We start from the raw sequence: 72,089 nt of genomic DNA on the forward strand, positions 1-72,089 counted from the left end.
TGATAGTGAACTATTGCGCTTAATCCAAGATCTAGAATTCATCAGAGAACTTGAAATTCAACGAGCCAATTTGTCAATTGATCGACATCTATAGAACTCCCCTCAATCGTCCCTTACCACCAATAGAACCCCTGAACTTTCTGAAACAGTTTCACTTTTTGTTGGTTCATCATTATTCCCTCACTTTTCTGAAGTCTAGTCCACCCCTCCATTCATTCCTTCACTTCCTCTTCAGCTAATCACCACTCAACATCCCACCACTACCTCTATTTCTCTCTCCTCAACCCAAACACCCCCTGTTACCCCAACTCCAGTTCACACTCCTACCCAACCTAGAATCATGGCCAATAGATATGCTCCCCTTGTGATTCCTGCTCCCCAAGGTGCTATGCCATAGGAATATCAGAGTAAAATTATTACTTTTGATGGCACTGGAACATACACAGCACAACATCACACTAGGAAAATGACAGACTAATTTGAAATTCATGAGATTGACATAGCAGATGTTCAAATGAGAATTTTCGTCCAAAGTCTAGCTGGAGAAGTGAGAACATGGTTTATATCTTTAACCCCTCAGAGCATAGATAGTCTAAGAGTCCTTTACCAACAATTCTTGAATAGGTGGGAAAAGAAGAAAGACCCCCTTAAAATTTTATCTGAATATGAAAACCTTAAAAGGGGGCCAAATGAAACTGTTTAGGACTATTGCACCATGTTTAATAATGTATATAATGCCATTCCACTTGACCTTAGACCTACACCTGGCTTAGCCCTGATCAAATTTCTAGATGGATTTGATACAGATATGGCTTTTCAATTAAGAGAAAGAAATCCCCCCACTCTGGAAGAAATGCAGAGTGTGGCAGTAAGCGTTGAAGCTAATCTGCTTGCCAAAAGAGCCAAAACTAGAAGTGAAAGAAGAATACCCTTGAAAGATGAAACTTCACCCTTTGACAAAAAAGTGGATGCATTGGCCAAAGGGATGGAAGGGTTGATGGACAGAATATAAGTTATTGAAAGGAAACCTCACTGGGATAACCAACAGGCTAATCCAGTGAGAAATCCGAATTTTAGGAAAAACCAAAACCAAAACACTAGCAAGAATGGTCCTGATCAGAACATTAGACCACCTTTCCAAAAAAACTATGCAGAGACCTCACATCTAGAATATCCTGAACAAGACACTGAGATAAATTTGATGGGTCTAGATGATGAAGAAATTGTTTTTCTAACTTAGGATGATCAAGAATTATACATGCTTCAACAGTTACAAACTCAAACAGGAGAATCTTTTGACTATAAGCAAGGGTACGGCTCTGCTATTTTTGAGGTTCATAAATAGTATAACTAAAGGAGCAAGAATAACCTTGATGTTCCTGATCAGAATAAAAAAGCAATGACTAGCCAGCCTAAGAAAGGAAAAGATACAAATTAGAATCCTGAAGTTACAAAAACCTTACAAATCCTTTCTAGACCACATCAAAATCCTCCTAGCCCCACCATTGAAGATGTAACAGATAACCAGCCTATTAATGAGCAACCTTCCACTTCAGCCCCCCACAAAGGAACAGTGGAACAACTCCCATAAATCATATAATTAGAAAATCCAATTGAAAATACTCCTAACAATGAAAAAGAAAAACGCACTGCTCAGAGCTTTGGCTCTAATATTCCAAATATTCAAACAGATAAATCCCCTCTACCTTTCAATTTGGGAGCAGAGGTGGCCAAGCTCAAAATTTCAGTGCCTTTGACAAAATTGGTCAAACATGAAACCTACAGATCTCAAATTAGTAAATCTCTTAACTGTGTTGAAAATGAAGATTCTGTGAATCTACTTGATGACCAACCTAAGTTAGTTTTCAGACCATGTGTTAATGGAAAGCCAGTTGAAGGAGAAATACCACCTTTCTATATCAGCCTTAACATCCACAAAAAAATCCTACACAATGCTATGCTGGACTCTGGAGCCTCACACAATCTTATGCCTAAGTCTGTAATGGAAAAGCTTAACTTGGATATCACCAAACCTTATAAAGATCTATTCTCCTTTGATTCAAGCCAGGTTAAATGCTTAGGTCTCATAAAAGATTTGTGTGTCTCCCTAGTTCAGTACCCTGCCAAAACTATACTCATGGACATTGTTGTTGCTGATATACCACCCAAGTATGGCATGTTGTTATCTAGATCCTGGGGTGCTAAACTCCAAGGATCTTTGCAATTGGATATGTCTTATGCTACCATTTTAGTCTTTGGACATCCCAAGAAATTGTATAGAGAAACTTTGATGAAGTATGTAGTGAGTAGTCAGGAGAAGCCTCAGAACTTTCCTATATATTCAATACATTCTGACATGGATTCTTTTAATCTTTACAATGCTGAAACTAATTGAGAAGATACTCCAAGTGATATAATAGTAGAACCAAAAGAAATTGCAAAATAAAATTCAAATGTCCAAATTCATGAGATATCAGATAACAAAGAAAATCTAGATGCCCTAGTTAAGAAGGATTCCACTACCCCAGATGAAAATTATGAACATGAAATCTTATGGCATCTGGAATTTGATGGTTCGGTAAACAAGCTAGGTGCAGGAGCAGGTGTATGGATTTATAACTTAGAGAATGATCATGCAGAAGGTCATGCCTACAGGTTAAACTTCAAATGCACAAACAATATTGCAGAATATGAAACACTCACGTTAGGTCTTAAACTGGTTAAAGGATTAGGAGGTATAAGGGTATCAATTATGGGGGATTCTGAATTGATAGTTAAACAGATTAATGGTGTTTACTTGACTAGAGCCCCAAGACTAGGATTTTACAGAGGTACAGTTGTAGAAATCCTTAACACATTTTTAAAAACCAAGCTTGCTTCTATCCCCAGAAAAGATAACATGCAAGCTCACAGTTTGGCCATGTTTGCTAGTACTTGTAAGTTGCCCTTCCAGCCCAACCATCAGTGCACTGTTGAGGCTAGGCACGAACCACCTATTCCTGACAACTTAAAGAACTAGCAAGTGTTTGAAAATGATAAACAGATTAACAATTTTTTAACTTTAGATCATGAATTTGTAAATACCAACATAGACACTGACATAGCAGTAGATTTTGATTGCTCTAATGAAGTAGAAATTAATAAACTAGAAGTAGATCAAATAGATAGACTTCATGTTAAAATTGGCAACCAGGGCAAAACTTCATGTGGGTCATCTTATTCATGGCTAATAATATTTTTATTAGATTCCTCTCGTCGAGAGGTGTAGGATTGATATAAAGATCATCCCATTCTGATAAGTATTCATGGAGATATTAATTTATTTTGATTATGGAATTATTATCAAGCCGACCTACAACTCATGTAGGCTCAGAAGCCCAACAGTCGCATCTATTCAACCACCAACGTTGTGTATAAATATAAGAGGACTTTTCCTCATTTGGAATCACTCATCTCATCACATCTCTCTCTCTCTACTGCGCAGATATGAGTCTCTTCTCTACTGCGCTGAAATGGGTCTCTCTCTCTCACACATGTGAAGCCTGAAGCTGTTGAATTTGAAGCTGCAACTGCAGAAGTAAAGATTGACTTGCGTGGCCTAGAATATCTCCTCTTTGGAACTGCGCTGTAGGTTCATTTGAACCTCCTTTGAAAGCTGCAACTTTTGGTGGTGGAATGAAGTCAATCCGACGAACGGTTTGCAAGATATCGACTGCCCTAGTTTGAAGTAGGAAACTGCTGAAATTGAAGCTGCAACTCCAGAAGTAAAGATTGACTTGCATGGCCTAGAATATCTCCTCTTTGGAACTGCGCTATAGGTTCATCTGAACCTCCTTTGAAAGCCGCAACTTTTGGTGGTGGAATGAAGTCAATCCGACTGTCGGTTTGTGAGATATGGTCTGCCCTAGTTTGATAATGAAGCCGCTAATGTTGATGCTACTGATCTAGGGTTTGCTACTGTTGATATGAATCATATTTATTGTACTATTTCTCTCTGCTGAATTATTGAAGATAAAAGAAGATTTGATCAAAGGGTTTCCCCACATATTGTGGGGTTTGTCCCTGGCTAGCCGCCACATCTTGTGTCTCTTGTCTTGGCTTGTTTTTTGTCGATCGTTTAATGTTCTATCTACACTTTAATTTATGTACATGTGATTGCTAATCCGTGGAATATAATAAGAAAAAGAAGTAAACTGTTATAAGCATAGAACATACCATAACTTAACATGGTATCAGAGCTGAGGTGAAGACAAAGCCCGAGCAAGAGTAAGAGCAATCATTGAAGAGAAGATTGGCAAGGCTATCCTAAAAGAACTATGGGGTCCTCAACACTCTTTCATGCCGAAGACAAGCTTCGTGAGAAAGCTGACTATCACGGATGGAAGATGTCTATCGATCTAACCCTTGAGAATCAAGGAGTGTTGGAGGCAATATTATTGAGCCTCCATCAAATGCATCCGCTACTGCCTGGAACAAATGGAAAAATGGAGAAGTCAAAACAATAGAAGATCATCCGGGACTCTATCAACAAGCACTTGGTGGCCTACATCTCTGAACTGGACACCTCCAACGAAATCTACAATAGACTGGTGAGTTTATTTAAAGTTAATGATGCAAATCAAGTTTTGTTTCTTAGAAATAAGCTGAGGGAAATCAAGAAGGGTAAAGATGAAAGTATGCAAGCATACTTCTTAAGAATCACCGAGATCAAGAACGATCTCCTATCTATTGGGGAAACTATTATTGGCAGAGAAATGGCACTCACATCTATTGGAGGATTGCCATTTGAATGGTATGTGTTCAGGACTACTCTTTTGAACTATAATGTAATTCTTGGTTTTGAGGAATTAATGGCTAGATGCATTCAAGAAGAAACAAGGGAAGAAGTGCAAGAAATGCCCATGCCTAAAGGTCCTCCTACTGCCTTTTCTTCTCATGCAAAGAAAAGAAATAATTCCGGGACTAAATCAAAAGGAAAGGCTGGACCTAAGGCTAGAAGAAAATGACGATGTTACATTTGCAATAAAGCAAGTCTCTATGTATGAGATCATTAGCATCATGATGAATGAGATCATGGACATAAAGGGCAACATGAGATCATGGACATATAGGATAGCATGATGATGATGCACACTAGTTTGAGCAGCATTATGATGGATAAAATCATGGACATGGGCAGCATGATGATAATCATGATTAGAGAAGCATGGTACAGTATGCAGTGGTGCAACTCGAAATCCCTCTGATGGCAATCAAAGGAATGACAAATTCAACAGCAAAGGTAAGAGGAGAGCTGGGAATCAAGGAAGAGGACAAGCATTCAAGAAGGCTAGAAATTCTAGGATGTATTAAATGCACCTGACCTCAAAAGGAACCTAGTGTCCATCTTGGCAATGGAAGACAGAGGCTACAAGGTAACCTTCAGCAATGGCAAGGTATGTATATGGAAAAATAATGTTAAAGATGCCTTTACTCTTGGGTTTAGTGTTGATTCATTATATCAGGTTGATGGAAGTCCGCTAGGTGTCATATCTTGTGACACAACTCTTTAGTCCGAACTTTGGCATCAGAGGTTTTCCCACCTTCATTACAAAGCTCTACCCGATGTAAGACAGATGGTAACAGGGATGCCCGAATTGCAAGTAGAGAAAGAAGGTGTATTTCCGGGATGTGCCAAAGGAAATCTCAAAAGGGGACCATTCCCCTCAAGCCAAAGTAAGACCTCTGATATATTACAGTTGGTTCACTCAAGCATACATGAGGTTGGCATTAAGAGGGAGACTACTACACCACATACTCCTGAGCAGAATGGTGTGGTGGGAAGGAAGAACCGCACAATTATGGAAGCTATCCGGGCCATGCTACATGATCAAAGTCTTCCTAAGTTTCTATGGGTTGGAGCTGCAAACATTGCCATATATGTACAAAATCGATGCCCTCATCAAGCATTGGGTTCCAAGACTCCTGAAGAAAAGTTCACTGGTAAGAAACCTGATGTTTCTCATTTCAGAATTTTTGGAAGCCCTGTATATTTTCATGTGCCGAAAGAGAAAATAAATAAATTGGGTGCATCTGGAAAGAAGGGAATTTTCGTGGGCTATGGTGAAAATACTAAAGGCTATAGAATCTATGTAACCGGTCAAAGGGAAGTCGTAATTACTCATGATGTCACCTTTGACGAAGATATGGCTCTCAGCAAGGTGAACAATCTTCCGAATTTGAGGAGCTCTCAAGAAGCCGACAGCAGGGAACCGAAAGAAAAGGCTGATGAATCAATGCCTGATGTAGAAGAACCCATGGATCCGATTGATCCTCCTCCACATGAGCCTTCTAGGAAGAGGCCTTCATGGCTTAGGGGCCTAGTTGATGATGCTGAAGGACATGCTGCACCCCGAGGAACCTTTTGTGAAAGTAAGAAACCTAATAGGTATCAGGGATACCTGACCATCATGAGCACGATCATACAAAATGAGCCTTCATCATTCTCAGATGTCGTCAAGCATTAACTATGGAAGGGTGCTATGACCATAGAATATGAGTCTATTATGGAGAATGATATCTGGGAAGTAGTTCCCAGACCCCAGGGCAAGACAGTTTTTACTTCCAAATGGATTTACAAGATATAGCATGCAACAGATGGAAGTATGGAAAAGTACAAGGCTCGTTTTGTTGCTCATGGTTTCTCCCAGAAGGAAGGTATAGACTATGATGTGATATTTGCACATGTTGCCAGATATACGACCATCCGCTCAATCATAGCCCTTGCCACTTCACAAGGATGGAACCTACATCAGATGGAGGTCAAGACTGCGTTCTTGCATGGTTTTATCAAAGAAGAGGTCTACGGGAGCAACCTGAAGGATTTGAGATTTATGATTGAAAATCTCATGTATGCAGGTTGAAGAAGGCTCTCTATGGGCTGAAGCAAGCACCCTAAGCATGGTATGAGAGGATCGATAGCTACTTGATGAAGTTGGGATTCACTAGGAGTGAAGCCGATCCTAACCTTTACTTTAAGGTTGAAGATGACAAGCCTATCATACTGGTGTTGCATGTGGATGACCTCTTTCTACAGGTGCGAACCCTCTCATTCACAAATGTAAGAGGGAGATGGCTTCTGAATTTGAAATGAAGGACCAAGGACTTGAAGTGTGGCAAAAGCCAAGGGAAATTTTCCTATCTCAAGGAAAATATGTGGTAAAGATATTGGAAAGATTCGGTATGATGGAATGCAAGCCTGTGACTACCTCGAGGATCTTAACTTTTAGAAGTTATATGGTAGTGATGTCGGACCAGACTTGGGAAATGCCTCTGAATTTCAAAAAATCATTCGCATTGATGTTCTTGGTGAACCTCCGTCCGAACATATGTTTTTCAGTTAGCATTGTGAGCTCATATTTGGTTGAGCCTCACTGAATTGATGCCAGGAATCTTCTGAGATGTCTTCAGGACACAATCTCTCATGGATTAAGATACACTGCCGGAGATGTGAGACTACTTGGATATACTGATGTTGATTGGACAAGCAGTGTGGTGGACCGTAAGAGCACTTCCGAGTGCTGTTTCACCTTGGGATCTGCTTCGATATCCTGGATGAGCAGGAAGCAGAATTCGGTGGCTTTGAGCACCGCCAAAGCAGGATATATTGTTGCTAGCATGACCTCGTGTGAGGCAGTCTGGTTGTGAAAGCTCTTTAGTGAGCTGTTTGGATTTACATTGGATACCACTGTGATTCTCTATAACAACCAGAGGTGGGCTTCGATCATTGAGGAATCCCGTATTCGTCGATTGCTCCAGTAGATAGACATCATCTGGGATATGGTAATTTGATGAGCAAGGATGCTCAATCGCATTAAGATGATGTACAGGTTGATACACCTTGTCAAAGCCCCGAGGAAAGATCTAATCTGTGATTTTCCCAAACGACTTGGAGTTGGAAAGAAACCCTTGTAAAAGGGTCCTACATGTTGCATACATTGAACTCTGGGAGCTCTAAGGGCTTGCGGTTATTATTGGAGCAACATACGACCACAGGGTGACTCACCCTCCCCTGGTGGTGCGCACTGGAACAAGATGATTCACCCTCTTGTGGGACAAGATGATTCGCTCTCTTGTGGAACAGGATGAATCGCTCTCTTGTGTAGCAGGATGATTAGTTCTCCTGTGAGGCCTGGATTGATGTGTTCTCCATGGAAATTGTAGCAGGATTGATGTGTTCTCCTGTGAGGCCTGGATTGATGTGTTCTCCATGGCAATTGTAGCAGGATTGATGTGTTCTCCTGTGAGGACAGGATTGATTAGTTCTCCTGTCGAGGCATCCTACCCATGCAGTCTGGGACTCATGGGAAGTACCTCTCATTTGATCAATGAGTAGGGAAATGAAGTTAGGGACCATAGTAGTACCGATGGACACATCGTTATAACTACCGTACTCCCTACGCTAGGATGACCTCCATTGATCTGGGATCAATGATACTGGTCTGGGACCAGTGGTAGGAGTTGTACCATACTATGACGCTGACTTCGGGTCGGTTGAGACTGGTCTGGGATCAGTGGTACATACTCTAAGACTGACTTTGAGTCAGTATGATACATCCTCGATCATTTCTTCTTCTTCATAATTCGAACAAAAGCAGAGTAGAACAGAACAATGCAAGAGCAGAGCAGAATAGAACAAAATAGTACAGATCAGTGCAGGGCAGAACAAGACAAAGCAGAACAGGCAAAATAGAGCAGAGCAGGGCAAGGGTCAGGCTATACAAGGCAGTGCATTTGATGGATGAATAGTAATGACCGATAGACAGATTGCAGATGAAGTTCTCCATGGTTGAGAGGGAGTGTTAAAATTGGCAACCAGGGCAAAACTTCATGTGGGTCATCTTATTCATGGCTAATAATATTTTTATTAGATTCCTCTCGTCGAGAGGTATAGGATTGATATAAATATCATCCAATTCCGATAAGTATTCATGGAGATATGAATTTATTTTGATTATGGAATTATTATCAAGCCGACCTACAACTCATGTAGGCTCAGAAGCCCAACAGTCGCATCTATTCACCCACCAACGTTGTGTATAAATATAAGAGGACTTTTCCTCATTTGGACTCACTCATCTCATCACATCTCTCTCTCTCTCTACTGCGCATATATGAGTCTCTTCTCTACTGCGCTGAAATGGGTCTCTCTCTCTCACACATGTGAAGCCTGAAGCTGTTGAATTTGAAGCTGCAACTGCAGAAGTAAATATTGACTTGTGTGGCCTAGAATATCTCCTCTTTGGAACTACGTTGTAGGTTTATCTGAACCTCCTTTGAAAGCCGCAACTTTTGGTGGTGGAATGAAGTCAATCCAACGAACGGTTTGCAAGATATCGACTGCCTTAGTTTGAAGCCAGAAACTGCTGAAATTGAAGCTGCAACTGCAGAAGTAAAGATTGACTTGCGTGGCCTAGAAGATCTCCTCTTTGGAACTACGCTGTAGGTTCATCTAAACCTCCTTTGAAAGCCGCAACTTTTGGTGGTGGAATGAAGTCAATCTGACTGTCGGTTTGTGAGATATGGTCTGCCCTAGTTTGATAATGAAGCCACTAATGCTGATGCTACTGATCTAGGGTTTGCTACTGCTGATATGAATCAGATTTATTGTACTATTTCTCTTTGCTGAATTATTGAAGATAAAAGAAGATTTTATCAAAGGGTTTCCCCACACATTGTGGGGTTTGTCCTTGGCTAGCCGCCACATTTTGTGTCTCTTGTCTTGGCTTGTTTTCTGTCGATCGTTTAATGTTCTATCTGCACTTTACTTTATGTACATGTGATTGCTAATCAGTGGAATATAATAAGAAAAAGAAGTAAACTGTTATAAGCATAGAACATACCATAACTTAACACTTCATCCTACAGAATTCACAAAAATAGATATTCAAGATTTAAAACAAATGGAAATTGATGAAGTAATTGATGATGAAACCGAAGTCATAAACCTCAAAGATAATTTCTTGCCCAAAGGATTAACACCTTTGGAGGACTTATTCGACTCAAATGATATTCCTAAAAATCCTAAAATGGAACCTTTGAAATCAAACATTGAGGAATGTAATATAGGATCTGAAGAGAATCCCAAGCTAATAAAACTATCTAAAACATTACCTCCCAATGAAAAACTGAAATATATGGAACTTATGAAGGAATTCCAGGATGTTTTTTCTTGGAGTTATGAGGATCTAAAATCCTATGATATTGGCATTATACAACACACTATCCCTTTAAAAGAATATCAAAAGCCCTTTAGACAGAAGCTTAGAAGAATTAACCCTGTTCTACTACCTTCTATTGAAAAGGAAATCAAATGAATGTATGAAGCAGGAATTATTGCACCCATTAGGTTTTCAGATTGGGTATCTAATCTTGTCCCTCCAAGAAAGAAAACTAGAGAAATAAGACTGTGTGTCGACCTTAGCAATTTAAACAAAGTTTCAGTCAAAGATAACTATCTCCTACTGAAAATGGATCACATATTGTAAAGGGTAGTAGGTTCCATAAGGATCTCATTGTTAGATGGTTTCTCTGGTTACAACCAAATCCTAGTCCATCCTAATGATCAAGCAAAGACTGCTTTCACTACCCCATGGGGTACCTTTATGTATGTTAAAATGCCTTTTGGACTTAAAAATGTAGGGGCCACCTTTCAAAGGGCAATGGATATTGCCTTTTCTAAGGAAATCCATGATTTCCTAGTTATATACCTTGATGATATCACAATGTTTTCTAGATCAGATCAACAGCACCTGGATCATCTTAGGCAGGTCTTTATTAAATGCAGGAAATATGGCATCTCTCTGAATCCAAAAAAGTCTTTATTTGGTTTGGAAGAAGGAAAATTATTAGGCCACATTATCTCTAAAGATGGTATCAGGATTGACCCAACCAGGATTGAAGCTATTTTGCAAATACCTCACCCCAGAAACATCAAAGAACTTCAGGCATTTTTAGGAAAAATAATTTTTTTAAGAAGATTTATCTCTAACCTAGCTGAACTAATTAGACTGCTAAATAACATGTTGAAAAAATTTCGGCTATTAAATGGACAGTAGAGGCTAAGAAATCATTTGAAGATATAAAATTAGCCTTGACTCAAACACTAGTCCTCATAAGTCCAATGTTTGACAGAGAATTTATCATTTTTTATTTTGCATTTGAACATAGTATTGTTGCAGTTTTACTACAGAAGAATGATCAAGTATTTGAACAACCGATAGCCTTCTTTAGTAAAGCTTTAAGAGATGCATCCTTAAAGTATAACATAATGGAAAAACAGGCTTTTTCTTTGGTAAAAGCTATCAAAGATTTCAGAGTCTATATCTTGTACTCTCACATAGTAGCTTATGTTCCCAATGCTGTAGTCAAAGACATTCTAACACAAAATGGAGTTGATGGCAAAAGGGGAAAGTGGATAGCTACCATATTAGAGTATGACATAGAGATCAAACCTACAAAACTAATCAAAGGCTAGGGATTGGCCAAACTTATGGCTGAAACAAATTGCCAAGCCCTAGGTATAAATTTTATTGCAAAACTGGATAATGAAGAGGAGATGGCGACTCCACAGATCAGCCAGGCCTTTTTAGATTCACCTTGGTATGCTGATATAATATATGTTCTACAAAATTTACAAGCTCCTCCAGGGTTGTCTAGAACCAAGAGTAGGTTTTTGAAAATGAAATCTTTGAAATTCTGCATAATTGATAATACTTTATTTTGGAAAAATCATGAAGGCATTCTGTTGAATTTTTTATTAAATGAGGAATCTGACAAAGTACTGCAAGAATTTGATGCAGGTGATTGTGGAGGACACCTCTACTGGAAGACAACAACTGATAAAATCCTCAGAGCTAGCTTTTACTAGCCAACCTTGTTTTCTGATGTGAAAAAATTTGTAACCTCCTACCACAAGTGTCAGATCTTTGAAGGGAAAAGAAAACTTCTGCCTTTACCTTTGAAACCCATTTCTACTGGAAAACCTTTTCAACAGTGGGGTCTAGACTTCATTGTTGAAATTCACCCCCCCTCTTTTGCTCAACATAAGTGGATCTTGACTGCCATAGATTACTTTACAAAGTGGATAGAAGCCATTCCCTCTAGATAAGCAACTGATACTGTCATCATAAGTTTCCTAGAGGCCAATATTCTGTCCAGATTTTGTTGCCCCAATAAAATTATCACAGAAAATGCTGCAACATTTAAATCAAAGAGGATGATTATTTCTACCATAAATACCATATAAGCCTTGGTTACTCTACAACCTACTATCCACAAGGGAATGGACTTGCAGAATCCTCCAACAAAAGCCTAATGAATATTATTAAAAAATTACTAGAAGACAATAAGAAAACGTGGAACAAGAAACTGATCAATGCTTTGTGGGTAGACAGGCTTACAACTAAGAAATCTATTGGTACCAGTCCCTATTAGTTAGTCTATGGGATGGAAGTAGTTTTCCCTTCATCATTAGGAATCCCAGTGATGAAGCTACTCCAGGAATCCCAAGTCGAGCCCAATGATATTTAGAGGAGAATTAATCAGACCATTCATTTGCAGCAAACTAGGGAGGAAGTATACATCAGAGCCCAAGTACTTCAGGAGAAACTCAAGAAAGTTTTTGATAAAAGAACCAAGGCAGAAGACTTCTATCTTGGTGATAAAGTTTTGAAGTGGGACTCTAGAAGGGAAGATAAAGGGAAGCATGGGAAGTTTGACTTCCTGTGGAAAGGTCCATACATTATATATGCCTTCAAAGGTAATAATGCTTACTTTCTCAAAGAATTGAATGGTGCAGAGGTAGAAGGAGGACCAGTAAATGGTCGAATGTTGAAGCACTATATTGATCCAAGTTACTAATTTTATCAGTTTCAGTTGTACATACTATATCCTTTATATTGTTTAGAGTGGATTGGATGGTAAAGTTTTGAAGTTCAAGCCTGAAGAGAAGGCCCTTAGCTTCAAAAGTGTCACTGTCATAAATATCAATAAAGCAACAGAATAAAGGGAAAATTGCAAAATAAAATCATAGTCTTCCAAAAGGCCATTGATCTACAGTTCTTGACTTTCCACCAGGGAAAGCCATCCCCAAGTGGAGCCACTGTTATGTTTCTATACCAATAGGTGTCATAATTTATGATTGACTTAGTTTATCTGTGTAATATGTACATACCTTTGATTTCTACAAATGTTTTCCATATTCAAAAATTCAAAAAAAAAAAAAAATGTAAAGAGAGTATATCCTAAAATAAAATCGAAGGATAAAAAGAATAAAAAAGAAAAGGTCAAAAAAGATTAAAAATGAACCCCAAGGAAAAGAATACCATGAAAGTGTGCAAGTCCAAATGCCAGTACTATTTACTTTGATAAAAAATAAAAGGTTGTGTGCATCTTGTCACTTATGTCACAATCCATGAATGGCCAAATAGTGTAAACTTTGCTATTTCATGTTTTCAATTTCCATGTCTATAGATAGAAAATAAAATTTGACCAAATAGTGTAACCTTGGTAGATAATTAGATTAGGCAGAGTGAATAAAAGGAGCTCAACTATTTATTATGAGCCCTTTGATGTAATAAGGTTAGGTTTAGATAGATTTCTATTGTAAAAGAAAAGAAAATTTTGATAAGGCTTTGCCAATTTAAGTGCACCCTAATAAAAAGTAGGAAAAAAGGTAGGATGTGTAGGTGGGTAAGTAGATGAGTGGTTGTAGAATGGTGTATGATGAATGATTAGTTGAACTCATATCATTTACTTTCATCGTCATATTACTTTAAAAGTATGGATAACAATGAGACATTTACAAAGTCAAGTTATTAATTTCCTCATTCCTTTTACCCCTAATTTCACTAATTTCCCGCAAATAACAATCTAAGTGCCTAAAACCTTAAGTCAAAGGGGCTCAAAGCATTTCTCTGACTTTTAGAGGGACCTGACCCTTGGCCCAATGACTTATAGGTTCCAAGTGCTAAAACCCCCTCATCAACATTAACCCCCTTCATCATTCACTCATTTCCCCTAAAAACCGCTTTTCGTAGAGTAAAATCACTATGTTTAGGAAAAGTAATTATCCTCATACAAAACTGCTTCTCACAAAAAACCCACAAAATGCACCTAAGCATAAGGTATAATGTTTAAATGCGAAAATGTGAATATATTTTGAAATATTTTACTTAGCACATTCTTATCCTCGTTTCCATTTCATATTAACATTAGTTTATTTAGTTAACTCTCGAAAAATACACCTCATCCCCATATATATTATTAAAATCCCTTATATTAATATCCTGCCCTGGTTTGAAATATAAACCTTAATTATGAAATAATTAGATAGATTAATTAATCGATAGATTAATTAATCTATCTGCGATCATTTAAGACCCACAACCCTCTGCTGCATTAAAAAGGAATTAATTAATTAACCTGTGATTAATTAAGAGCCTTCCTCCAATCACATTGCCCCCAACGTCATTAATCTCCCCAAATCCACAGTTATTATCCCGTCGGGCCCCTCCATTAAATTCTCAGCAAGTACCTTCCCCGACCACCGTACGATCTGACCCCTTCAAATCTGACAGCTGACACTCATGTCGGGCAGCCTTCAATGCCGAACTTTACCTTCCTGATGTGAGTGGTTTTACTGTACACTCTGCCATTACGTGTCACCCGATGAATGGAATTGGGCGGACCTCTCCCAATACCACCATACCCTCATAAATGGTGCGATAGATTCCACTTACCACCTTCGCTAAATGACAAAACATCACTTCCATCAATTGGCACCAACTATCACTTTCCAGCGCCAACTATCGCATTTCCATTGTACGCACCAAAAGCATTGACTTTGCCAATAAATCCAAAAATATTCATTACTTTTGTTTTACCAAGAAAAGAACCTTCTGTTCTCCATGCACACTCAGAGTACGTTCGAGCCGTTGTTGGAAATAATACTGAGAGGGGGGGTGAATCAGTATTATCAGATCAATCAAACTTTTTCAATTTCATGCTCAGAAACATATACGCTACTTCAATTAAGTGAACCTGCGTGTACTCGCTACTGTGTCTAATGAAACTCGCGTATATCCAGAGATCTTATAATTCAGTTAGCTTAATCTTCAGTAAATGCATCAGATCATTATTAAGCATATTAACAGTAAACAGGTGCAGAATAACAGAACAGAACATCACACAAGAGCCACACACATGAACACCATGATATAAGGTGGAAACCCAATGTGGGTGAAAACCACCTGCTGCAATTCGTCTCTTTCTTCTTTAATAAGCAACTTCTTTTACAATGCACTGGTGCAGTCATTTACCAGCACGCAGGCTGCAACCTGCAGAGGGCTACAACCCTCATAGCTCTTGTACTAGCCGATCCATTTACAAGTACGTAGGTACCAACCCTACAGAAGGCTACAACCTTCATAGCTCTTGTACTAGCCGATCCATTTACTAGTACGTAGGTGCCAACCCTACAGAAGGCTACAACCTTCACTCGTTTTCCAGCTGCTCCTGGAAGGGAGCTACAACCCCCTTTGGCTCTTGTACTGGCTGATATGTTTACCAGTACGTAGGTGCCGGCCTACGATCTTCCCGGGACCACGTTTCATACATTTTCATACTGGATCCATGAAACAATCACCATTGTAGAACAACCTGCATCATCAATCACTGAAACACCCAATTCTGAATCACTGTAACCCTGTCAACAACAACCAGACAACATAACAACAACCAGATCCAACTTCATCTTCAAATATCATACTTCACATTGTATACGCTACTTGGATGAACCCAACCTGCGTGTATACGCTCTTTTACCAAAGCCAACCCGCGTACAGATCTGCAAATTCTAACTTATAACTCTGCAGCTATATCAGACATCAAAACATACCCAGATCATAATAATAAACATGCGTCAGTAGATCTGATCTATCCACAGGCAGACCATATGAAGATAATCATTCCAAGCCTTGAGATCTCGTTCCATCATTCATCATCCTCCACATGAGTGAAACCTTGGTTCAGATCACCAACCCATAACCAGCACTTGGATCTCACACTTCCTCAGATCTTCATCACTCACACACTCTTGCACCTTGCTTACATTCATTTGCCTAATGATCTTCTCCTTATATAGCCTTAGGCCCTTTACAATACCACGGTCCAAAACCATAGTAACACAATACCATCAACTTCAAAACTAGGGATCAACACGTCCGTCGAGACGCCATGGTCCAAAACCATAGGCACAACTTCCAAGGACTAACCGCCATGGACCAAAGGTACGTTTTCACATACACGCTCTTTTACTGAAGCCAACCTGCGTGTACACGCGACTTGGGCTTAATGAACCTGCGTGTATGAACTTTCTTGGCCTGCTGTACTAAGATCTGTCTTCTGATTAAGTGCCATCACCTGTACCAACCTCTGAGCAACTGTACCAACCTCTGAGTGAGTTGCCATCAAGGACAACACTTGAATCATAATGCCAACAGCCGTCACCCTGCTTCCAATCGTCAACCTCCAGAATCCGTTGAACTCCAGATTGCCATTACAGACATGTATGCTCCATGCAAATAGTGCACCAGAGCCATTTTTCTCTCCATGCAACCATAACCAGGTATTTACCCCATTTCAACTAAGAAACCATGTTTTCCATACTGAACCTGAACTAAATTGCTGTAAGAATTAAGTAATTTAGTGAAATTAAGCTGTTTGACAGTCTTGACACTCTTTGAGATGACCCATTTTTCCATAATTCCCCAAAAATTCCCTGCCCTCGTCCTTGAATCCAAAAGAACCAAGGATGGACGCCCTAGTCGCCTTAAATGTCATGCCAGTTACCACTCCTCACAGAGATTTAGACCATCTTCCCCTGGCCGACAAAGACTTCCAGATAAAATACCTCACCTTTGACGAAACCCCTTTGAAATTGCATTGAAAATACTGAGATATCTACTTGAACCATGCAGATAAGATAGGTCTCTGGGAATCAAACCTACCCAAGTATCAATTCCCCAGTGTTCATGTCTTCCCAAAAATTATTCATTACTGCCATGCAAACTATGACCTTATTATGAAAGTTGTAATGTCCCCAGACCAAAAAATCCTATTAACCATTACAGCTGAGTCCATAAATGAGATGTTATAGTTGCACCGGGTCAAGACCTTAACCCCCCTGTCCATTGCTGATTTTCTTGAAAGATTATCCAAGCTGTCTAGTTCCAGAAGTACTCAAATCCTCCAGAATCTCATTTTTGAAGAAAAACACATGTGAAAGGACCCTCCTCCTTACATGTCAGCCATCTTTTCTGATCTAGGCAAAGATATCACAACAATGCTATCATGCACTCTAGGTTCTACCACTAATGAATATGTATATGAGACTATTTTTGTTGGCATACATCTATTTTTACCCCCGATCAACCTCCTGCAATCAAGTTTGATTATGCAAAATTCATTGCAGATAAAATGCATGATCAGTTTATGAGACTTGAAAATGAGAGGGTGTTCAAGTATTCATCAGCCCTGTATCATTAGTTTCTCTACTACCAAGCAGATAAGTTTCCCTTCTCTGTCCAAAAGCCTGATACTAGAGGGAATCCTAGATCTGTCATCTTATGGACTACTCTATTCTACAAGTCTTGTTATTCTCACCATCCATACATAGATTTTATTGACCTATTTGTGCATCTAGTGACTACAATGTTATTAGGAAGTCCCCCTCCCAGAATTAGTGCATACATTAAGAGGGTTCTCCAGCTGTTCAAACAATACAAAGTAGGGGATTGGTACTTGTACCAAAACCATACCAAAATCAGAATTTATTGGTGTGAGCTTCCTCCTTACAAGTTACCTAGATATCTCCCCATGCTATTATTTGCTCTGGAGTACTATAGGCAAATGATCAATTCTGATGAGATTCACCTAGTCAAAACCAAGAAGAAAGCCCAGTGAAGAATAAAGGATCATCTAAGCCCATTTATTTGCAATATTAGAGAAGCAGGAAAGGAGGCAAATGAAATCCTCCAAAGGTTGAAGTTAAAACAAAGTTTCATATGGGCCTATGACCCCCATAGATTCATTTGTAATAGAAGGCAGAAACATAAGTTATCTCCTTATATCCACCATAGGATCCAAGAAATTGAACAATATGCCAATTAATCAGAATGGGTGGAAGGCACTCTGATAGATCAAGATAGCACACAAGTTGAAGTTGACAATGTAATGGTGGAATTAGAAAGAAGGTGTAGTGGTTCCAGCTAGGGTACTAGACTAGACTCTATATTTAATATCGACCGAGGTGCGTAAGCTTAGAGGCGTGGTCTAAAATATATAGACATAAAGAATCTCTGGCCAAGTGATTAGGATGTAGGATACAAGGCTTCTTTACGGAAGACCGGAATATGTAGCCTAACATTCACACACCTAGGTTACTCTACTGATATGCTTGATTACAGTGCTTGTTATGAGATGCATCTATCAAATCAAACCATGAACCTAAGTATTGTGTATGACTATAACAATGATTTTAACCTCCTTACAGAGATATCACCCAGAAAACCCTTGTTTGGTAAACACACACAGCATGCAAAGATATTTACACTATCAAACTATATAAAGAGAACATAAATGAACTGTGAAACAAAAGAGAGTTTATAATAATGTCTCTATAAGTCACACAGGGATCGAATCCCTTACAAGACTCCCTTCCAGATCCTAGTGCTGACCATTCAACATAACCATAAACCATTCATAAGCGCACACCATAGACATGCAATGAAAATCAAAGGCTATTGAAATCAAACGCTATGTAACTGCTATGCAAACCATGAACTGTGTAAATCGAAAGCTATGTAACCGTAACAGTGATGCAAACCATATGCTATATAAATCGAATCCAATATAAATACTGTGCGAACATGTGAAAACTGAAATGTAACAAAACAAATGAACAGTATACCAATCAAAGAACGCAGGGCCCGTCCGTGCCTAAGGGTATACTGGCTATAACCGATCAGCTATCAAATCAACGCAAGAGTATACACACGTCGTGACTGTGAATAAGTCTGTGTATTAACTTAAAACTCTGTTCTGAGAAAAACGATTCAACAATTCAACAACTAAACTCTAAACATAACCCTGACTGTATTTACATATGCGTACGCACAGCCATGTCATCGATACAATGAATGTACATGCTGTTGCCGCTTTTATCACATAAGCCTTTTCAAAATGTTTCCATGTTGAGTGTTTCAAAAAGAACAAAAAGACTAAAATGAAAATGGAACGATGTTGTTTCTGCTTTTGTCTGTCAGAGTGCCCTGCTTTGACTTGAGTTGACCGCATACATAGGAGGTTCGATTTGGCTGGGAGATAGGAGTTTGTCCATGCTTGGACATTCTGCTTTTCGCCCATGCCTTTCGTTCTAGCTCATCTGCTGCGCCACATGTCAAACGATAAGCTCATTACAGGATGTAGGTACTTCCTGTAACTATGTCATCAAAAACTTCCAATTCTTGAACATAAAACCCCTAAATTAATTTCTATGCAATTTAATAACTATAAAACGATTAATAATCAATATTCAAGGATCTTGAGGGATATATAATGAAAATGTATGGATAAATGATATGTTTTTGGGAAGGAAAAAGGGTCTTGGGATGATACCAACATCTCTCCCCGACTTAAGGACTTAGCATGTCCTCATGCTACCCCAGAATTACTCCCCTTGAACTCTGTCCCTGCATGGATCTCTGCTGCCTTGAGCAAGGTATCTACATTCTTCTGCACTTGGTGATCTTTCTGTCCCTTGAGCTCCTGCTTTAACTTTTTATATTTTTCTTTAAGAGCCTTCTTCTGATTGTACCACTTAGTGGCCCAGTTGGAAATCTCAGTTTGCTCAGTCTCCAACTCACTGATTCTTTCCTTTAGCTTTTCATTTGTTTTCTGTGTTTCTTTGCTTTGCGCCCTGAGCATTTCATTTTCCCTTTTAATAACTTTTTCCAACATGTTAGCTTCCATGAGCTCTTCCTTCAATTCTTCAATTTGTTTTTCTAATTTCTTCTGTCTTTTGGTGGGAGGTGGTGTTTGTTATGGCTCTCTACCTCTATGTCAACTTCTGGTGCTGGTAGTGAATGGTCACCACTCCCAGCATCCATTTGTGCAGGTGCATAAGATTCAAACTGGTCTTCTTGCAGCTGAGTTTTTGGTGTCCTCCTTGTTCTTCGTGAGTAGGTGGTAAAAATTTTGTCTTTCTCAGCTCTCTTGGCATCCTCTTTTTGCATGTTCCTGGTCCTTATGTTGCCCACAGGTAGAGGTGCTCTGCTGGCTTTGGACACTGGAATTTCCTCATCAATGTCCTTCATAAACCCTGAATCTTCTTGCACTTCCTCTTTTTCCTCCTCATCTCTGATTTGATTGACAGCTAAGAATTCTTTCCATGGCTTCCCTCGCTTCTGCAACTCATGTTCAATGAGGATTTTAATTAGGCCAAAATGGTACAGGCTTTTGTCTTCATTCCCTTTTTGCTTCTGGATAGTTTTGGCCATCTTTGTTAAACTTTGCAGCAGAAAATATGGCACACTGATTACACATTGTTTCTTTAAATGGAGGAGTAGCTTGATGTGGTATAGATAAACAATACTATACCTACCTTCACAGGTTATGAACTTTTGAATGATATAAACCATTTCATCCCAAGGATGAACTAACCAGCTTCTTGGAACACCCTTCTTCCAATTTACTGAGGAAACTCTAGATCTGGACATGAACTGTGTCCATGATTTCTCCTTAAATTGTTTGGTTTTAAAGTACTTCTCTCCCTCAGGACTGAGTCCAATTGCCTGAGCTATAGTATCCTCTGAGATTCTGAAGGAGAAGGTGCCTATTAGGGCCTTTTCTCCATTAAAGGTGAAGGCAAATTGCTTCGTGATTTCCTCATTACTCCCATGGAATTTTCCCAGAAAAGGTAGCCACTGTGCTTCTCTAAGAATCTCAATGCAATCTTTATGGTATTGTGAGCTGTCAAATATACTGGGTTCGACCCTATTAGTCATGGTGATGGCAGAGGGTTGTGCCTCTAACCTTTCTCTTGTCTATACCCTTTAAAATTTAAGCATAGAAATGTCGAGTTGGTTACCTGGTATATATCGCTTCCTTCAGTCTTCAATATGGTGCTTGGCCGGTCGATATGACTGTGATGGGAATTAGAAATAAAATGGTGATGATTTCCCTTTTCGGCGTTCACTGGTTTCACTGTGTAAACCGACCCCAAACGGTGATACTCTCCTCGGCGCTCCTTGCTTCAGAGTTTCACTTTGTAACTCCACCCAAATGATAATAATCTCCTCGCGCCCCTTGCTTTTGATTCTCACCTTGGAAGTTATGGGAATCATTCATCGTTATGGAAGTGAAATAACCCTATACTCACTTTACAATGTAATCATTCATTTAAAAACAGAGTGTTGTACGCTTGCATGCATGTTATCACAAGAACGCTGAGAGCGTACCCATAGCGCTGGGCTATAATGCTGGGTGGCGAAGTTATGATTCGGCTGTGTGTGGAGTCAAATATATATAGGTCGCTTGGTATGATTTGACTGTATGGAGTGAAATATATATATAGGCCGCTTCCACATCTATCTCATCCTTTCTATTTAAAAATACACAGCTCACCACGTGCCCTCTTCAATTAGCATTCGGTCACATAGAGAATGTTGGTATGCCTGTAGGGTATATGACAAGGTAGATGTGTTGGTAATGGATATGGATAGGTTAATGTAGGGGAATGATGAGAATTGGTGGAATAAGGGTGATGGATTGATGTATATGGGTGTCCTTGAAATCAATTACAACAGCTTATAGTCACCAAAGTTACATTAAAAACCAATCTAGGAAATTAAATTCTTAAGAACAGAAATACATTACTCCTTTGTTGATCATTTGACATGTTGAGTTGCTAATTCTTTTTGACTGTTCTTTTGACAGGTCCTCTGAGGGAGGTTGAATGCACAGGTCTTCTGAGAAATTTTTTTGAAGATGTAACAGGTCCCTTTGAAAAAAAAATTGAATGTACAGGTCCCTTGAGAGAACTGAAGATGTTCATGCAGCTCTTTGTATTGTTACAGGTTCACTGAGCTTGCCATTTGCTGAAGTGTTGGTACCCAAATCCTTGTAAAAGCTTGGTGAAAGTCTGTTGAAGTAGCCTTTGGTGTCAAAAACTTTGTTTTAACAGGTCCCAACTGAAAATCTTAAACAGGTCCCATGACTGCTGGTGTTGGACTACTGGTGTTGGTAGCATAGATGTCTGAACAGAACAGGTCCCCCTGCAAAATATTTATAACCAGGTCCCTCTGAAATAAAATCATGACAGAACAACTTATTTGTTAAAGTCTGGAACTACTGCTGGTAACAAGCTACTGTTGGAAATTTAATATAGAATAAGAAATCTGAAGTATTTACAACGGAGAGATAAAATTAACAGAACAGGCATGCTGATGCCTCTCTCCCCGACTTGAGGTTTGACTTGTCCTCAAGTCATGATTCAACTGAGGAATGAAATAATGAACAAAAGAAAGAGAATTCATACCCGCCAATAAATTGGTTTTCAGGTAGGAATTCGGGGTTAGATTGTGCCAGATACTGGTTTTCACATCTAACCCATTATTATTAATTTTTTTTTTTTTTTTTGATTTTTATATTTTATATTTTTATTTTTCTTTTTGATTTTGAAATTGAAAGGAAATGAAACTAAGGCAGTGATACTGCAGCTGAGGGCAGCAGTATCTCAACCTCTTCTTGCTGAGATAGTGTATGGAGAAAATCTTGCTTGCTGATGGGCTTGTTGTACAGCTTCAGGCGATGACCGTTGACTGTGAAGGAATGACCTTCGCCATCAATAGTTTGGAGCTTTACTGAACCATTGTCATAAGCCTGAACAATTTCATAGGGGCCCATCCAATGAGTGGTGAACTTAGCTTTATGATCCTTGAATTTTGAATCAAAAAGCAGAGCCCAGTCACCTTCCTTGGAGTGCTTCTTCTTAATGTGTGAATCATGCCATTGCTTCCTGTGTTGTTGCATGAGGATGGTGGTTTGTTCTGCTTGCTGCCTCATCTCATCTAGCTGGTTCAACTACTGGATTCTCTCTTTTTGTGCTTGATCCAAATCAATTAGTAAATCTGCAGCTAATTTAAAAGTGTGAATTTGGAATTCAATAGGAAGCATGACATCCTTACCATACACCAATTGGTATGGTGTAAATCCGGTGGTATCTTTCCAAGTAATCTGGTAAGCCCAGAGTGCCTCTTTGAGCTTTTCCTCCCAGTTTTTCCGGTTCATTGCAACAGTTTTGGTAATGATCCCCTCCAAAATCTTGTTGGTTGATTCCACCTGCCCATTGGCCTGTGGATGATAGGGGGTACTTTTCCTATGCTTTATTTGGTACTTGTCTGTGATGTCCTTCATGAGCTTGGAGGTGAATTGAGTACCTTGATCAGTGACAATTTCTCTTGGCACTCCATACCTCACAAAGATCTCCTCAAAAAGGAAATTGACTACTGTGTGTTCGGTTGCTCTTACCAGTGCTTTTGCTTCTGCCCACTTTGTGACGTAATCAGTACATACTAGGATGTACTTCTTACCATTAGAGGCTGGGTTGATAGGTCCTATGAAGTCCAGAGCCCACTTATCAAATGGTTCTAAGTGAACTTGGGGCTGAAGGGGCATCTGATCGGTAGCTGTTGGTCTGCCCATTCTTTGGCAGCTGTCACAACTCTTTACATACTTCTTGGCATCCTTGAAAATGGATGGCCAGTAGTATCCAAGAGTAAGAACTTTGAAGGCTGTCCGCTTCGCTGCAAAATGCCCACCACATGGTTCATCATGGCAAGATTTTAAAATGTCAATTACCTCATCATTTCGTACACATCTCCTAATGATCATATCAAAACCAGTGTAAAAGAGGTCGCCATTAAGCCATGAATATCTAGCACTTTGTTTTATCAGTCTTTTCCTTTCCTTTGCAGTGAAATGTGGAGGTGTTCTACCTGTAGACAAGTAATTAGCTAAATCAGCAAACCAAGGAGTTACTATGGAAATTGCAAATAAGTGCTCATCCGGAAAAGAATCCTCAACAGGAACAATCTCACCTGGATTTTGCAGTCTAGACAGAAAGTCGGCCACCTGGTTTTCTTTGTCTGGTCTATCTAACACTGTGATGTTAAATTCCTGTAACAATAGTAACCATCTGGTAACTCTGCCACTAGTTATTGGTTTATTCATGAGATGTCGAATGGCAGAATGATCAGTATGTACAAAGACTTCATAACCAGTTATGTAATGGCAGAATTTATTCACAGCATAAATTATGGCAAGTGTTTCCTTTTCTGTAACTGTATAGTTTAGCTCGGCAGGTGTGAGATTTTTACTAATGAAATAAATTGCATATGTACAAGATTCTTCTTTTTGGCCTAAGGATGCACCTATTGCAGTGTCAAATGCATCGGTAAAAATATGAAATGGTAAACTCCAATTAGGCCCCCTCAGGACTGGTGCAGTAGATAGTTTCTTTTTGAGTTGTTCAAATGCATGTTGGCAGTTTTCGGTCCAATTGAAAAGTACATCTTTGGCGAGAAGTTTAAACAAAGGTAAGGCTATCTTGCTAAAATGTTCAATGAATCTGCGGTAATAACTAGCATACCCAAGAAAACTTCTTACCTCACTCTGATTCTGTGGAAGAGGCAAATCGGCAATAATCTGGATCTTGGCTGGGTCAACCTGGATGCCTTGAAAAGAGATATAATGGCCCAACACTATCCCTTCATTTAACATCATGAAGCACTTTTCGTTGCTGAGGGACAGGTTAGCTTCAATACACCTTTTCAAAACTTTCTCTAGATTTTCTAATGCATGTTCAAAAGAATTGCCATATACTGAAAAATCATCCATATACACTTCAACACAATCATGAATCAAATCAGCAAAAATAGCTAACACAGCTCGCTGAAATGTAGCTGGAGCGTTACAAAGTCCAAATGGCAAAAAATTGTAGGCATAGGTGCCCCAAGGACAGGTGAAGGTGGTTTTGTCTTGGTCTTCAGAGGCAATCCGGATCTGGTTGTAGCCACTGAAACCGTCAAGAAAGGAAAATGATGATTTGTCGGCTAGGGTGTCTAACACTTGGTCAATGAATGGCAGTGGGAAGTAGTCTTTAAGCGTTGCTTTGTTCAGCTGTCTGTAATCAACACAGATGCGCCACTTGCCATTTTTCTTGGGCACAATAACCAATGGGGATACCCACTGACTGTCAGAAATAGGATATATAAAGTTGACTCTCAAAAGTTTTTGCAACTCCTCTCTGACAATGTCTTGGAGCATGGGGTTCATTCTTCGTTGTGGTTGCCTCACCGGTTTAATGGTGCTATCTGTGTAGATGTGGTGAGTGCATGTGTCGGGGTGAATCCCATGCATGTCAGTGTAATCCCAAGCGAAGGCTTTTTGGTACTTCGTCAAGAGTCTAATCAATTTCTCTTGTTGAGATGAGTCTAGGTGGTTGCCTATGTTCAAAGTTTTCCCTGGACTGATCTCTATGACTTGACTCTGTGTATTGGTGATGGATTGAACTGGAAAGATGTCATGAAATGTAGATTGCAAGGAGTGGATAGTACATGTTTCTTGAAAGTTTTGAGCCAGAAGTACATCTGCAGCATTATATTGTTCATTTCTCAAATTTTCAGATACATCAGGTTGAGAAAGAAATAGTTCTACCAAATCATTATTGTCTTCGTGGAAATCATAGATCTGGTCAATGCTAAAAACAGATTGTACTTCCTCTTTGTCATTAAATTTATCATCAAGCCACAAGTTATGTGTTACTGCAGGTGATTGTGCCGATGGAAATTGAAGTTGTGGTACATTTATTTGTGGAGGAGCAGGCAAGGTCTGTTGAGAGGGTTGGGGCTGATAAACAACTTGCTGAGGGTGTTGCTGATATGGCTGTGAGTGTGATGGATATGGCTGTTGGTACTGCTGATATGACTGTGAGTAAGGTGGGTATGATTGAGGATATGGATGGTAAGATTGGGAATACTGTTGAGACAGTCTCCATTGATTTTGTTGTTGGTTTCCATGCTGCCATGGCATAGGTATATTTCATGAGTTTTGTGCATACATCTGATCATTCATAGGAAATTGCATATTTTGATTAGGAAACATACCTTGGGGTGCTTGCCTTGGCTGCCATGGTCGCTTTGCACCCATGTAGTACACGTTCTCCATCTCTGTGCTGGCTGCCATGTTACAGTTCTGCAAAATTTTAACTTTAGGACAGTTAAACATGTCATGATGCTCAGTACAGAAAGCACATACTTGGATATTGTCTAGAGGGCAGTCTTTTAATGCATGTTTCTTGCGACACTTGGGGCAGAAAATAGCCATGATATTGTCTTCTTCCTCCTGTTTCTTTTTGGCTTTTAAGGTATCAATTTGGTTTCCTAGAGTGCTCAACAAATCTGTTTTGAACTCTTCTAAAAGATTACCAATTTCAGTCCGGGTGACACTAGCAGAGGCAGTTTTTGTGACCCTATATGACAAAGTTCTCTTTCCCATTTTGGCTTTACTTCTTGAATATTTCTCACACAGTTCAGCTATTTCTTCAAAGGGTAAGGCAGAGATGTCACCTTTGCCCATTAAGTTGAGATCATCCATGTATTCTTCCCGGATACCTTTCAAGAATATTGTGCGGACTAGATCAGGAGGCATTGTTCGGTGTTTAGATTTTTGCAAGTTATAGACAAACCGTTCTAAATATTCTTCTAAGGTTTCATCCTCCTGCTGACTCATTCTAAAGATGTCATCTTTAGAGTCTTTGGATCTGCAATAAGGCTGATATTTCCTCAGAAATATTCTCCTCATGCCATCCCAATCGACTATGGCATGCTCACCTAGCCCCATAAACCATTTCAAGGCTGTTGCCTTTAATGTGGCTGGAAACAATCTGAGTCTATGAGCATCATCCGTATAGCCATAAGTTCGACATACAATGTCAAACTCGAATAGGAATGAGTCCAGATCCTCTGAAGCCATACCATAGAAATTGGGTAGCACGGATGGGGGTATATTCTTCATTTTGATCTCCTCATCCTCCTATGGTTCTTGTATAGGGAATTTAAAAGTTGATTCCTCCTCCTCTTGATGGGGGACTGATCCAGATCCCTCCTCAGCCATTCTAATTGGTCTCTTGGTGTCTCTTGGTGGAAAAGAGAGAAAGGAAGATTGCTTGGTAATGATACTACTTTTCCCTTGTGTAGAAGATTTAGGAAAGGGTTGCTGCTGTAATTTATGTGCAAATAGAGTTTCCCTCTCAGCAAGAGTAATGTGCTGTCCTGAATAAAATCTTTCTGCCAATGTTTGGATATCCTCCTCAGATGGTGTTGTGTTCCCTAGAGAGTCTGCTCCTGATGATGATGGGTTAGTTTTGAGATGGTGGGGGGGTCTTACAAATCTCCCTTGATTGTCCCTAAGTCTAGGCATAAATAAGCATGATTTCTAACTGTGTTTTTTTGTTTGTTTTTGTATATTGAAATTTTTTTCTTTTTGTTTGAATCCTTTACGTATGCCTCCCCGGCAACGACACCAAAATGTAGTGTTTCCAGCTAGGGTACTAGACTAGACTCTATATTTAATATCGACCGAGGTGCGTAAGCTTAGAGGCGTGGTCTAAAATATATAGACATAAAGAATCTCTGGCCAAGTGATTAGGATGTAGGATACAAGGCTTCTTTACGGAAGACCGGAATATGTAGCCTAACATTCACACACCTAGGTTACTCTACTGATATGCTTGATTACAGTGCTTGTTATGAGATGCATCTATCAAATCAAACCATGAACCTAAGTACTGTGTATGACTATAACAATGATTTTAACCTCCTTACAGAGATATCACCCAGAAAACCCTTGTTTGGTAAACACACACAGCATGCAAAGATATTTACACTATCAAACTATATAAAGAGAACATAAATGAACTGTGAAACAAAAGAGAGTTTATAATAATGTCTCTATAAGTCACACAGGGATCGAATCCCTTACAAGACTCCCTTCCAGATCCTAGTGCTGACCATTCAACATAACCATAAACCATTCATAAGCGCACACCATAGACATGCAATGAAAATCAAAGGCTATTGAAATCAAACGCTATGTAACTGCTATGCAAACCATGAACTGTGTAAATCGAAAGCTATGTAACCGTAACAGTGATGCAAACCATATGCTATATAAATCGAATCCAATATAAATACTGTGCGAACATGTGATAACTGAAATGTAACAAAACAAATGAACAGTATACCAATCAAAGAACGCAGGGCCCGTCCGCGCCTAAGGGTATACTGGCTATAACCGATCAGCTATCAAATCAACGCAAGAGTATACACACGTCGTGACTGTGAATAAGTCTGTGTATTAACTTAAAACTCTGTTCTGAGAAAAACGATTCAACAATTCAACAACTAAACTCTAAACATAACCCTGACTGTATTTACATATGCGTACGCACAGCCATGTCATCGATACAATGAATGTACATGTTGTTGCCGCTTTTATCACATAAGCCTTTTCAAAATGTTTCCATGCTGAGTGTTTCAAAAAGAACAAAAAGACTAAAATGAAAATGGAACGATGATGTTTCTGCTTTTGTCTGTCAGAGTGCCCTGCTTTGACTTGAGTTGACCGCATACATAGGAGGTTCGATTTGGCTGGGAGATAGGAGTTTGTCCATGCTTGGACATTCTGCTTTTCGCCCATGCCTTTCGTTCTAGCTCATCTGCTGCGCCACATGTCAAACGATAAGCTCATTACAGGATGTAGGTACTTCCTGTAACTATGTCATCAAAAACTTCCAATTCTTGAACATAAAACCCCTAAATTAATTTCTATGCAATTTAATAACTATAAAACGATTAATAATCAATATTCAAGGATCTTGAGGGATATATAATGAAAATGTATGGATAAATGATATGTTTTTGGGAAGGAAAAAGGGTCTTGGGATGATACCAACAGAAGGTTTGATGAAGATTCATTTGTACAGGTGTTTGGAGAAACTTCATCACAAAAGCAGTCATAGGAACACAACACATAGCCATTAAAGCAAGAAGGAACCTTAGAATAGGCAGAAGATTTAGAACAACAAGAAGAGTCTGAGTAGCCTGAAATCTCAGAGGATCTTGCTCAACCTAAACAAATCATGAGCAAACCTCCTGTTTTGCAGACTCCTCTAAATGAGGAGAAAAATTTAAAGAGAAGCCAAGATGAAGCCACTCCTTCTACTATGCCTATTGATCAAATTTTTGTTAAAAGGAAAAGATTAAACCACTATGCAAAAGAAGAGTATACTGAGGAGATCACAGGCAACGCGGTGGCAGAAATGACAGATAGTATGCAGACTATTCCAACTGGTGGGACACCATCCACTTCACAGATGCAAGCATTGGAAAGGCAACAAAGCATAGAGGTATCTTCTTTCAGGGCTTCCTCTGAACAGAGCTTGGACATTAAAGGAAAGTATAAAGAAATTAAAGTGAGGAATGAGAAACTAAAAGCTCAAACCTATGCTCACTACCTCAAAATGGCTCCAACTAACCAAACTAGGCTTATGTCAGCTTTTGACATAAAGGAAGGAAAAATGCAGATGAGCTTCATCAAGCCAACTGTGCAACAACCAAGATCCATGGTTGATTATTTAAAGACTGACTTTGAAGTTTTAGCAAATGATATCCATCCTATTGACCTAATATAACTGCACAAGAAGATTGGTGAAATGGTCTATTATACATTGACTAATAATGTCATCACAGCACACCAATTGCAAAATTCATTGCACAACACCACAGCACAGTTGCAACTGGAAAAGGCCTCCTCTGAGGCTAAAGACACCAGGATAAAAACTCTAGAAGACATGGTGATAGAATTGGGACATGATCCCAAATATGTCAAAGCAACAGAATAACTGATTAAGAAGAAAAATGATGATATAGCTGCACTGAAGAAGCATCTTAAGATCCCTCCTCTCCACCATCCTCAAACTGTAGAAGTCGCAGAGAAACAAAAGGAGGAAGAACTTATGGACCTAGTCCTTAAGTTAAATGATCATTTGAAAAAAACTGGAAAGGAATTGGAAAAGGAAATACAATCTAAGTAGAGTTCAAGCTGGCCACCACTCGTCAGACTCTCATATCCACAGTTTCTACAGCAGTACCCTCCACTTTGGCAACTTCTTTGGCATCAACACTTCCACCAGTGACATCATTACCAGTAGCAGAGACTATTCCAACTACAGGTATGTCAATCAGTGCAGGGACAATAGCATAAAAAACAAATGAAGTGATCAAAGCCATGGAACAAATGAGTATCCAGGCTAGAGAATTGAAAAAGCTCAAGGAACAAATGTCAAGTTTGGAAACAAACTACGAGCTAGCACAAATTCAAAACAAAGAAAAAGAAAGGAAAAGCAAAAGGATGGAGGAAAGAATTAGAGTCCTAGAGAAGGACTTGACATTGGAAAAACCAGTAGGAGACATGAGAAATATATTGTGACCAATATCATTGATTCATATTTGGCCTTCTATCCAAGTAATTTTTTAATAGACTGAATTAATAAAAATAGTTGTAGAAGCTATACAAAAGACTAAAGAAGAATTTGGAGATAAGCCCGAACAATGAATTAGTTAATTGATTTTTTGAACAGCAGGAACGGGTACCAACTAGATGAGTTGGAGATTGAAGAAAGAACAACTACTATCATTTAAATAAAGAAAGTTCTTACTAAAAGGAACTTGAAGCTTAACTTAGAGAAAATGTGTCATAGTATTCAGGCAGATATATATAGCTTCATGTTGAAGTATGGCATTTTGAGAGAGAAAGGGCTTCCTAGCCCACTGGTTATACATGATAAATTAATGACACAGGAAGATTATATTGAAAGGCTAAATAAATAGGCCAGGAGTCAAGCAAGTTCTTCAGGAGTAAAAGCATTACCTACAGGAAAGGTACTTTATGATGGCTTGGAGAATCTATTTTACATAGAACATGAAGTAAAACATCTATTCACCAGCAAACCCAATTTTGCTAAGTACACAGAAGTCGATGAAGTTTACAGGAAGATGATCAGGATAAAATTACCAGATAACGAATGGTGGACCAGTGTGACTGATTTACTATAAAGTTACTATAGTAAATCTGTGAAGTAAAAAATATTTACCATGGCAATTTTGGTAATACAGGATGAAAGGATGAAACAGTACAGGTAAAGAGTATCAACATAGGTAAAGAGTATCAGTAGGTGAAGATAAGAGTGAAATCCAGCACATAACTACCAAGGCAACTGCAAGAGGCAAATCCGAGTTCCAGTATCCAACACATTCATAAATAAAGGGACAACAAACAATCTGTTTTCCATCTGTCTCTATCTTCGTGTGGAAGATAACTTTTGTTTCTTAGAAAAAATCTCATATAGTTATGAGATATTTTGTAATAGTTTTTGTATAAATACTTCACAAAATGAAGTAATTAGGGTGGATTAAAAATCATTTTTGTAGACTTTTGTTTTGAGCTAATGGAGCTACTGTAATCAAGGTTGGATTGGTTTACTGGATTAAATAAAGCTAAGGACATTTCACTCGATTCATGTGCACTGTGGGAAACAAATAACTATAATTTGTACAGGATTCTTAATTGCCCTTGCTATTTGCCAAACTTCCCTTCTTCATCTTGATCCCTGCTAAGGATTCTTCATTTCCCTTGGCCCTGGTTAAGATTTGCATCCATTAAGACTTTCAGATTTGTCCTTGTTGTGCTAGTTTTCCTTGTTAACTCTTACCTCAGTGATTAATCAAATCTTGTTAGACTTTTCCAACTTGACTCCATAGCCCAATGGCCTGAATACCTACTCCGCCCATCTGTTTCCTTAATTCCACCAAACAAATCAAAACAAATCCCTTAAGAATTAATAGCTAGCCTAATATCATATCAAAACAACGCTAAATCATAAAGAAAGAGCCCTCTTTGAGTGTAGATCGGCTAGGATCTATTTTTAAAAGATTGGTTTGTAGTTACCTTGGATCCTTTGCTTCTTTCAAATAACTTCTAAGGGAAATCTGAGTGATAACACTCCATACATCGGTCTATCTGCATCTTTTCACTTTTAGAAGTTTGAAGTATAACTAAGATCAGTGAAATTTAATTAGATTGTTTATTTAAAATAAAAATTGGAATCTCACTCAGTGTGAGGTTAAGTTAATTTTTTAATATCATTCTAATTTATCCAATCCTAAATGCATAATATTTTCAAAATCCATAATTAAGATATAAGATAAAAATAGCTACTAGGATTGCGGGTGAAATGGATGTTGGGTAGCCCACGGGGTTTTGGATTGATGGTGAATGGGTGCACTGTTAAGGCACTCCTTGTGATAGGTCACTGGTTCAAATCCCTCGTGGGTGCTTACCTACCAAAAAAAAAGAAATGGATTTTGGGTAATTTAATTGTTAGTTAAATTATTTGCTATTAAATTTTCAAATCTGGGTTCGTGAACTTATGAAATATATTTGCACAATATATGCTAGGAATCAAATTTGAATTACAAAAAGGAAATTCTACTCTATCGAAAGAAATTGCAAGACCAAAATAAAACTCATTCACAAAAAATGTCTAAAATGAGTATGCACACACTTTCTTTTTCAAAAGTCTCAAATTCAGAACTTGGAAAACAAATTTTTAATCTACGAAATTGAAATGCCGATTGACATGAAAATACACTCTATTGACATGAAAATAAGTCTATATTATCAATAGGAAAATAATTATATTCTAATGAATTGAAACTAAATTAAATCTAAAAAGCAACAGATCTTATACTAAGAAAGCATTGAATTCTTAAACTATGAAATTTAAAGGAAACCTATTCTGAAAGCAGTGAGAGGTCAATTGAAATTACTAATGTGTGCATTATCAAATTAGAATAATTCATGATTTTATATTAAACAAATTGAAAAGCAATGAATTTATGACATGAGAGCAATAACACCCAACCTACAAAATAACATAAATGGAATGAGTGTGAAAGAATGTAAACAATGAATCTAATCAAAAGACTTAAAATGAACACAAAGAATTTGAAAATAAATAAAAATAAATAAAAAAATTAGAATATGTTCCATACTCATCAAGTGTCCATCCTAGAGTGCATAAGATGTGGAAAGTTGAGAAAACTCTTGATCAAATGCCAAATGAAGGCACAACCATATCAAAGTGAACTATAATGGTATTCATTACATAAATCATAAGAATAATGCCAATCCTTATCATCCAAAACTCTACATTGAAGCATTAGAATAGCTCCCAAATGTTTTACACATTTTGAGAGGAGAAGACCTATTTATACAAAATCTAAGATAACTTATTCATAAATGTAGATCCACAAACCTCTCCTAGATCCACAAGTCTCTCATGTGGTTAAACTATGTGTTGACATTTAACAATTAACATCTCTTCATATCCTCTCAAAAATCTGTCCTAGCTTTGATAGGAGACACTTATGAAAATTTCCATGATATTTCTACATGGAATGTGATTGACTAATGATCTCAAATCTTCTTCAAATCTCCAAAAGTTTGAAGAGGAAATTCGAATTTGAGTATTGGAGGCCAAATATGACTATCTTGGAATCTTCAAATATGCCTACACACATCACAAAATTCATCCAAATTTTATATATAAGTGAATACATGTTATTTTTATAATATTTAACCATAAACTCACTCTAAATACCAAAAATTAATGTATTAGAAAATCATATGCCTAAACCCATATTTGGTCATGAAGATGGTCTTAGTGCATGGTTATACAGCTACGAAATATGGAGAATTATAAAGAAAAGTGAAAGAAAAGACATTGAAATGAATGATATTTTGGAAACTCAACGTTCCCCCCAAGTAAAGATGTTGCATGTCCTCATGCAACTTTGCATTTCTTATCATGGATTGTAGCCTTTTATGAGGTAGAAGATTAAGTCATTTTGTGACTTTGAGATACTCTTCAAGACTTTCATATTTTGAAAATTCTTTTTTATCTAAAAGATATCTAGGTGACAACTCTTATGATTGGTTCTTGTGTGGAAACCATAACTATTTTAAGTGTTGGTTCTTGTGTGACAACACTTTTCTTTTATTCTTCTTATTGTTGTAAAAAAGAATACTTAAGAATGTATTCAAAATGAAGACTTATATATACATTTCAATCAATCCTTGTCCATAATATGAATCTTTTCAAAACATATCCATCTTTAGAGAACCAAAAATAGCAACAACATTCAATTGGGAGAAGCATGTTGGTCAAGAATGTATGAGGTTATGGAATATGGAAATGAAAAATGGTAATGAATATCCTCCCCACAACTAAAGGTGTTTTTGTCTTTTGAAAATGGGGAAAGCAATGTATCATGGGAAATTTTCCAAATACATATATTTTAGCATTCAAGGAATTAATGATTAAAGATTAGAAAACAACATATATTCACCTACCTGAAAAGTCAATAAGCTATGTATTTGTGAGATCTTAGTTATTACTGCTGGATCATGAAATGTGAAGTGAAAGAATCTGATCTTCTTCTTCTTCTCTTGATTGTATGAATAGTGGATGAAATTTGAAATTGGAATCTTTATGCCTTCTTATTGCTGGAACTAATGCTACTTCTATTAAAATCGGAAACTAAAGCTTTAGTTATTGGAACACCACTGCAAGTTGCTAGACACATATAGTCTTAATTCATATCCACATCATGGCATAATTCTTATCTATGTGAGTAAATTTCGTTGATGTCAAACATAGAAAGAAATTTTTGGATTACCAACCATTAATGAATGTCGTTAACCAACACGAGAGTACTCACCATTAATGTTAATGAGAGTTAAGATGCCCAAGTACATCTTACTAGGTACAAATAAATGAGTTGAAGTCGAGTCACTTAGAAGATCCAACAAACCTGGGACATTCAAGTATTCCTGCTGTTCATTGGAAGAGAACTTGCCATTAAGGCATATAAGCCTCAAGGTACTAAAAAGAACTCTAGCCTCAAACCCATATAATGTGCTGAAGTCAATGGGTCAAGAATTGCTAGGAGAGCCTTGATGAATCTCCCATCATCTGACACAAGCATAAGGTAATGATTTAGAAGACCATAGATGAAATATTTTCTTTTATGAGGCATGTTTTATTTGGAAAAAGGGAAAAGGACAAGGAGGTAACTCAACATTGTAAGTGAGTTGAATGAATTTATTCATGCGTTAGGGATAAACTGTAAGTGAGGCAGGAAAATATGAAACTTGCAAAGGGAAAATGGTTTTGAAGTCATGCTCTAGTAGTAGGTAGATGGAAATTCATTGATGGAATGTAAGCTTGGAAAAGAGGAAAATGAATGAATAGAAATGACATTATGGATGTGATTCCAACATGGACTTGACTTCTTCATGTTCTCCTAAAATAGAAAATTGGTTTTTGGAGCAATTGCCCCAAAATGTGCAAAGAGCAATAAAATTGTTTAATTTAAAAAAATTTACTTTCATTTCCATAATCAAGCAAATAATAATTGATATATTAAATTTAGGTTATATATGTGTGTGTGTGTGTGTGGAAAGGTACTAAGTAGTGTGTGTTGTAAGTTGGAATAATAAAGTCGATATGTTTTGGGATAATTGTATTTATATTTATGTGTTTCACTAAACATGAGTAGAACATTAGCGGGGCGGTGAACCCGAGTGCATCAATGAAATTGTTCAACCTACATGAAAGAAAATGGTCATAGAGAAATGGAGAAGAGATGGAAGAATGAATTTTGGATGATTCAATTGACCATGAGCTTCACATTGAATGTTGTGTATCACATTTTCTATAAACTGATGGTCATAAATATGGTGGGGAGTGCAATCAATGATGATGGTGAAGGAGTTTTTTTTTTTTTTTTTCATCTTCAACTTTTCATAGTAGATCATAAATTATTTTACTCAAAATGATAGTGCAAAATAACACAAAAAATTCCATCCATGAGTTTGATAATCTTCCGGACATCTAGTGTAATACCCCTCCATTGCGGTAATATTGTTTTGATTAGACTGAGTCACATTAGAAAGAATGACAGGAAATATATGAAGAATATTGGAATAATTATGTAAGTAAATATTTATTAATAAATAAATAAATGGGATGAATAAAACTTGGGAATGAGACACCTAAAAATGAGATTCTTGCCAAAGGAATAAATAAAAATAAAATCTCATTGATGAATGAGATTGGGATACTTCTTTCATGATAAGAATTATAGATGAGATTCTAGATAAAATTAATGGATGGGAGAGAAAAATCCATTAAGTTTATTATCTGGAGATAGATGATAAGCTTGGATAAGTATAAAAGTGCCATGGGAGAGAAAAGCGAACTTTTATGGAAAAGCCTAAGCAAGTTGACAAAAAGGTCCAGAAAAGCGGGACACCATTAAAAGGAAATTTTATCATGAAAGACAAGTATTAAATACTTGATGAGGGGATTAAAATAGGTTGTTGGATCCCAGACAAGTGTTCTCAACTCGGGGGTGAACTGGAGGAAATTAGTTCTAGGTTTGGTGGTTGTGTTTGAATTCCCAAGTGATTTCATGTTGGACATTCTGGTTTGAATGAATTGTGTTACATGTTGTTATTTTGATTTTTTTTCATGAACTGTTATGTTATTTGTTAATTTCTATATGAATAGATATGTAGGTTATTCATTTATAGATGAAAAAGGATGTGGCATATCAAATTGGATGTTTATACACATTTATCATAAGAATTTTATTATAAACAGAAGTATGTGGGTATTTAGGGATTCAGAATTAATTTTGTTGGAACATGTTGTGGTTAGTATTATTGAATGCATGGGATATAGATCCAGTAGATGACATCAAATTCATGGCTACCTTATAAATGAATTACTATAATTATTTTAGTTCTTATTAACTTGAACATAATAGGAATTAGGTCACTAGTTAACATGATGAGTTATGTAATCCGAACAACTAGAGTTTTGCTATCGGGAAATACGATAAAATGAACATGCACACTTCGGCAATGGTAGTAGATAGGTAATCAAGGGCATTCAATATGACAAGAGGTTAATCAGATGTACCTCATCTATTATTAATTACTTAAATGATGTCACCAATGAGTTAACAAGTTGGTGCTAAATACTGGGACAAAATTCATTGGAAATGCGGTAACATTTCGAGTTACCAGAAAATTTTAGGACACTTCGTTTATTGAGCTTCTCCCTCAAAAATTACTAGCAACCGTGTCTATTCATATGAATAATACAGAATATCAAAATCTATTTAGAACAAATAGTGTAGTGGATTAACTTTTTACAACACTCTGGGATTGAGTGACATAAGGACTCTGGAGCATACATAAATGACAAGTGTTGGTCACTAGTTCTCCCATCATAATTTCGTAAAACACAATGTTATTAACAAAGGAGAAAATAACTAATCCTTAATCTAGATGACAAGTAAACATCATTGTTCAATCATCTCTAGATTGTGCTCGAAGAAGAGAATAAAACTCCTATTGCCAGATAAGGTACCTTACAGAAGAATGATAATATCCTCAATATCTTATCTAACTAATACCTTGTTGGGAAATGTAACAATTAAATTATACTCTTGAAAAATACACATGCTTATAAATGTGGTATTTATACGTCTTAAATGGCAGTTATATTTGGTAAATGTAGTTGTCGTAGTAAACTTAATCAATCCCGGATAGAGAATTACCGAACTTATATAATACGCCAATTTAGTAGACATTATGCTCTCGTAGATAGGATGCAAGTATAGTAATTGTGTTAAAAATATAAACTTATTTAAAAACATGAAAAATAAAATACCATATGTACCCATTAATAGAGAAACATGCCTAGAATTTCAGATCATATCACTGGTCCTCTTACACGAAGGTGAAGTAACCTTTGAACAAGACTATATATATATTCACTGTAAGTGATTAAAAAAAAACACAAGAAGCATAAGCATGAATTTTGAAGGCCGTTGAGCATAAATATGAACTTTATAACCATTTAGAGCTTGAATCTTCAAGAAAAAAAAAACTGTGTGTATAGCTGAAATGAAATTGTATTGCCAATGTACAAGTTCAGTGATATTTATTTATTCTCATAAAATTTAGTTCCCAATCTTGCAAGACAAAAAGGATTCTCCCTCCTCAATATAATATCATATTAAGAACTAGTTCAAATTCAAAAGAAAATAGTGAATCCTAGCATATAAACTCCCTAATATAGGATTATTAACTCATAGTAACTAATCCCTTGGGGCTAGTGTAAATAAACCCAACAAACTCCGAGAATGTGCAATAAAGGTGGTCAACTTGGAATAACTGCCATTGAGAGAAGTGATATTAGAAAGGGTAGGAGAATTATCTGGAGAAGAGTAATTGTTATATGAGGTTTACGATTGTGGACAAAAGTATCTCCCCTAGGTCAGTGGCTAACCTGTAACAATAGAGAGATGAGGAACACGATTCTTTTCCTTAAAGTAAATAAATTATGGATTGAATCATACCTGGAATCCTTTGCACATTTGGATCCTTATTTAGCTTGGAAGCTCCAATTCCAGCCCTGATTTCCAAAATTATAACCTACACAATCAGATAACACAAGCCAAGACGCTGCGAGATCTATGTAGTATCATCTAAGTACTTAATTCAATAGATCAACATGGTATTGAAATCAGTGAAATAACAACATGAAATATAAGAAAACAATGAAGGTCTCAATGGATCCATTTGAAAATGATCTTTCATGAATCAAATGATACGACATTTTTCTTCTTAGCGGGAACAAGTGATAATAGGATACGTACTTCTTTTCATTATTGTAAATGGAAGGAGATTACAACCATAAGTAGCATTTGATCTTGTAGAAGAGCTCCATCAAGTTGTTGACTTGTCCTTTCCTTGTCACAATATGCACCTCCAATCACCCTAAATGCATGAGATGATGAACACTCACTACAACTACATAAGTGAAAAATCACTCTCCAAACGCAAACTTACAACCACATAGAACATTGGGAATATATAGAGAAGGATGGTAAGTTGGGAGTTCTTATCCAATTACCATTCTATGGTAAGGGATCCACCTTTGATGGAGGGATAGGATCAATGGATAAGTGGTGAAAAATCCAATGTAGGGAAGCATAAGATCTGAATTTTTTATCCAAAGTAAGTAGTTGAAACAATGTCTGGAAACTCTTAGAAGGGGAAGCTTCCAGAATCCTGATCGTTCTCCCAGATTTATAGAACCAACACATGTGTAAAGGGGAGCAACATGTTGGTGACCAACATAGGCCACAGTGGAGAAACCTACTAGTGAACGCACCCCAGTAGGCTTACAGGGAGCATTGGTCCTCAAACTGGCTCAGATGAAGCCATTTAGGGTTGAAACTCTATGGAATGGAGGGAACATGCTTAGGGCTTTGTGCAAGATGGTGACAAGGGGGAATAGGATGTTTATTGATCCCATTAGGAGGCTCACCAATTGAATTTGAAAAAATGGCCTATAACAGAATGCCCCCTAAAGTACAAAGTAAGATATGATGATTGATGACTAAAGCGCTTTACCTTGTGACAAGTCGGGATCGAGGACAACTGATGAGACTCATCTATTACAATACATTTACAACATGACATCTTTTTTTGTTGAGGGAGGCATACCCATACTTAGCTCATAAGCTAAAATAACATGTAAAATGATCAAAAGACGTGTCCATAGATGCAACTAATGGGCCCACGATTAGACGATTGTCTATATCATCACGGACATCATACATTGTGATCTTTGTATAACTCCTGAAATCACAGCCTCGATGGATGAAACTAAATTCGAGGTCTTCTATCTCATTCACACGACCAACCAATGTACAAGTCTAACCATGTGAATCAATGAGATGGAGTTGAACATGATATACACCATATGATTAGAGGCCAATGATGTAAGTCGTTAAAATACGTGAGAGAAACCATTGATGATGTTAATGGCCCTCAAGGTACTATAGTACAATCTGTATGGTGTGAATCAATGAGTTGATATCAAACACCACACATATTATTTCGGTCAAAGGCCAATGATGTAAACCTATCATCATGTTAGGTCCCTATAATACTAGTGATTCCCCCATTTATATTGTCATTGTAGCCCTTATTATTAATTTTGTGCACCTATTCTCCCCATATTGTTATTATTGTGCCCTATAGAAGCCCACTATTATTATTTTTGTGTCCTTACATTATTATTGTTAAGTCGGCTTTGGTTATATTGTGACCCCTTAGACTCCTATATATAGAAAAGAGGTTTTGTCATTTGTATCATCCAAGAATTATTCATTTGTGTAATGTAAAGGAGGTTTCCCCCTCAAAGAGGCTGATTTCTAAGTTGTTGATCTATCTTTTCTATATTTTTGTGAGCTGATTTCATAACATTTGGTATTAGAGCTTTGGATTCTAGGGTTCTTTTGCTCCAAACAGGTCATTGTAGCATTTTCGCTATAACTTTTTTTCTGTGATGTTTCAGAAGCTAAATAAAAAATCCATTTGAGCCGAAATCTGTTTGAACCTTGGGTCTAAATTTCAGATCTTTTCTCGCTATACTTTCAGAGATATGATCCAAGGAAGTTAGGGTTTTTGCAAGATCCCAAATTATATCTCAAATAGGTGACCTAGGGAAAATCGTCATAACTTTGTTTTTGAGCATCATATTGAAATTTCATAAGAAGTCATAGAAAGAGGATGACCTGAAGTTTTCTTTGTATCAATTTTAGGTCCTAAGGTTGAAACAGTGACACGTGGTACTTCATACAAGTTCTCTCTATTGAACTAGTCTATAATCAGGTCATCGTGAGAGATTTGGCATAACTCTTCCTTGGAGAATCCAATATTGATCAGACTTGCAGAGTTAGAAAGAGGACTCAGAGGGCTACCACAAGAAGAAATTTCATACCTTGGAGATATGGAATTACAGAGATACCGCAGATTCAATATCGAGTTCCTACAAAGTGAAAAATGGTGTATAGTTTTTGTTAATTTTTTGCATAAGTTTGGTTTGAAAAATTAGTTTGAAAGAATTCAAAGGGAATAGTGAATCTTTATTATCATTAACTGATGCCCCAAAGAAATAAAATGGAAACATCTAGTAAGCAACCTGAAAGCTCTAGCATGACTCATAAAGTTGAGGAAGAAATGCAACATGATATATAAAAATTATGAGACCAAGTGCAACAAAATTCACTCTCACAAAAAGTAACAAAAGCTAAGACGGATGGTTTAAAGAAAGACATAGAAGCTAATATGTATGGCGTGGAAGCTAATATGGATGGTTTAAAAAAAGGTGTAGAATCTAAGATGAATGACATGGAAGCTAATATGGATGGCATGGAAGCTGAGATGGATGGCGTGGAAGCTAAGATGGATGGATTAAAGAAAGGCGTGGACGCTAAGATGGAAGATTTGAAGACAAATTTGAAAAAATTTCTACAATAAATGCTTACTAATGGCAAAAGGGTAGTAAAGAAAACTCATGATGAGAACAAAATAAATGTTAATCATGATTTCATAGATTCTAGCATTGGATCGAAGACCCACAATGTTCCAAAGATTGATATGAGGAAGTTTGATGGCAAGGATCCCATAACATGGATACTATAGATGGAGCAATATTTTGATCTCCATAATGTGAAAATCACACAAAAGGTATGCATTGAAACTTTATATTTGGAACCGAATTAGTTTGTATGGTATCGATGGCTTTTCTCTCGTAAAAAAATTGTCACTTGGGTAATTTTTACGAATGAAATGATAACACATTATGAGGATATAAAAAGAAACACTTTTTTTAGCCAATTGATAAATCTCAAACAAAAGGGTTCAATGATGGAGCACATTGAGGACTTCCAAAAATTGAATGTAAGGGTAAACGATATTCCAGGGGAGAATAGGATTGATGTGTTCATAGGGACTTCAAAGGATAACATTCAACATGAGGTTCACCTTTGGGAACCTAATTCATTAGAGAAGGCATTTAGGTTGGCAAGAAAAATGGAAATCAAAATTATGGCAACAAGGAAGCCTACCACTCACAACTATAAAGATGGAAGTGTTGTTTCCCCTAGCCTTCCACAACCTACAAGGCTGAAACCACAACAATTGGAAGAAAAAATAGCAAAAGAGCTTTGTTATAGTTGTGATAGAAAATACACTAAAGGTCATAAGTGTGCTGAGCATAAATTATTTTATATAGATTGTGAAGAGGAGGAAGAAAAGGAACAAGAAATGTCAAAAGAAGAGGATATACACCAAGAACAAACCATAGAGAAAGAAGAAATGAATCCGACCATATCTTGTAATGCATTGGATGTAATTATCACTCCTCAAACTATCAAGATAGAAGGGCATATCAAGAAGAAAAAGGTAATAGTGTTGATTGATTCGAGCAGTACCCATAATTTTATTCATTATAAGATAGCCAAGGAATTTAATTTCTTCCTATATCTACCACCAAAGTATCAAGTGATGGTTGCAAGTGGAGGAACCATAAATTGCTCTCAAAACTGCCATAATATCAAGATATCCATGGGAGAATATCTATTGAATAACCCAATGCTTTCCATTCCAATGGGTGGTGTTGATGTTGTAATAGGAGTCCAATGGCTACAATCCTTGGGTACAATAGCTTTTAATTTTCAAAAACTTTTCATGAAATTTTCTTCAAAAGGAAAGGAAGTTGAATTAAGGGGTATCACAGGGAAACTAGGAAAGATAATCATCTCTAACAGAATGACAAAGCTTCTAAAGAAAGAACGACAAGGCATAATTGCACAATTATGTTCACTAGAGGTTCCCACATCGAAATAATCTATTTCTCCAGATCTCCAAAAAGTCTTGGACAATCATTCCAAGGTATTTGAGACTCCCAAAGGCCTCCCACCTATTTGTGATCATGATCATGCTATTAATTTGATTCTAGGAAGTGTTCCTCTAAACATCAGGCCTTACAGATATCCCTATGCCCAAAAGAGTGAAATTGAACGTATGGTTGCAAAAATGCTAGAGTCTCGTATAATTCAACCTAGTCAAAGTTCTTTCTCTACTCCAGTAGTATTGGTTCACAAGAAGGATGGATCATGGTGCATGTGTTGAGATTATAGGGAGATCAACAAGCTCACAATTAAAGATAAATTTACCATTCCTGTCATTGATGAATTATTGGATGAATTGCATGGCTCAATTTACGTCACCAAGTTGGATCTTCGTTTAGGATATCATCAAATCAAAATGAAGACTGAAGACATTCTGAAAACAGGGTTTATAACTCATAAGGGTCATTATGAATTTTTTGTTTTGCGTTTTGGCCTTACCAATGCACCTTCTACATTTCAAGGTTTGATGAATTCCATTTTCAAACCCTTCCTTAGAAAATTTGTGTTAGTATTTTTTTATGATATACCTACAACAACTCTTGGAAGGACCATGTTCAACACATTGACAGGGCGCTCAAACTATTGGAAGTGAAACAATTATACGCAAAAATCTCCAAATGTTTCTTTGGAGTACAAGAGGTGGAATATTTGTGTCGTATTGTATCTCATGAAGGTGTTAAGGTAGACCCTAGCAAAATTAAAACCATTAAGGAATGGAAAATCCCCACATCCATAAAGCATCTACGAGGATTTGTTGTGTTCACAGGGTATTATCACAATTTTGTTAAGAATTATGGGAGAATAGCAGCACCTCTAACAACATTATTGAAGAAAGATGCATTTTCATGGACTCTAGAAGAAACGAAGGCCTTTGAACATCTTAAAGAGGGAATATGCCAAGCATCGATCTTAGCTACACCGGACTTCACAAAAACCTTTATTGTGGAATGTGATGCCTCAGGAAATGGAATTGGTGTTGTTTTAATGCAAAAAGAAAGACCCATTGCCTTCGAAAGTTGTTTAATCAAAGGAAAGTATTTACACAAAGATATTTATTAGAAGGAAATGTTGGCAATACTACATGTACTTAAGAAATGGCGACCCTACCTAATGGACAGATACTTCAAGGTAAAAATGGATCATGATAGTCTTAAATACCTTTTAGAACAAATATTATCTTCAGAAGAGCAGCAAAAATGGATCACAAAGATGTTGGGTTATGAGATCATCTACAAAAAAGGGAAGCAACACGTTGTTGCAGATGCACTCTTAAGAAAGGATGAGAATGTGGAAACATTTCTTTGCGCCATTTCTATTATCTAACCAGATTGGATAAACGAAGCAAGGGATGAATGGAAGAATGAAAAAGAAGTGTATGATTCATTATGGTACAAAGATCGATTATACCTATGTAAGAATTCCCAACTCAAACAAAATATTCTTAGGGAATTACACACCTCTCCCTTGGGAGGGCACTCACGATTTCTAAAAACTTACTATAGGGTTAAGAAAGAATTTTTTTGGGATGGCCTTAAATCGGATATTCAAAATGTTGTGGCAGAATGTTTGGTTTACCAACAAAATAAAGTTGAAACAATTAAGACCCCAGGTCTATTACAACCTTTGTCCATTCCAAGCCAAAGTTGGGAGGAGGTTTCAATGGATTTTATCACAGGTTTACCCAAGTCCAAGGGAAAGGGTGTTATCATGGTGGTAGTTGACAGACTTACCAAGTATGCACACTTTTGTGCATTATCTCATCCATTTAAAGCGAGTACAATTTCTACTGCATTTATAGAAACGATTCAAAAGCTGCATGGATACCTAAATATTATTGTAAGCGACAGAGGTCCCATTTTGACTGGAAATTTTTGGACATTATTATTTTCTTGTCTTGGTACTCAGTTAGCTCATAGCTCATCTTATCATCCTCAATCTGATGGGAAAACTGAGATAGTAAACAATTTTTTGGAAGGATATCTTCATTGCTTTGTAACTGATAAACAAACACAATGGGTCAAATGATTGCCTCCAGCTGAATGGTGGTGTTATCACTTAAGAATTCTAATTCCCAAATTGCTCACATTAGTTTGATGGTAAAGGTTTGGTGCTAGTCTAACTTTGATTTTTTGTTTGTCTTAGAGTCTGAGTCTTAGGAGTCTTGATGGTATGCTTAAATAAAGGTCAACCATTCATCCTCATTCATCACTGGTCTCATAACTCACACAATTTCCATGTGTCAGCTTTGTTCAAAGGTTATTATGTGCTACAAAGCTCTTTAGGTGATTTCGTAGCGCATAAATCCTTTTTAGGTGTTTTCACAGCACATAAATCCTTTTTAGGTGTTTTCGCAGTGCAACATGCTTTAGGTGATTTCGTAGCGCATAATCCAGATTTTACACTGGCTGTGCTATGAAATCGGAGATTCGTGCAATCCGTAGCAAATCTTTCATAACTATCAGATCTGTCAAGTTCAGTTATGGTTGCATCATCCACTGTCAGCTTATACACTTCACATATCATGTCCAACCGCTTATCTTCATTATTACAGTCGTTAGGTACCTTGGTACACTCGGATTGCAAGTTTCAAGAAGAGCCAGACATTCACAGTCATAATTATGATTGTATTCATTGCATGAGGAACAAATCTACAAGCGTTCAATTTGAATGCATTGTATATCAAGCGAGGCAGGGATCGAAGATTGAGCAGTGCCAGTATTTCAAACCTTCATTACACTGAAGTCTCGTGGAAGGATCTCCAGAAAGAAAAGAACACAGAGCAGGTAGATGTTTGAGGAACGAACCTGAAGGGGTAGACATTATCTTGAGGAACAAAGAAGTTGAGCAGGAATTCCAGTAGGTTGGATGTTGGAATTTTTGTAAGAAACTCCAGGGAGGTCATGCGCAAATAACCAAGAAATTTGCTTTGAATTTCACAGGACTGAATTCAAAGGTTGGGATGCTTGAATTGCAAATCTCACCAGAGGTAATATCCACAGTTACTGAGATTCCAAGGGGACAAGAAAGCTGGTTTAAAATTTTAAATTTGATATGACTCCCTGCAAAGAATTTCTGAAGCCGGAGTTCATTGACTCAAATTTAAACAAGTCTGTGCCTAGAAATTATGTCAAGGACTCATATGCTAATCTGCTTACCTACATACAGAGATACCTTACCTGTGAAGGGAGATATAGCAAGGTGTATTCATATCATTTCAAGCTTCTGCTGCATTTCACAGGAAAAATATCTCTTGATTTACCTTTCTACTTATTTTGTAGCCTAAGCAAAATGTGTGACAAGGTGCAGCTAAGGAAAGAAGCTTGTGAGACCTCATTGTTTCACCATGGCTTAATTAAGTTGATCATTCTGCATGAACTCAAAAGAGTAGGTAGAGACTAGCCCATGTTTATGTTTATGTCTGGTTTTAAAAATGAAACTGGTCTCAGTCCACAAGCTGTGAAAATTTCTCCACCAACAACTGGTCATCATACAGAAAGATCCAAGAGATTCACCAAATTGAAAGCTAGGAAAGAAGTAAGGGAGCCCGCCAGATCAATGGTTATCCAAGACACACCCCAGTAGTCCCTAAAAAAGAAAGCTGAGGTCGAAGAAGGTAGACGTGAATCATCTGCAGGAGAAGTAGTCCAGAGAAGAATGACCAGGAGTCAATTAGCTAAGGAAAAAGGCAAGAAGGTGGTTGTTGAGGAAAGACCTGTTTCAAAAGGGAACTTGAATGACTTACCACAGGCCATTGACATTGAAGAATCTCCCCTGGTTCAAGCAGATTTGATAACACCAGGTAAAGACAAGACTAACAGAAGCAAAGCCTCGAAAAAGCTCAAGTTTGATGATCAGGTTGCTCAATTTGTCTTTAAGCCAAGAAGACCCATGACAAGGAAGTTCAAACAGATACAGGAGATGCTGCCAGAAACAGGTGAAATAGAGGAGATCACAAAAACCCATGACAGACCTGTGACTTCATTACAATCATCATCACAGCTGCATAAAGAAGATAAGGGAAAGGAAATCATCCCGCAAGAGGAATGTAGTGTTGAAGAATTGAAAAATAAGTTGAGGTTAGCTAATCTTGAGATTGCTAGATTGAAGAAAGCCTCTAGGAAGCATGCAATCAGGGAAGCTCATTTTGACAAAATGCAAGCTCTGTGGGAAGACAAAACAGTCCAAATACCCGAGGTGGTTGACTGTAATGCACAATATTATACCTGGTCAGTCCCTGCAATAAAGGAAGTGATGTTCATCAGGAAAGTTAATATGAAACTTAGAGTTGGGAACAGGGTTATGAAGTGACAAATTGAATATTTGAAGTTGCAGCTAAGCCAGCGGGAAGATCTCCTTAAGGAAGTCACACATCAAGTAAGGTTATGTTCCAAATTTTGATGGTTTTCCTTGTTGCATTTTTTCTTGAAGAATCATACATCTCCACTCAGTTTTGAAAAGCTTTGGAGCAGTTGAAAAGAATATTTAAATATAAGGAAGCTCAAGATAGCAAATTTTTGGTATTAAGATGTGTTTTGGTGATTACACAGCAGTTTCGTAGCGCGCTACGAAACTGCTGAAGATGATGCCTAATGCACAGCAGTTTTGTAGCGCGCTATGAAACTGCTATAGCTACATAATTAAAACTCAGTTAACCAATTTTGAAGGACCGAGGGGAAATTTTTGAAAAAGGAATCTCTCCAAAGGATCATGTAATAGGTGTCAACATTCAACAAGGGAAGAAACGGGTGGAGGAAACATATATTTGAACTCTAAACTTTTTGTTATAAAGTGATCATAGTTACTATAGTTCATGATATGTCAGACAGCTTGGAGGAGGTCTTGTCTTCACACATGGGAAAGGTCAACAACACATAAAGGACGTGGCACTCTAATACATTTTTGTATAATCAAAGAAGAAGGACATGGTTCATTGGTTTCGAATATCTTTAAGGAAAACCAAAAGCAGATAAACAGGGGCAGTTTCCTACTTTTCAGAAGTAATTGAAAGATGTGACATTAAGGGCCAGCAGGAAGCTACAAACATCCACCACAGCTAAATTAAAAGAGACCATTTTTCAAAGAACGAGAATTGATTGTAATTAATGCTATTATTAGCATGATATGGAGTTAGACTCTTAATTGCCTTAGGTTTCTAAAAAGTCTAGTTAGCAGTTTGTTACATTTAATAGGTAGTTAAAGTTTGAATAGGTGTCATAGGAAGTAGAATTCGAGTTCCCCTCATGTTGGAGGAGGAATCTCAGCCTTGTAAAAGAATTCTATATATAGGAGAGAGGGAAATGTACCAAAGGTTGGAAAATTTCAGAGAAATTGGAATTATTGTGCTATGTATATGACTCTGTTTTAGTAATAAAGGACTTGGCTTTACTTCTCAAGAATCGTAAGGAATTTACTATTCAGAATGTTGTGTATTGTCCTTTCCTCAGCATTTGCAGTAGTATAGATGTGTGATTACTTAGAAATCATTGATGGTGCTCTAATTTCCTTCACATATTTATAATTTGTGTTGTCCCATATCTTTCTAGTGTGTTCTGAATGATAGAATTCTAATTGTCTTGACTTCTATGTAAGGTTGATATCATTGTTATACTGAAACGATTTTAACTCCATAAGCCCAATGGATACCTTCTAGTTGTGTTTCCACCACTTATATTTCTGCATTTGTTTTACAAGAGTTAGCCATCTTAATCATAATTAAAAAAATCATAAATCCTTTGAGAGAGCCCTCTCAGGTTGGGGAGGCTAAGCCTCAGCCTAAAGTAGGTTTGAAATAGTTACTTAAGGTCTTCCTGGTTAGTAGCCTTCCAGGGTCTAATTTTGAGATAATATTTTGGTGCGTCTGCCGAGAGTCTGAAGATTAATCATTCCCGAAATCAAGAGACTGAACTTCTGAAGGTAGCAGGAGCTCAAAAGACTTTTCGAGGTTGCAATCTACCTTGGTGACTCCATACATTTTCAAAAGTTTAAAAGATGGCTTCGAGAGGGAGATATACATGGAGCAATCCTGACCCAGATCCACCTACTCATATGGACAATCCAAACACCATTTCAAGAAGCAGACAAAGATTTACTGAAACACCAGGTACTCCATCTTTTTCAAAATCTTTGCTCTTTGAATTTTCAAGAACTCCTGAGGAAAAAATTGTTGATGATAAGATTCATGAGGTGTTGTCGAGGTCTGAAAACAAAGAAGAAATTATTGGAATTATTTTAGATTTACAAAAAAGAGGTATTGGTACTTCGTCCTTAGTGTCACAAAAAAATAAGGAGGAATTTTGGGAGGTTGTTACTTCTGAATTGTTGCTGAAGAGGAAGATTTAAATAAACTCAAAGAGCTTGATCCTTTGGAAGTCTTACTCAAATCTAAAACTGGTCTACCCCTTCCAAATTAGAGTACATTTGTCAGTGGTTTGCAAAGTCCAAATAGTCCTTTTTGTATCAACACTTTATCCTCTGCCTCTGCTAGTCCTAGTAGTTCTCAGACACTAGGAAATCCACCTCATATCAGTTCTAGTTCCTCTATCCCTACAGTACTTGTCATCACTGCTCCTCCATTAATTATGGCCGTACCTACTAGGCATGCTCCACTAGCCCTCCCTGCTATTTTACATGACCTTCCCAACAAATATGTTGCTAGAATTCCAACATGGGGTGGGGATGAAGAAATCACAGCAGAAGAACATGTAGACAGATTCAATGATTTTGTTGACAGAGAGGAAGTTGATGATGAGGATGTGAAGCTAAGATTGTTTGCACAAACCTTCATTGGAGAGGTTAGAAAATGGTTTAAAGCTCTTACAGCTGGAAGCATTCATAGTTGGGCAGAGTTTGAAGATAGTTTTCTAAGGAAGTGGGGAAATAGAACTAATCTTGACCAAGCTCTTACTGAATACAACAATCTTAGAAGAGCACCTGATGAAACTGTTCAAAACTTCTCCAAGAGGTTTAATAAAATATACAATTCCATCCCAGTCCATTTGAAACCTCCTGGGGCCTTGGCACAACTGAGATATGCCGAAGCATTTGATTCTGACTTCTCTCTGTTACTCAGAGAAAGGGATTCTGCTACTCTTGCTGACATGCAAAACGATGCAATTAAAGTGGAAGTAAACATGATTGCTGCTAAGAAATCAAAGATGGCAAAAGCTAAACTGAAAGAAGAAGAGAAACCTTCCACTTCAGCTCCAGAAGATAAGTTTGACTCAATGATGAAGACCATGGAAAAGTTGATGGATCAGTTGGCTCTTGGGAATACCTCTGCTCCTCCAGCATAGCAGGAACCTCAATTTAGAAATCCTCAGTTCAGAAGACCTCAAAATCAGCAAAGGCCAAGAGAAAATAGGAATCAACAGCCAGATCCTCCAGTAAGACCTCCTTTCCAGCAAAACTTGGTGGATGAAGAAGATGAACCTGAAATTCCTGAGGAGTCCATCCATTGTCTTGATGAAGAAGTGCCAGGGATTTTCTTGACTAAGGAAGAACATGATGAGTCCAGTATGACCAAACCAAGAGAGGAACCTTCAGACTATTTAAAGGGCTATCAACATGTTATCTTTGAGATGCAAAAGCAATACAATCTTAGGAATAGAAACGTGCCCATTACAGCAAGCAAAGCACAGCCCAAGAAGGATGCCTCAAAGGCTTTTGAAGACAATAAGAACAACTCAAAGGTTGCTGAAGGTAAAAATGATTCTCCACCTGGCAAAAAGGATATTCAAGCTCCATCCCCTACTAAAGAAATTGAGAAGACTGTTTCTGTTTTTAACCTTGAGAATGAGATTGCAAAAATCAAAATATCAGTCCCCTTTAGTGAAATCCTCAAGGTAGACAAACACAGAAGTAAGATTGTTGAAATGCTCGATTCACAACCAGGAGTAGCTGATATCTTAAATGTACAAGAAGATAATCCTATTATTTACTTGGGTCCAAGACTTGAAGATGAACAGAATGAGGAGTTTCTTCCTTTCTACATAAGCATTAGCATTCATGATATGACCTTACATAATGCTATGTTAGATTCAGGGGCATCTCATAATATTATGCCCAAGGTGATCATGGAAAGATTAGGATTACAGGTAACTAGACCATATAAGGATTTATTTTCCTTTGATTCAAAAAGAGTTCAATGCATTGGTTTGATTAAATATGTGTTGTGGGTCTCACACAAATTCCAGCAAAGACAATTGTCATGGAAATTATTGTGGCCGACATTACACCTAAGTTTGGGATGCTTCTTTCAAGATCTTGGGCAGAAAAGATCAAAGGCACGATTCAGATGGATCTTACCTATGCTACTATCCCTATTTTTGGTGAGCAAAGGAGGTTGTATCGGGAGACCAGAATGGCTTATATGGTAAGCAGCAAAGACAAACCTCAAAATTTTCCTATTTATTCATTTGATACTGGTCTCGGATCAGCCATTCTTTTCAATGAATCAGTTGGAGGATAATCAGAAGAGAGGCTTTCAGAAAATCAGTGTCAAGGAGGTCAGCAAGGAGATGAAAGAGACACAATAGGCTGGTGGTCATTATACTTCGATGGATCAGCAGGAAGAGAAGGGGCAGAAGCTGGGATTTGGAACACAAGTCCTGATAAGGAAAGTAAGTTTCTCTCCTACAAGCTAAATTTCGATTGCACTAACAATATGGCTGAGTACGAATCTCTGATTTTGGGTTTAGAAGCTTTGTTAAAGTTGAAGGCTAGAAACATTAATGTTTGTGGAGATTCTGAATTGGTAATTAAACAAGTGGAAGGTGCTTACCAAACCAAGGATGTAAGGATGAGGGCATATAGAAACTTAGTGTTGGATATGTTGGAAAAGTTTCAGGCCTATTCTTTCACCATCAAAACCAGAGACCAAAACTCTATTGCAGACTCTCTTGCTGTTTTTGCTAGCTTATTTATTATTCCTATGCACTCTTCTGAAAAGTATGAGGTGGAGGTTTGTCACCGACCAGTTATACCAGATAACATCCCTAATTGGTAGGTCTTTGAGGATGATCAGCAGGTAAAGAATTTCATTGAGTTAAGGGAATAATTTGAGAGCACTCAAATGGATCAGAAAAATATGTTTGTGGAATCAAAGGAGAAGTTTGAAGTCTTACAATTAAAAAACAACTTAATTCCAAAGGGTCTTATTCCCCTTGAGACATTGTTTGGTAAAAATGATGTGTTCAAAGCTCCAAAATTACAAGCTGATGAGGAAGAGGTAGAAAGCTGTAATTTAGGGGATTCAGTTGTACCTAAGATGGTTAAGATTTCAAAATTTCTTTCAGCTAATATGAAGGCTAAATATGTTGAGATGATGAAAAGGTTCATTGATGTTTTTGCATGGAGCTATGCTGACTTGAAACAATATGATTCCTCAATTATACAGCATACCATTCCTATTAAGGAGAATGAAAAACCTTTCAAGCAGAATTTAAGAAGAATTAATCCTCTCCTTATGCCATTGATTGAAAAGGAAGTGAAAAAACTTTTTGATGCTAAGATTATTGTTCCAATTAGATTCTCAAATTGGCTTGCTAATTTGGTCCCAGTTAGGAAAAAGAATGGAGAGATCGGGATTTGTATAGACTTCAGAAATCTGAATAAAGCTTCATTGAAAGATAATTATCCTCTTCCCAAGATGGATTTGATTCTGCAAAACATTGTTGGTTCGCAAAGGATTTCTATGCTTGATGGTTTCTCAAGGTATAATTAGATTCTTTTTCATCCAGATGATCAAGAGAAAACAACCTTCACAATGCCATGGGGAACATTCATGTAAGCCAAGATGCCTTTTGGTCTCATGAATGCAGGGGCCACTTTCCAGAGAGCAATGGATATTTCTTTTGATGAAGAAAAGGATAAATCAGTGGTGGTTTATCTTGATGGCATCATAGTTTTTTCAAAGAGAGAAGAAGATCATTTGAAGCACCTTGAAAGAGTTTTGTTGAAATTTAGAATGTTTGGTATTTCTCTTAATCCCACTAAAAGTATTTTTGCTTTAACATCAGGCAAACTTCTTGGTCATATCATTTCTGAAGAAGGAATTAGGATTGATCCTAATAGAGTTAGTGCAATTCAAAAGTTAGATTTGCCAAGAAGTAGGAAAGAGATTCAATCCTTTCTTGGAAAAGTCAATTTTGTTAGACGCTTCATTCCTAACTTTGCTGAAGTTGTCAAGAATATAACAAAGATGTTGAAAAAGGGAGTAGATTTTAAGTGGACAGCTGAAGCAAAGAAATCTTTTGAGGAGATCAAGAAGGCACTCACACAAGCACTAGTACTTATTAGCCCAGATTTTACCAAGGAATTCCTTATTTTTATATTTGCTTTTGAAGATACAATTGCTGGAGTTTTGCTGCAAAAAGGAAATCAAGGTACTGAACAACCTATTTCTTTCTTTAGCAAGACATTAGCTAATTCTGAACTGAAGTACAATATCCTAGAGAAGCAACCTTATGCCTTGGTGAAAGCAATAAAGGATTTCAGAATCTATGTTTTGCATTCTCACATTGTTGCTTACATTCCAAATGTTGTCATAAAGGATATTCTAACACAGGCTGATCCGGATGGAAAAAGGGGCAAGTGGATAGCAAAATTGTTAGAGTATGACATTGAGATTAAACCCACCGAATTGGTAAAGGGTCAAGGCTTAGCCAAGTTGCTAACATAAGCAAATTTGGACTGTCTTGACATGAACTTGAGTACAAAGATCTCAGAAATTTCTGAAAATGAAGAGGAGTTGGTCCAAATAAATGAAAAATTCTTGGTTTCAGAATGGTATAAGGACGTAGCATTTGTTCTGCAGCATAATAAAGCCCCTTCTAATATTTCAAAGTCCAAAGCCCAGTTTGTCAAGCTGAAATCTTTAAGATATTTTTTGTATGACCAAAATTTGTTTTGGAAAGATGCAGGAAGGATATTTTTAAATTGTCTCCTTGAAGAAGAAGTTGATAAAGTAATTGATGAATTCCATAAGGGAGATTGTGGAGGACATCACTATTGGAAAGCTACTGCAAAAAAAGTCCTGAGGGCTGGATATTTTTGTCCAACTATGTTTAGAGATATCTATAAAAAGGTAGCTACATGTCATGAGTGTCAAATATTTGAAGGAAAGAGGAAGCTTGTGCCTTTGCCTTTGGTTCCTATATATGTTGAAGCGCCCTTCCAGCAATGGGGATTGGATTTTATAGGGGAAATTCATCCTCCTTCATCAGGTCAGCATCGCTGGATTCTCACAGCCACTGATTACTTTACCAAATGGATAGAAGCGGTCCCAACAAGGCAAACAAATGATTCAGTGGTTATCTCTTTCCTAGAAAATAATATATTATCAAGATTTGGTTGCCCAATGAAGATTATAACTAACAATGCTCAAGCTTTTAAGTCCAAGAAGATGATTAATTTTTGCCATCAGTATCACATTTCTTTTGGACACTCTACTGCTTATTATCCGCAAGGAAATGGCCTTGCCGAATCATCAAATAAAAGCCTTGTGAGGATCATTAAGAAGGTGCTAGCATTTGAAATTGAAGTATGCTTTGTGGGCTGACCGGATTTGTACAAAGAGATCCATTGGAACATCGCCATATGAGTTAGTATATGGTGCTGAAGCCATATTTCCAACATCACTTGGAGTACCTGTAATGAAGCTAATTCAAGGATTAGAGGAGGAACCAAACGCTGTACAAAGAAGGATCAATCAGCTGATAGCCTTATAGGAGAAAAGAAATGAGGTGTATGACAGTCATCAACAAAGTCAGAACAGAATCAAGAGAACATTTGATAAGAAGATCAAAGAAGTTACTTTTCAGATCCATGATAGAGTGCTGAAATGGGAAGCCAGAATTGAAGAAAAAGGTAAGCATGGTAAATTTGAAAATTTGTGGAAAGGCCCATATCAAATTTCTGCTTTCCATGGAAACAACACTTACATTCTGCAAGAAATTGATGGAAAACCATATGCTGGAGGACCTGTTAATGGCAGGTTCCTAAAGCATTATCATTGATTGAAATACTATCAGTTTCTCACAACATTGTATATACCCGTTTTATCAGTTTTTCTTTTGTTGCAAATAATGACAAGCTGAACAGAAGGCTTAAGCCCGAGGTGAAGGCCCAAGAAGCTGGAAAAAGATGCTTGTCAAGCAAATCTATGTTTGTCATAAAATGGATGAAGCACTGGACCTGCGAGTTCTTAGTGTACTACATGAGCACACTATCCCAAGTGGAGCCACTGTTATCACTTAAGAATTCTAATTCCCAAATTGCTCACATTAGTTTGATGGTAAAGGTTCGGTGCTAGTCTAGGTTTGATTTTTTGTTTGTCTTAGAGTCTGAGTCTTATGAGTCTTGATCGTATGCTTAAATAAAGGTCAACCATTCAGCCTCATTCATCACTGGTCTCATAACTCACACAATTTCCATGTGTCAGCTTTGTTCAAAGGTTATTATATGCTACAAAGCTCTTTAGGTGATTTCGTAGCGCATAAATCCTTTTTAGGTGTTTTCGCAGCACATAAATCCTTTTTAGGTGTTTTCACAGCGCAACATGCTTTAGGTGATTTTGTAGCGCATAATCCAGATTTTACACTGGCTGCGCTACGAAATTGGAGATTCGTGCAATTCGTAGCAAATATTTCATAACTGTTAGATCTGTCAAGTTCAGTTATGGTTGCATCATCCACTGTCAGCTTATACACTTCACATATCATGTCCAACTGCTTATCTTCATTATTACAGTCGTTAGGTACCTTGGTACACTTGGATTGCAAGTTTCAAGAAGAGCGAGACATTCACAGTCATAATTATGATTGTATTCATTGCATGAGGAACAAACTACAAGCATTCAATTTGAAAGCATTGTATATCAAGCGAGGCAGGATCAAAGATTGAGTAGTGCCAGTATTTCTTCATTACGCTGAAGTCTCATGGAAGGATCTCCAGAAAGAAAAGAACACAGGTCAGGTAGATGTTTGAGGAATGAACCTGAAGGGGTAGACATTATCTTGAGGAACAAAGAAGTTGAGCAGGAATTCAAGCAGGTTGGATGTTGGAATTTTTAAGAGAAACTCCAGGGAGGTCATGCGCAAATAACCAAGGAATTTTCCTTGAATTTCACAGGACTGAATTCAAAGGTTTGGATGCTTGAATTGAAAAAATTACCAGAGGTAATATCCACAGTTACTGAGATTCCAAGGGGACAAGAAAGCTGGTTTAAAAATTTTAAATTTGATATGACTCCCTGTAAAGAATTTCTGAAGTCGGAGTTCATTGACTCAGATTTAAACAAGTCTGTGCCTAGAAATTATGTCAAGGACTCATATGCTAATCTGCTTACCTGCATACAGAGATACCTTACATGTGAAGGGAGATATAACAAGGTGTATTCATATCATTTCAAGCTTCTGCTGCATTTCAAAAGAAAAATATCTCTTGATTTACCTTTCTACTTATTTTGTAGCCTAAGCAAAATGTGTGACAAGGTGCGGCTAAGGAAAGAAGACTGTGAGACCTCATTGTTTCACCATGGCTTAATTAAGTTGATCGTTCTGCATGAAATCCAGAGAGTAGGTAGAGACTGGCCCACGTTTATGTTTATTTCTGGTTTTAAAAATGAAACTGGTCTCAATCCCTAAGCTGTGAAAACTTCTCCACCAACAACTGGTCATCATACAGAAAGATCCAAGAGATTCACCAAATTGAAAGCTAGGAAACAAGTAAGGGAGCCCGCCAGATCAATGGTTATCCAGGACACACCCCAGCAGTCCCTAAAAAAGAAAACTCAGGTCGAAGAAGGTAGACGTGAATCATCTGCAAGAGAAGTAGTCCAGAGAAGAATGACCAGGAGTCAATTAGCTAAGGAAAAAGGCAAGAAGGTGGTTGTTGAGGAAAGCCCTGTTTCAAAATGGAACTTGAATGACTTACTGCAGGCCATTGACATTGAAGAATCTCCCCTAGTTCAAGAAGATTTGATAACACCAAGTAAAGACAAGACTAATAGAAGCAAAGCCTCGAAAAATTTCAAGTTTGATGATTAGGTTGCTCGATTTGTCTTTAAGCCAAGAAGACCCAAGACAAGGAAGTTCAAACAGATATAGGATATGCTGCCATAAACAGGTGAAATAGAGGAGATCACGAAAACCCATGACGGACCTGTGAATTCATTACAATCATCATCATAGTTGCATAAAGAAGATAAGGGAAAGGAAATAATCCCGCAAGAGGAATGTAGTGTTGAAGAATTGAAAAATAAGTTGAGGTTAGCTAATCTTGAGATTGCTACTTTGAAGAAAGCCTCTAGGAAGCATGCAATCGGGGAAGCTCATTTTGACAAAATGCAAGCTCTGTGGGAAGACAAAATAGTCCAAATACCCGAGGTGGTTGACTGTAATGCACAATATTATACCTGGTCAGTCCCTGCAATAAAGGAAGTGATGTTCATCAGGAGAGTTAATATGAAACTTAGAGCTGGGAATAGGGTTATGAAGCGACAAATTGAAGAGTTGAAGTTGCATCTAAGCCAACGGGAAAGATCTCCTTAAGGAAGTCACACATTAAGTAAGGTTATGTTCCAAATTTTGATGGTTTTCCTTGTTGCATTTTTTCTTGAAGAATCATACATCTCCACTCAGTTTTGAAAAGCTTTGGAGCAATTGAAAAGAACATTTAAATATAAGGAAGCTCAAGATAGCAAATTTTTGGTATTAAGCTGTGTTTTGGTGATTACAAAGTAGTTTCGTAGCGCGCTACGAAACTACTGAAGATGATGCCTAATGCACAACAGTTTCATAGCGCGCTACGAAACTACTGAAGATGATGCCTAATGCACAACAGTTTCATAGCGCGCTACGAAACTGCTGTTGCTACATAATTAAAACTCAGTCAACCAATTTTGAAGGACCGAGGGGAAATTTTTGAAAAAGGAATCTCTTCAAAGGATCATGTAACAAGTGTCAACATTCAACAAGGGAAGAAACAGGTGGAGGAAACATATATTTGAACTCTAAACTTTTTGTTATAAAGTGATCATAGTTACTACAGTTCATGATATGTCAGATAGCTTGGAGGAGGTCTTGTCTTCACACATGGGAAAGGTCGACAGCAAATAAAGGACGTGGCACTCTAATACATTTTTGTATAATCAAAGAAGAAGGACATGGTTCATTGGTTTTGAATATCTTCAAGGAAAACCAAAAGCAGATAAACAGGGGTAGTTTCCTACTTTTCAGGAGCAATTGAAAGATGTGACATTAAGGGCCAGCAGGTAGCTACAAACATCCACCACAACTAAATTAAAAGAGACCATTTGTCAAAGAATGAGAATTGGTTGTAATTAATGCTATTATTAGCATGATATGGAGTTAGACTCCTAATTGCCTTAGGTTTCTAAAAAGTCCAGTTAGCAGTTTGTTACATTTAATAGGTAGTTAAAGTTTGAATAGGTTTCATAGGAAGTAGAATTCGAGTTCCCCTCATGTTGGTGGAGGAATCTCAGCCTTGTAAAAGAATTATATATATAGGAGAGAGGGCAATGTACCAAAGGTTGGAAAATTTCAGAGAAATTGGAATTATTGTGCTATGTATATGACTCTGTTTTAGTAATACAAGACTTGGCTTTACTTCTCAAGAATCATAAGGAATTTACTGTTCAGAATGTTGTGTATTGTCCTTTCCTCAGCATTTGCAGTAGTATAGATGTGTGATTACTTAGAAATCACTGATGGTGCTCTAATTTCCTTCACATATTTATAAATTGTGTTTTCCCATATGTTTCTAGTGTGTTCTGAATGATAGAATTATAATTGTCTTGACTTCTATGTAAGTTTGATATCATTGTTATACTGAAACGATTTTAACTCCATAAGCCCAATGGATACCTTCTAGTTGTGTTTCCACCACTTATATTTCTGCATTTGTTTTACAAGAGTTAGCCATCTTAATCATAATTAAAAAATCATAAATACTTTGAGAGAGCCCTCTCAGGTTGGAGAGGCTAAGCCTCAGCCTAAAGTAGGTTTGAAATAGTTATCTAAGGTCTTCCTAGTTAGCAGCCTTCCAGGGTCTGATTTTGAGATAATAGGTGGTATAACACTTCCTTCCATACTACAACAAAAATGACCCCATTTATGGCACTTTATGGATATCATCCACCATCCACCACATCCTATTTAAGAGAAAATTCTAAGGTTCAAGCAGTGGAAGATCACATCGAGCATCAAAAACATGTTCTCCAACTCTTAAAGGATAACCTCACTTTGGTGCATAATAGAATGAAACAACGGGCATATCAACATCGTAGCAAAATAATTTTTGATGTAGGTGATTGGGTATTCCTTCGGCTACAACCATATAAAAAAATGTCCCTCAAGCAAGCTAAGAAGGACAATAAATTATCACCAAATTATTATGGTTCGTACAAGGTGTTGCAAAAGATAAGTACTATGGCATACAAATTGGAGCATCCTACAGCTTCCCGAGTGCACCTAGTTTTCCATGTTTCATGCTTAAAGAAGGTTATAAGTGACAAGCTTCCAGTTCAAACAATATTTTCTGAAACTTGATGAGGAAGGAAAAATCATATTGGAACCTGAAGCAGTCATCAAAAAAAGAACTCGACAACTACGAAATCGATCAATTTCAAAAGATCTCATCAAGTGGAAGAACTTACCCGTTGAAGATTCCACATGGGAGAATGAGAATTTTATACAGAAGCATCCAAAACTACCGAGGCGTTGAGGAAAACACTTTTTTGAAGGAGAAGGGCATGTTAGGTCCCTATAATACTAGTGATTCCCCCATTAATAGTGTCATTGTAGCCCTTATTCTTATTGTTGTGCCCCTATTGTCTCCATATTATTATTATTTTGCCCCATAGAAGCCCACTATTGTTATTTTTGTGTCCTTACATTATTATTGTTAGGTCGCCTTTAGTTATATTGTGACCCCTTAGACTCCTATATATAGAAAATAGGTTTTGTCTTTGTATCATCCAAGAATTGTTCACTTGTGTAATGTAAAGGAGGTTGTCTCCTCGAAGAGGCTAATTTCTAAGTTGTTGATCTATCTTTTCTATCTTTTTGTGAGCTAGTTTCATAACATGCCTAGAATGTGGAAACTTTCCATTGATGTATGCAAGCACCAAGGTACCAAGCAGTGTTTCTAATTCAAATTCCTATATGATGTGCTGATGTCGATAGGAGGCGACCCGTCACAGGAGGCTTGATGTATCCCCCATCAACGACACAAAATGGGTATCACGATTGAGACAAAATGTTCAAAATGATGTTGACATGGAGCTAGATCAGGAAAGGCAAACATGAAATGAAGGATCAAGAGTATTGTAGCAGAGATCAAGTAAATGACTTCTCTTGAACACATCAGTGACACTGGATGGAGTTGGCAACATTGACCCAAAACCGAAATGGAGGCTCTGAAGATGGCATGATAACCAAAAGACAAGCAGATTACTCAACCCAACAACCATAGAGATGAAGTCAAAGAGTGTCGTGTTCAAAAGTGACTTGCTGCCATTAGAAAAAATGGAATCCCTTGTTTTCCCAATTTTTCCAACCATACTAGTCAGTACCTCTTTATTTTTTAACAAGCTTAAGGAGGATAACAAATGCTTGATCAATAAGTCCATCCTTCAGATGAATCGCTCCGAGTATATTTAACGAACCTTAAGAAGGAGTGGTTTGGTGTTGTCATGACTGAAAATTCCATCACTATTTGATGTTTTAACGAGTCCAATGAAGGTAAAAATCGACATATTTTTCATGTTTAGAGATTTTTAAAAAGAGGAGAAAAAGAAAAATCCAAATGTCCCTTTTTGTAGGTAGTCTCTTAGGCCTGAAAAGGTATAAAAAAAAACCCAAGAGAACCTCTTAGCCATGTTCGACAAAGGAATTCCTTTTTCATAGATAGTCTATTTTATTCCGAAAAATGGTTAAACATATACTGAGTAGACTTCTTTTCATTTACTTTTATGAGTTCGAAAAGACAAGTCGGAAATATTTTCATATTTTGGGAGTTTGCAAAGAGCTGAAAATGGACTCTAAGGGGTTCCTTTTCCGTAGGTTTAAAGAGTGTGAAAAAGAGATAAAATTGTACTATGTGGTCAATGTAACATGCTCAAAACATAATCAAAACCTCCTAACAACCGTTGACCTGCTCAAACAACATAAGAAGGATTAAACATACCTATTTCATGGTAAAAAAGAAGCATATCTAGGTCAAAATGATAGAAATGAATAAAATAATGAGAAAATGATGATAAATATTCAAATTGACTTCCCATTTTGTTATAGTGGCTACAACCACCCTCCAAAAGTTTGTCTTCACTTTGTTTTGGAGCTTCCCTACTAAAATCTCAACAGATTATCTTACACTGCCCAGGTACTTGTGCTTTCATTGAGTTTTATGTTTCTCTCTATAGCTTATGTTCTCTTACTTGCTTTGTTGTCTAACCATAACTTGACCCTGTGACTGGTTGTAAATTGGTTCTAGCACTGCCTTGATGATCTACGCAATCCTTGAGGTAAATTAGCCTTGCTCTCAAGAAATACGAAGTGCAACTCATTAGTAAGCTTCGGCTCTAGAATTGCATAGACCCAGTTGGTAGATTGTCTTAAGCTAGGAAACTTTGCAGAGTAGTCCAATCCAACAAGTGAGCCTTCAGCTCCAGAATTTCACAGAGCCAGCTAACAACTTGCCTTCAGTTGGGAAATTGCATAGAGCCTGAGAGGCAGCCCAGGGCCACTCAACCTAGAAATTACGCAAAACCTACTTTTCTCATAAGACTGCTTAGTGCATGAACTAGAGAGTTGCCTGGTCCTTCACAGAACTGCGCAATCTTTTTTGGCAGACCATGGGAGTTTTCTCAAAGAGAACGAAGCTAAGAGGAAAGCATCCCTAGGAGGTAGGGATACATTATTAGTTTCTCGAAGGTGACACATTGTCATCATTAGAAGTTTCTACCAAGTGTCGTTCTTGTCCTTGATCTCAAGCATACACGTTATGAAATCCATTTTGCTCAACTCTATGTAATGAACACCTCTAGAGCTCACGTATACATTTGATCATAAAGCTTTAGCTTCCCTAGGAGATTAAGGGGCCATCAGAGCATTGTCATCGATTTTTGGGGTGACTTTTGCTTTTATCACCTTTTGCTGCTTTTTCTATCACTTTTGTTGGTTTAGCTTGTGAGAGTGTTGTTTCACTCATTTTTTTGAATGAACATTAGTGTTTTAATTTGTTTTATCTTGTAGAAGTGTTGTTTCAAGTTATATATTGCCTTTCACAAGTGTCACATGAGTTTTCCCATTTTTGCACCAAAGGTTGTCGTTGCGGTGACTCCCTTCACCTGCTTCGTGTTCCTTTAGTTTAAATGATTGTTGCACTTGTTTTAGATGCATACATATAGACTTAGTTAGATCTACACTCATCCTCACATCATCCTTCAGATCTTCTTGTTTGCACACTCCTCATTGGCAGATCTAGGGTGTCATTTCTCATATCTCACATCTCACTGAATGCAATGCACAATCTGGGAGCTTAAGGCCTCCACCTCGGCTTCTAGAATTGTGTAGAGTTTGTCTTTGGCTGGCTCCAATTGCACACTGTGTAGTTCTAGGAGCCAGTATCCTAGCTTGGCCACTGAGACTTCCCAATGCGCAGTCTCTCCCAAGCCTTGTCCGAAAATGAACTGCGCATTACGCAGTTCCAGTCATCAAGCTTCCAGACTGGCTATTGGGACTGTGGACTGCACAGTTCCCACAGTCAGTCACTCACCCCTTGTCAGTAAAAATTGTGCATTTCCTCTCATCACATTCCCTAGTTACTGCTTGATCATGCTGTAAAGTTAGATTTGTAAGAGCTGATGTTTTGTTGCCATGACTGTCCTTTCTCTATTGGCATTATGACATAGGTTTGGCTCTATGACAGAGGTGTTGTCCTTGATGGCAACTCACTCAGATGCCAGATCACTGTTCAGGCTCTCAGAATGAAAGAAAGTGAGGTATACACAGGTTTCCTTTGACGAAGTCGCGTATACACGCGATATTGCTGATCAAAAGTCGCGTATGCGTATGCACGCACTTTCATGCACAGAAAAGTGCGTACATGTGGGAAAGCTTATTTTTAGGTCCATGGTATTTGGACCTATGGTTTTGGACCTTGGTATTGCGTCCGAAGTATTAAACCCAGGTATTGGGTCCCTAGTATTGGTTCTCTATGGTTTTGGACCATGGTTTGAGTAAGGCCTAAGACTATAAAAAGGAGGAGATCATTTGGCAAAGATATCGACTCAAGTATTGAATATCTTATGAAGAGAAAGATCTAGGATACTGGTGATTGGTTTATGGTGCATAGTTGAATCGGAATCAAGGAGGAACTTGAGCACAAGAAGATGGATAAGTTCTATTGATGGGTCAAAACTCAAGTCTTGAATAGTAGTATCTTTGTGTGATTTTGATCTGTTATATTTGGCACATGACTTGATCTAATAATATGGGTATAACTGATGTCTGAATATTTGAAAGAGTGAATTATCTTTTATAGATCTATACGCAGGTTCAACAAATCAGAGGCGCGTATACACGCTGGTTCAGTAAATCAAAACAGCATATACAATGGTTGGCCTTAATACAGAAGCGTATGCACGTAGGTTTCTGCATATTGAAGTAGCATACGTCTCTTGAAATATGTTTTAGCTACATTTTTTTATTGCTGCAGTGTTCTGGGTCTAGAATTAGTGTCTGGTTACTGTTACTATTTTCTGGGTACAACATTCAGAGAAGTGACTATTTGATTCAGTTTGTTTGGTGCAAAGGCGATTAGTTGATGCAGATATACTTGATGTTTGATTAATGTTATTCATGGTTCCAGTCTGAAAATTTATGAAACGTGGTCCCTGGAAGAAAAGAGAAGGTTGTAGCCTTCTGTAGGTCAGCACCTACGTACTAGTATCTCAGCTAGTACAAGAGCTAAGGGGGTTGTAGCTCCCTTCCAGGAGAAGCTGGAGAATGAGAGAAGGTTGTAGCCTTCTGCAGGTAGAAGCCTGTGTACTGGTATAAGACTACACCAGTACAGATCCATTGTAAAAAGAAGTTTCTAATTGAAATAAGATAGAGACGAATTTCAGCAGGTGGTTTTCACCCACATTGGGTTTCCAACTTATATCATGTGTTCTTGTGTGTGACTATCTGATATATTTTTACTGTTCTTGGTTATTTTTTATATGGTTCTAACACACATATTAATGATCAACATCCGAAGAATAAATTAAATTACAAGTCTGTAAGTTATACGCAAATTTCCTTAACTGTAGTTGCATATATACGTTGTTTTCACTAACTGAAGTAGTGTATGAAAATCTGATTGTGAAATGAAAAATGATTGACCTAATAATACTGATTCACCTCCCCCCAGTGTTATTTCCAATAATTGGTATCATAGCAGGTCCTTTAGAAGAAGCTTGATCGCTTGAAGGAATATCTATCATCATGAGCAACTAAGAGAAAGAAGCATCAATCAGGCAACCAATTTTTGATGGGAGCAACTTCGTCTATTGGAAGGTAAGAGTCATAGCCTATATTCAATCTCTTGGTACAGAAGTCTAGGATACGGCTGGTAAGAAGAAGTATGAAACAAATGCAAAGGTTGTCAATACTCTATTAGGGAGTCTATCTCAATCAGAATTCGTCAAGGTTATGCAGCTCAAAACCGCAAAAGAAATATGGGACAAGATCGTTCTGAGCTATGAAGGAGATGATCAGGTAAAACGAGCAAAACTACAAACTCTCATAATTCAATATGAAAATCTCAGAATGCACAATGATGAAAGTGTGGCTAACTATTTCCTACGTATAGATGAGATTGTTAATTGTATGAAAAACTTGGGTGAAGAAATAAAAGAAGTTGTTTTGGTTGAAAAGGTTCTAAGATCTTTGTCTTCTAAGTTTGAGTAAAAATTTTCTGCCATAGAAGAAAAACAGAATCTACAGAGCATTACTATGTCACAGCTACATGGAATCCTAACTGCTTACAAAATGAGAAAAGGGGGACCATTAGACAATAGAGAAGCCGCATTCAAATCCTCAAGAAAAGGAGATTACAATGACTCAAGACATATGTCAGAAGAAGAGGAAGAATCAAATTTTGTCAAGAATGAACGGAGAACACCAAGTAAATCAAGTGCAATCTACTTCAAGGATGAACAGAAGCTACAACCAACTGCAGGTAAATCGTTCTCAATTTGCCTCAAGAACGAATGGCTATTACAATCGCTTAGATGGAAGGTTTGATGATTGCAGGAATTTCTTCAATGGCCAATCTTTCTCTTGTCATAACTTTGGACATAAAGCAGCTCAATGTGTTGCCTACAAGACCATCATGACCAGAGAAGCACGAAATGAAAGGAGTGTGACTGGAATCATGAAGAGAACCTACAATAATTTTTCTGCTCTTGAAAATGAAATAGAATGTTCTATTTGTAACAACTTTGGTCATAAAGATTCTAAATGCAGGAGTAGGTTTCGGCAAACAACTCAGAAGGAGCAAGCTTCATTGAGCCCCAAAACATGGAGGAAGAAAGAACCGCAACCAGAAAGATGTGGTATAGCCTTATATGCAGAAGGGCAGGAAAACCAGTGGTACATCGATAGTGGATGCTCGAAACATATGACAGGTGATAAAGAAAAACTTCAATCATATAGTGCCTTAGAAAAGGAAAAGAAGGTCTCATTTGTAATGGACAACCCTGCATTCATAAAAGGTAAAGGTTCTGTTCTTTTGAAAGAAAAGGTCAAAGATGGGAATGTTATGTGTGTTGATGGTTTAAAGCATAATCTATTAAGTGTCAGTCAAATGTGTGATCAAGGAAATGAGGTAATATTTTGATCAAATCAATGTATTGTTCATGAGCTTGATACAGGAGAAACAGTGATCAAAGGCATAAGAACACCAAATAATTTATACATACTCAAGGGAGGACAACAACAATGTTATCTAAGCAAGAATGATGAACACTGGCGATGGCACAAAATATTGGGGCATCTAAGCTTCTCTCAAATAAGGAAAGCATGAAAATATCAGGTGGTTCATGATCTCCCTGACATCAGAATTCCAGACAATACAATATGAAAATCATGTCAGTTTGGGAAGCAAACCAAAACTAATTTCCTTGAGAAGGATGGATCAGCTAGTAGGCCACTTGAACTTGTCCATACTGATGTATGTGGTCCATCTAGGAAAAGGTCACCTCAAGGAGAAGAATACTTTATATTGTTCATTGACGACTTTTCCAAGATGTGTTGGATAGGACTTATGAAGCATAAAGATGAAGCTTTTGAAAAGTTCAAAGCATTCAAAGCCTTGGTTGAAAACGAATCAGATCGCAGAATCAAATGCCTCAAGTCTGATAGAGGTGGGGAATTTACCTCGGATGAATTTTTCGATTTTTGTGAAGAACATGGAATAAGAAGGGAATTCTCTACTGCAAGGACTCCTCAGCAAAATGGAGTAGTGGAAAGGATGAACATAACAGTTCAACAAATGGCTCATGCTATGCTTGATGAGTCTAAAACTCCCGCAACCTTCTGGGGTGAAGCCGCATTTGCTGCAGTTACTATTCACAACAAGACAAATGTCCAAGTAAACAGCACTCAAACTCCTCATGAACTTTGGTATGGTAAGACTCCCACAATAAAGTACTTCAAAATTTTTGGAAGCAAATGTTACATCAAAAACACTGATGAAAACCTTGGTAAGTTTGAACCTAGAGAATATGAAGGCATTCTTCTTGGTTACTCTCCCCACAACAAAGCATATAAGTGTTACAATAAAAGACTTGGAAAAATTGTTGAAAGTATTGATGTAGTGGTTGATGAAGAAGGAAACATTCCTAGGCAAGTAAAATCTGAAGATTTCGAAGATGATGAGGACTATCCTTCAACAACAAATCAGACTCATGATGAAGAAGAAACCCATGAGGCACCAGAAGAACAGATAAGGATAGAAGAAAAGACTCCATCCAGGTACGTTCAAAAGAATCATCCAAAAACTCAAATTTTGGGGCAGAAAGAGGCAGGTGTACAAACAAGAAGAACTATTTCAAAAGCTTCAAGCTACCTAGCATTGCTCTCCTCCACTAAACCACAAAATTTAAGTGAAGCATGCAAAGATGAATGCTGGGTCAAGGTCATGAATGAAGAACTAGAGCAGATTGAAAAGAATAACACTTGGGAGTTGGTTCTTAGACCAAATGATAAAAATGTAATAGGCACAAAATGGATATTCAAAAAAAAGCTGAATGAAAATGGAGATGTTATTAGAAACAAGGAAAGACTTGTTTGTAAAGGGTATGCTCAACAAGAAGGCATAGACTTTGAAGAAACTTTTGCACCAGTTGCTAGACTTGAGGCCATAAGAATGTTCCTTGCTCTTTCAAGCTTTCAGAAGTTAAAAGTATTTCAAATGGATGTGAAGTCTACTTGGAGACTTTGATGAAGAAGTGTATATTGAGCAACCAGATGGGTTTATCCTTGGAAATGATCCAAAACTTGTATGTAGACTCAAAAAGGCTCTCTATGGCCTTAAACAGGCTCCAAGGTCTTGGTATTATCATTTGGATAAGTACCTCCATCAACAAGGTTTTACAAAAGGATCAACTGACAGTAATATATATATATATATATATATATATATATATATATATATATATATATATAAATTGACAATGATAAGTTGTTAATACTTGTTGTATATGTTGATGATATCATCTTTGGCAGCAATGAAGAAGACATGAGTCAAAACTTTGCCTCGGTGATGCAAAAAGAATTTGAAATGTCCATGCTTGGTGAGCTCACATATTTTCTTGTTTTACAAGTCCAACAAAACAAATACAGTATTTTCCTATCACAAACCAAGTATCTCAGGCAGATCTTGAAGAAATATGGGATGGAGGATTCGAAACCAGTATGTACCCCTATGGTAACAGGATGCAGCCTCAGCACAAATCATGAATCAGCAGCAGTGCATCAACCAACCTATAGATCCATGATTGGTAGTCTGCTCTATCTAACAAGTACCCGACCTAACATTATGCATGCAGTGGGAATAGTTGGAAGGTTTCAGGCAAATCCAAAGGAAACTCATCTTCAGGCAGTTAAGAGAATTTTCAAGTATCTTCAAGGAACTCAAAACTATGGCTTATGGTATCCTAGAGGTACAGATCTCACACTTCATGCATATACAGATGCAGATTGGGCAGGAAGCATGGATGACAAAAAAAGCACTAGTGGTGGTGCATTCTTCATGGGTCCTAGATTAGTATCTTGGTTCAGCAAGAAATAGAGTTTAATTGCATTATCTACAGCTGAAGCAGAATATGTAGCTGCTGCATCTTGCTGCACACAACTTCTTTGGATGATGCAAACATTGCAAGACATGCAAATCACTTGTACTCCACCTATCTCCATTTTTTGTGATAATACAAGTGCAATTAGTATTTTAAAGAATCCCGTCAAGCATTCAAAGACCAAGAACATACCTATCAAATATCACTTTCTCCGGGAACAAGTGCTTGAACAAAAGGTTAAATTAGAGTATGTTCCTTCCAAGGAACAAGTTGCTGATATACTCACCAAACCACTGCCTAGGGAAACATTTGAATACCTCAGATAGAAGCTGGGAGTAATCGATGCATCATCTTGCTTTTGAAGCTTGTCTGTTTCAGAGAAAAGTGGGTGTACGTGAGTTTCATGAGGAGGATCCGTGTACATACGTCGGTTTATGTGGGTACAGTCGCGTATATGTTGGTTTGAAGACAAACAGTGGGCCAGCTTAGGATGAAAGGAGTCTGATATGGGTCTGACAGAGACCATCTGGCACAGATTCGGGGGGAGCATATATATTCTTCTAATAATGCATTGTTGGCATTATCCTAGAAGATCTTGGTTCAAGATCTCAGTGTTATGGTTTCAGGGGGAATAGGTGCAGAAGGAAAACATGGTTGCTAGTCAAAATCATGATTGACAGATGCTGCTGATGATAGTTGTTGATAACTATCATAGTCTGGTTATAGATATTTCGTCTCTATGTCATGTATTTCTTTTCTTATCAACGTCATGTAACGGCCTACTTTGGTTTCCCCACTATGCTTAGGATGGATAATTTAATGTTCTTGTTTTATCTTGTGTAACCTTTTGGTGTATCCCCACTTGGTTGGGTGGATGAGTCAATTCCCACTTGGTTGCGACATTGATGTATGTATGAGTCTTTGGTGGTAGGAAGGTCACTTATGATGTATAAAGTTATGTATCTTCTTGTAGAACATCTTCTTGCAGACCTTGCCTACAGTCAGGGGGAGTGTGAACAACACAGCAGAGCAGAAATTTTAGCTTGAACTCAGGGGGAGCATAACCCTTTTCCCTTGATGTCAAAGGGGGAGAATGACTTTGAGTGACTTGGGGTTGCCATCAAGTCTAAAGGGGGAGATTGTTGGCATTATGACACAGGTTTGGCGCTATGGCACAGGTGTTGTCCTTGATGGAAACTCAGGTATACATGCGGTATTGCAGATCAAAAGTTGCGTATGCGTATGCACGCACTTTCATGCATGGAAAAGCGTGTACATGTGGGAAAGCTTATTTTTAGGTCCATGGTATTTGGACCTATGGTTTTGGACCTTGGTATTGTGTCCGAAGTATTAAACCCAGGTATTGGGTCCCTAGTATTAGTTCTCTATGGTTTTGGACCATGGTTTGAGTAAGGCCTAAGACTATAAAAAGGAGGAGATCATTTGGCAAAGATATTGACTCAAGTATTGAATATCTTATGAAGAGCAAGATCTGGAATACTGGTGATTAGTTTATGGTGCATAGTTGAATCTGAATAAAGGAGGAACCTGAGCGCAAGAAGATGGATAAGTTCTATTGATGGGTCAAAAATCAAGTCTTGAATAGTAGTATCTTTGTGTGATTTTGATCTGTTATATTTTGCGCATGACTTGATCTGATAATTTGGGTATAACTGATGTCTGAATGTTTGAAAGAGTGAATTATCTTTTATAGATCTGTACGCAGGTTCGACACATCAAAGGTGCGTATACACGTTGGTTCAGTAAATCAAAACAGCATATACGCTGGTTGGCCTTAATACAGAAGCGTATGCACGCAGGTTTCTGCATATTGAAGTAGCGTACGTCTCTTGAAATATGTTTTAGCTACTTTTGTTTATTGTTGCAGTGTTTTGGGTTTAGAATTGGTGTCTGGTTACTATTACTATTTTCTGGGTACAACATTCAGAGAAGTGACTATTTGATTCAGTTTGTTTGGTGCAAAGGAGATTGGTTGATGCAGATATACTTGATGTTTGATTGATGTTATTCATGGATCCAGTCTGAAAATTTATGAAACGTGGTCCCTGGAAGAAAAGAGAAGGTTGTAGCCTTCTGTAGGTCAACACTTATGTACTAGTATCTCAGCTAGTACAAGAGCTAAGGGGGTTGTAGCTCCCTTCCAGGAGAAGATGGAGAACAAGAGAAGGTTGTAGCCTTCTGTAGGTAGAAGCCTGTGTACTGGTATAATACTGCACTAGTATAGATCCATTTTAAGAAGAAGTTTCTAATTGAAAGAAGATAGAGACGAATTGCAGCAGGTGGTTTTCACCCACATTGGGTTTCCACCTTATATCATGTGTTCTTGTGTGTGACTATCTGATCTATTTTTATTGTTCATGGTTACTGTTTATATGGTTCTGACACATAGATTAATGATCAACATCAGAAGAATAAATTAAATTACAAGTCTGCAAGTTATATGCAAATTTCCTTAACTGTAGTTGCGTATATATGTTGTTTTCACTAACTGAAGTAGTGTATGAAAATATGATTGTGAAATGAAAAATAATTGACATAATAATACTGATTCACCCCCCCTCTCAATATCATTTCCAACATTCTCTCCCACAAGTACCACACTCATAAAATGCTTCTCTCTAGTATTCAGTGTACCATGAAACCAAAGAGAGTTATTTCAAGAGCGACCACTAAAAGAAATATTGGGGAAGAAGTTGAGCAAGTGCCAATTTACTCCCCAAAATATGTAGATTCCCAACTATTTACAGAAAATGAGTCAACACTAACATGGCAACAAGACCAACAATGGTGGCAAAAGATAGTAATCCAGTACAGAATCAGGGAAAGAGGAATTTTCTAACATAACAGAGTGGTAACAAATATGCAAAGCGAAAGAAGATTCAATCTTCATGGATGCATCTTTGACAACAGAAGAAAAAGGAAGTAGAGGACCCAAACATCAAGGCAAAGGAAGAGAAAAAAGAAGAACTTGTAGATAGCAGAAATAGGATCATAGCAAGAAGAAGAAGAACCCAAGCAAGAATGGGAGGAGAGAATAGGAAAAGAAGAAAAAATAGGTAGAAGAACAAAGACAAGGCGCAATGATAGAGAAAACACCACCAACTCAGGCGGATGAGATGGAACAACGAACAACTGAGAAAGAGAGTGAAAAGATGTAGGTTCCATCACCAAAGCTAAGCACAAGAACCAAGTCCAGTGGGAGATCAACAGGTACATAGAGAAACAAAGGCGAGAGGTCTCCAGGGATGACTTGGAGCTGAGCACACCAAACATGTAGAAGCACATTGGTGGTCCTGTCATGGTCTACACGATGTTGCACATGCTTTAGGATGAGAGGGACACACGTTCCAAGACCATATTCTTAGATGCTATGGAGGTAAGAGTATGCTACCCGAAAGACATCATCAAGTAGTTTGGGGACATCATTGCACAATACCAAGCTTGGCATCATTACATGACCGAGTAGAATCAAGTGGAGGTTTCTGAGTTGTTCTTTCCCCAAACTCCGAAGTGATAGTTTTTTGTCTTGTTGGGCTGTCTCTAGCCTATTTTGTCCCACATGGGTATATGTGGAAATTGTA

Source organism: Pinus tabuliformis, chromosome J (genome assembly GCF_031772625.1).
Source record: "Pinus tabuliformis cultivar Carrire ecotype Pingquan chromosome J, CPIR1, whole genome shotgun sequence".
Taxonomy (NCBI): Eukaryota; Viridiplantae; Streptophyta; class Pinopsida; order Pinales; family Pinaceae; genus Pinus; species Pinus tabuliformis.